The 70395-nt window shown below is 41.1% G+C and overlaps 4 protein-coding genes and 1 long non-coding RNA gene across 5 annotated transcripts; 2 read left to right on the forward strand and 3 right to left on the reverse strand.

The window, feature by feature from the left end:
* Positions 1–4264: 4264 nt before the first annotated feature.
* Positions 4265–5095, reverse strand: LOC147567760 (uncharacterized). The gene has a single exon (XM_086657979.1). It carries the CDS (start codon positions 5093–5095, stop codon positions 4265–4267), a length of 831 nt encoding a protein of 276 aa, XP_086514105.1.
* A 12092-nt stretch (positions 5096–17187) lies between these two features.
* On the reverse strand, positions 17188–18042 carry LOC147567761 (uncharacterized). Its single transcript, XM_086657984.1, has one exon. The coding sequence runs from the start codon at positions 18040–18042 to the stop codon at positions 17188–17190; it is 855 nt and encodes a 284-aa protein (XP_086514110.1).
* A 4780-nt stretch (positions 18043–22822) lies between these two features.
* LOC147567762 (uncharacterized) lies at positions 22823–23763 on the reverse strand. Its single transcript, XM_086657993.1, has 2 exons — positions 23559–23763; positions 22823–23442 (listed from the first exon to the last, which is right to left on the reverse strand). The coding sequence occupies exons 1-2, from the start codon at positions 23761–23763 to the stop codon at positions 22823–22825; spliced, it is 825 nt and encodes a 274-aa protein (XP_086514119.1).
* Positions 23764–23795: 32 nt separating this feature from the next.
* On the forward strand, positions 23796–26826 carry LOC147567763 (uncharacterized). The gene is made up of 7 exons (XM_086658006.1): positions 23796–24307; positions 24372–24591; positions 24705–24746; positions 24854–24931; positions 25361–25692; positions 25797–25986; positions 26329–26826. Exons 1-7 carry the CDS (start codon positions 23796–23798, stop codon positions 26824–26826), a joined length of 1872 nt encoding a protein of 623 aa, XP_086514132.1.
* Positions 26827–41615: 14789 nt separating this feature from the next.
* LOC147567764 (uncharacterized) lies at positions 41616–42865 on the forward strand. Its single transcript, XR_015237908.1, has 4 exons — positions 41616–41716; positions 41989–42116; positions 42272–42440; positions 42676–42865. It is a non-coding gene; the product is annotated as an uncharacterized LOC147567764 (long non-coding RNA).
* Positions 42866–70395: the final 27530 nt, after the last annotated feature.

A 70395-nucleotide genomic window follows, 5' to 3' on the forward strand; every position in this document is an offset into this window, starting at 1 on the left:
CACGTGCAAATGCCATCCTTTCTTTTGATTTCGTTCGGATATCTTGTCGAAGAGGAGTTCCCACCACACTAGCAATGTAAGAGATCCCTTTCGGATTCCAACAAAGGAGAGGTATGTTCCTCAAACAAATCCATATCGGGATGGTCTTCATCTCTTGAAGTTCTTGTTCGACATTGGCTTTCCACGGTCTGACCAAGAAGATACGCCCCGATATAAAAATAGGCTCGTGTTCCGAAGTCCGTTGTCTATCTTCCATTGACGAAAATTTAATTACGTATGCCGAGTTTCCATGCACCGTAAGTTTAAATTCTCCCTTCGGTTTCCACTGTTTTGATAAGACGTTATACACCAATCCATAACCCAATCTCTCTCCTATGAAACTACCAATAAGAACATCATCAAATGATTTAACTTCTTAAGCAAAATTAGAAACATCAACGGCAGCTACTAGTTTTCCATCCACTCTCCGGGGTGGAAAAAATTGCAATTTAGCTTGATTGTCTCCTGTTTGAGTTGTGAATAGAGTGGACCAGTTCGGAATATTATTGGCACCACCCTGACCCTCAGAAGAAATGCCCAGAACAGTTGGCCCGAAGCCAAGCAACCTATTCCCTGCCGGAACCCAAATTTCTGTCGTAACCCTAGTCTCCTCTGCCGGAATTTTTTGTGATTCCGGCTGCTGCTGCTGTGTTAATGGAAGTGATGTTTTCATCATACTACTCGGAGCTGGGTTACGAAGAGCACCCGAAAGCATGTTATTTCTAATCGAATCTGCTAAAAATTTGTGGCCTAGACCAGCAGTTTTCCCAAGTGTCGTCCTACCTTTTTTTTTATAATGATAAGCGGGAGAAGCCCGAACCGAATACAATGAAATAAAACTAAATAAAACAACAAAGAAATCAAATTACATCATTTCATTAGCCCCAGCCTTTCCTCATTCTCACTGTCCCTCTAGAGTCCGCATTAACAATATTGACTAATTCCGCCGGCAGTTGACTAGCATTCAACTGAGTTACTCCCGGTCCGAGCCTCATCTTAGACAAGTGATCAGCATCTTGGTTTGCTTCCCTATAGACATGAAACACCCGAAAACTCCGAAATTGGCTCTTAAGCCTCTGAACTCTCTTCCATAAACGCCTCGCCGCCATGGTAATTTCTGATTTGGTTTTGCAAGAAGTAACTTGATATTCATCGAATCAAGACCAAGTTCAACTTCCTGCAGGCCAGTACTAAGTGCTAGCTCCAATCCCAACTCAACACCCTGTAACTCATGTATAAAGATAGTTTGTCCATCAACCTGACCCGTGGCTGCTCTAACAACAATCCCCTCCGAATCTCGAATAATGGCTCCATACCCCGCATCCACCTCGTTCAGAGCACCATCGATATTAATCATATATCTCCCTGTCATCGGCCGAGCCCATTTACATGAAGTATAGACCGGCTTTTGAAGAGCGATAGTAAGATTCCATCGATCAATGGTCCTCCGATTCTCCCCAATATCTTCAAACCGTTTGGTAATAGTATTCAGCTTGATCCGCACTTCATCGGAAATAGTATGAATAATCAGCCCCGGTGACATAACATCGCTTCTAAATACCCTATTATTCCGCTACTTCCAAATATGATAGACATAGGCATGTAGAAGCAAACGCCCCACCCGGGCAGCAATGGAAAATCCATTAAAGTGATTAAGACACCACTGTAACTCCTCTTCCCAATCAATTGCACATACTCTCTGAAATCCCATCTTGCGTCATAGTGATTCCCATATAGTCTTTGTAACCGAGCAACCAAAGAGTAGATGGAAATCCGTTTCTTCATCTTTCCCACAGAAAACACATGAAGTGTCTATAACCATACCCTAACTAGCCAGAAGGGATCTAGTTTTGAGGCGTCTTCGAAAGGCAAGCCACGTGATGAAACAATGTTTGGGTATTCCACCCGGTGACCATACTAAGAAGTCCAGCTCCGTCGAGTTCCTCTGGGTCGAATTGCTTCATACGTCTCTTTGAGAGTAAACTCTCCATTCTGGCTGGGCATCCAGATCACCTCCTCTCTAAGAGTACTATCTACCACCACCTCTCTAGACTCGGCCGCGATAGCCCCTAACATAGCTGTGATATGAGTAGGAAAAACCCAGCCCGACTGCCCAATAAACTGAGATACCCGTGCATCTAAATATAGGTGAGAATCATATCTATACCCCTCCGCGAAAGCATCATAAAGAAGACCCCGAGGATGCCATAGATCAGTCCAAAATTTGGTATCATGACCGTCCCCCAGAGAAGTGGAAATGAGTCGTTGAGCCGTCGGCCTGCTGGCTAGAATCCGACGCCAACACCAAGAACTTCTATTCAAAGCCGATAAAGTCCAGAAGTGCTGATCTTTGATGAGATTATTACTCACCCACTCAGCCCACAAAGTCGTCTTACCACTAACCAGGTCCCATATATGACGAAGATTTGACGCCTCAAACAGCACCTCGATGTTACGAAAACCAAGTCCCCCTTCATCAGTGGGGTACACAAAGGCTTTCCCAACCAATGGGAGCTCTCTTACACCCCATATCCACGCCAGACCACAGGAACTTACTAAAGATGGAGTTGATGTCATTTATTACTTTCTTGGGAATAACGAACACTGCTGCCCAATATAGTAACATACTATTCAAAACCACCTTTACGAGGAGAACTCGCCCTGTGAACGATAAAAATCGACTCTTCCAAGATTGGATTCGTCCCTTGATTTTATCGATCAACGGAATACAATAGCTATAGGTGAGACGGGACGATATAAGAGGTAAACCCAAATAACGAATAGGCAGAGAACCAATACCGAATTCCAAAATACTACTAATATCACTCTGACCTTGGGCCGAAAGACCTGAAAAGAAAACCGTGCTCTTAGTCACATTGGCCTGCAACCCCGTCGCCCGATGAAAACCTGTTAACACCTTTTAGAGATTGAGCTGAACCAACGTCTCCTCGAAAGAAGACCATGAGATCGTCGGCGAAACAAAGGTGAGTAACTTTCGAAACTCGACACTTAGGGTGTAGCAGGAACCGACCTGCTCTTTCCTCTCGATCAATAAGAACCGCGAATACCTCCATCATTAGGACAAATAGATAAGGAGAAATCGGGCAGCCTTGCCGTAGACCTCGCTTCCCATCAAAATAACCATGGGCTTCACCATTAACCATAATCGAGAACTTAGACGTGGTGACACAGGCCCGTATCCATTCTATGAATATCCATGGAAAGTGAAACTTACCAAGGACTGAGAATAGTGAAGACCAACGAACTGTGTCATACGCCTTCTTAAGGTCAATCTTAACCGTACACCTTGCCGAGGTATCTGGTCGGTGGTAATTCCGAACAATCTCATGGGCTAGCATGATATTGTCCTGAATAGTATGACCAGAAATAAAGGCTGATTGGTTTGGACTGATCATCGAATAAATAACTCCCTTCAGCCGTATAGTAAGAATCTTGGTAATGCATTTATACAACACATTACAACAAGATATCGGTCTGAAATCTGACATTGAAGAAGCATTATCTATTTTAGGAATTAGAGTCACAAAAGTAGAGTTTACCTCTTTGAGAAGTTTTCCTGAGCTGAAGAACCTCTGGATAGCTTCCACAAAATCATCTCCCACGATGTCCCAACACGCCTTAAAAAAATGGGAAGAGAACCCATCCGGCCCCGGCGATTGATCAGAACCAATAGTCTGTAAAGCAGCAAAAATCTCATCTCTAGTCACCCTCGTGATAAGAAGAGCTCCTTCAGCTTCCGTAAGCGGGCGTGAGAACTCCACATTAGGTATGGGATCTAATGATCCATTATCCTCGTCCTCCCAACCAAATAAGTCTCGATAGAAGTCCACACACATATTAGCTATCTCCGCTGGATCCTCAGCCACCGAACCATCCTCCCTGGTGAGTCTAGTAATAGCATTCCTAGACTTCCGCTCTTTGATAGAGTTGTGAAAGTAAGCTGTATTGCTGTCATCAAGAGTAAGCCATTCAACTTTAGCACGTTGTCGGAGCATTGCCGTTTAAGCCCGAACAACGTTACTATATTTTCAGTAGCTTCTCTCTCTTGCCTCCGTAAAACCGGGTTTGCTGGATCACCCTGCAATTGGACCTGCACTGAATGTAAAAAATTACCGTTAATGGTTACCTGATTCGTCACCCCATTGAACCGATCTTTCTTCCATTCATTTAACCGAGCATTCAAAGCCTTGAGCTTTGTCACCATTCAAAATATCTGGTTACCCCGTACTGACTCCTTGTATACATCAGCAACAAGAGCTTTAAACGTGGGAACCTCCGTCCAGGCATTAAAGAACCGAAACGGAGTTCGCCGGTGTATGTTAGGTGCAACGAGCAGTATAATAATAGGTGAGTGTTCTGAGTCCCCTGCCGGTAGAAAGTCTGTTTTAGCTAGAGGAAAACAAGTCAGCCACCCACTATTAATAAGTGCCTGATCAATCTTGGAACTGATGTTCGCAACTCCCATCTGCCTGTTAGACCAAGTATAAAAACAACCTGTATACGAGCAGTCGAACAATCCCAAATCGGTTACACAGTCAAACATCTCATTAGAACCTTGAGATGGCGAGGTATTACCACCTCTTTTCTCAGTAGCCAAGATCGTGGTATTAAAGTCACCTAGCACCAACCAAGGAGCCTCGGAGCCCATCATAAGAAGCTCAAGGTCCCTCCATAGCTCCCGGTGATGAACAGTAGTACTATTACTTCCGTACACCACTGCCAAACGAAAACCCGAGCCATCTGTGAACCGAACACCACCTGCAATAACTTGCCCTCTAACACAGAACACAGTAAAATCGACCCTAAAAGGGTCCCAACCAATCCAAATCCGGCCTCCCGAAACAGCCGTATAGTTATCAATAAAAGTCCAGTTGGAATTAAGACTTCGCTGAATACGAGTCTTATTAACCTCCTGAACATGAGTTTCTAGCAATCCACACAAACCAATTTTATTCAATCTCATAAAATCACGCACACTCTTCGTACGGAGAGCGTCATTAAGACCTCTCACGTTCCAACATGCAAGATTAATCATTTAACTATTGGGAGGTATCCTCGACCTCCGTAGAAGTCTTGGTAGTGTTATCCAGTCGCATACTAGTCAAATCGGGATTGGTTGCCTCATGTGTGTCATGTAAAGTGGGACTAGTTCCCTCATGATGGGAACGGTCATTTGCAGGTAACCTCCCCTCCGGCTCACCCTCATGTGCATCAATGTCTAAATTTCCAAAAGTGGAAAGAGCCGAGAAAGAATTACCTTCCTTGGTTGTTGATCAAGCTTTTCTGGTTGATCTCCACCGAGATAGAGCTTGCTGCCCTTAGATTTAACCACCGACCATCCTTCATTGTTATTTCTGTTATCCTCACGCGTTTGCTGAATTTCTCGAGCTGGGACCATTGCCGGACGTTTCCTCCCACCATTTTGACCACCCGAACCAAACCCCTTACTAGATTTAAAGTTCGTTTGCTTCCCATTAAACTTTCTCATTTGATTTGTTGTTACCGTACCTTGCTGGTTCGCCCGAGCCTTAGGGTTACCATCCGGTGCTCTGTCTTCTCTAAGTTGCTAGTTTTTGACGACTTGGCCTGTAACATTTTCAGCAAGTTTTGGTCGCTTAGGACACGTCGAGTCATCATGCCCAAACACATGACACATCATACACTTGCTGGGTTTCCATGAATATTCTACTTGCACCTTTACTATATGATCTGAATTACCATCTTAACTCGAACTTCAATCTCGTCGGGTAAACCCCTATTCACTTGAACTTCAACACACACCCGTGCAAAGGCCATTCGCTCCTTGGATTCCGTACGACTATCTTGCATAAGAGGAATACCCAACACACTAGCAATGTGTGAAATTCCTTTGGAATTCCAGAATAGAAGAGGAATATTTCTCAAGCTTACCCATATGGGTATCGTCTTCATTTCTTGGAGTTCCTGTTCAATGTGAAGCTTCCATGGCCTTACTATAAAGACCCGACCCGCGATAAAGATAGTTTCGTGTTCCAATGCTCGTTTCCTGTCTTCTAAAGATGAGAACTTAATAACATAAACTGAACTCCCATCTACTGTGAGTGTCATCTCACCCTTCGGTTGCCATTGTTTCACTAAGACACTCTTGTACCAAACCAAATCCCATTCTCTCGCCGACGAAACTACCAATGAGTATGTTGTCGAAGGACTGAAATTCGTTTACAAAATCTGAGGTATTCAATTCTGCCATGAAACGACCTTCTAAGACAGTGGGAGGGACATAGTTCAAAGCAGCTCGAGTGGGTTCTATTTTGTTGCTGAATAGTTCTGTCCAATGAGAACGAATTGGGGTACCCTCTCCCAGATTTCTGGAGGCACCCAGATTCATATGATCAGTTTCACGTGAATCTGTTCTTGCCGGAACCCTAGCAGCAGCCGGAAACCTAAAATCTGGTGTTGCCGTCGCCGGTTGCTGCCTTCCTGGATCTGCTATGTTTGTGTTAACCAACTCCATTGGATTACGAAGAATACTTGAAAACATGTTGTTTCTAATAGATTCAGCGAAAGTGTTAGTACCCATCATCTTCTTCTTGTTCGTCCCTGAACTTGTTCCAAGAGCCGTGCCTCCTTCAATATGAACAACATTCTTTGGAGTTGATTTATGGGGCTTAGGAACTCCTTTTGATAGGCTAGAAACCTGGTTTGCTGTTGCCTTGAAAATAATGGGGACAGAGACATGATCAGTCCTACCTATGCTCGGTTGTGTCTGTTTAGCCGCCATGGAAGCATCATCCTCCATTTCATCTTCTTCACCTTCACTGATGACACGGTTTCCAGTCAACAAGAACCGCCCCTCTCCTATCTCTCCATCATCTCTTAAGCTAGTATCTTTGCCGTGAGAAAGCTCCTTCATGGCCGGAAAATCCAACCAGCAGCCTTTCCGATCAGCAAAACCTTAGAAAAACCCTAAAAAATCACTTTTCACGTCACTTTCTCTCTCCTCACGGGATTTTCTCAGAAACCAGCAATGTTTCCATAAGGAAGGAGAAAAACACAGACAACCACCTAGTGTCGTCCTACCTTCACCACCATGAACTGAACTCTTTTTGAAGGTTACCATTAACTCGTGGAACACACCCCTCCTTTATAACTTTCGGTTTTGCTGTAGCTTTGAAACACAAACTAACAGAACCGAGATCATCTTTTGGTGATTCATTGATTGTGATCGGCTTTTTGTGTTGCAACACTATAGAAGTTTCGTCCATGTTTGCTGCAACCGAGTTACCCTCTATCATCTCATCTACTTCATCTTCACTTGGTATTCGGTTAGCAGCCAGCAGGAAACGACCTTCTCCTATCTCTCCTTCATCCCTTAAACTAGTATCTTTGCCGTGAGAAAGCTCCTTCATGGCCGGAAAATCCAACCAGCAGCCTTTCCGATCAGCAAAACCTTAGAAAAACCCTAAAAAATTACTTTTCACGTCACTTTCTCTCTCCTCACGGGTATTTCTCTCTCCTCTCCACTTTTCGCTCTGTTTTAAAAAAAATATTAGGGTCTCCAGTTTGGTGCAGTTTCATATTGCTACAGTTTCGTTTACAATTTGACGGGTCGATACAGTTTTGTTTACAATTTGAGGGGTCGAAATTGAGGTAAAAGTCCAAAAACATCATTTGGACTGGATTTTTAGGACATATGAAACATTTCCGATGATAGAAAACTACAACTCATGCAAAAAAAAAATTTGTTCCACAGTTTGGTGCAGTTTCATATTGCTACAGTTCCTTTTACAACTTTAGGAGTCGATACTGTTTTGTTTACAATTTGAGGGGTCGTAAAACCCAAAAAACATAAGATGCAATGGAATTTTAGGACATATGAAACATATTGGATGAAAAAAATCACAACACGTGCGAAAACATTTATTACACAGTTTAGTGCAATTTTTTTTTTTTTGATAATGATAAGCGGGAGGTGCCCGAACCGAATACAAAGGAACAAAAATTCAAAAAAACAGCAAAGAAATCAAAATTACATCAAATCATTAGCCCCACCCTTTCCTCATCCGCACTGTTCCTCTCGAGTCCGCATTAACAATATTGACTAATTACGCCGGTAGTTGACTAATATTCAAGTGAGTTACACCCGGTCCAAGCTTCATCTTCGACAAGAAATCAGGAGCCTGATTGGCTTCTCTATAGACATGAAAAACCCGAAAACTCCGAAATTGGCTCCGAAGCCTCTGAACTCTCTTCCACAACCGCCTTGCCCTCCATGGTAATCTCTGATGTGGTTTTGCAAGAAGTAACTTGATATTCATCGAGTCAAGACCAAGTTCAACGTCCTGCAGTCCGGCACTAAGTGCTAACTCCAATCCCAACTCAACACCCTGCAGCTCGTGTATGAAGATAGTCTGTCCATCAACCTGACCTGTGGCTGCTCTGACAACAATCCCCTCCGAATCTCGAATAATGGCTCCATACCCCCGCTTCCACCTCGTTCAGTGCACCATCAGTATTAATCATATATCTCCCTACCGTCGGCCGAGTCCATTTACATGGAGTGTAGACTGGCTTTTGGAGAGAGATGATAAGATTCCAGCGATCAATGGTTCTCCGATTCTCCTCTGTATCTTCAAACCGTTTGGTAGCAGTGTTCAGCTTGATCCTCACTTCATCACAGATAGTGTGTATAATCAGCCCCGGTGACATGACATTACTTCTAAATACCCTGTTATTCCGCTCCTTCCAAATATGATAGACATAGGCATTTAGAAGCAAACGACCCACTCAGGCAGCGATAGAGAGCCCACCAAAGTGATTGATACACCACAGTAGCTCCCCTTCCCAATCAGCGGCACATCTCTCTGAAAACCCATCTTGAGTAATAGCGATTCCCATATAATCTTTGTGACCGAACAACCAAAGAATAAGTGGAAATCCGTTTCTTCATCTCCCCCACAGAAAACACACGTAGTGTCTATAACCATACCCTAACTAGCCAGAAGCGATCTAGTTTTGAGGCGTCTTCGAAAAGCAAGCCACGTGATGAAGCAATGTTTGGGTATACCACCCGGTGACCATACTAATGAGGTCCAGCTCAATCGAGTTCCTCTAGGTCGAATTGCTTCATACGTCTCTTTGAGAGTAAACTCTCCATTCTGGCTAGGCATCCAGATCACCTCATCTCTGAAAGTACTATCTACCACAACCTCTCTAGCCTCGACTGCGATAGTCCCTAGCATGGCTGCAACATGAGTAGGGAAGACCCAACCTGACTGCCCAATAAACTGAGAAACCCGGGCATCCAAATTAAGGTGAGAATCATATCTGTGCGTCTCCTCAAAAGCATCAAGTAGAAGACCGCGAGGATGCCATAAATCAGTCCAGAATTTGGTATTATGACCATCCCCCAAAGAGGTAAAAATGAGTCTCTGAGATGTCGGCCTGCTGGCTAGAATCCGACGCCAACACCACGAACTTCTACTCGAAGCCGATAAAGTCCAGAAGTGTTGATCTTTGATGAGATTATTTCTCACCCATTCAGCCCACAAGGTCGTCTTACCACTAACCAGATCCCATACATGACGAAGGTTTGATGCTTCGAAGAGCATCTCGATATTGCGAAATCCAAGCCCTCCTTCGTCAGTTGGGTAACATAAGTTTTCCCAACCAATGGGAGCCCTCTTACACCCCATATCAGCACCTGACCAAAGGAACTTACTGAAGATGGAGTTGATGTCGTTCATAACCCCTTTGGGAATAACAAACACCGCTGCCCAATATAGTAACATGCTGTTCAAAACCACCTTAATGAGAAGGACACGCCCCGCAAACGATAAAAAGCGACTCTTCCAAGATTGGATTCGTCCCTTGATTTTATCGATTAACGGGATGCAATGACTATAGGTAAGACGAGAAGATATGAGGGGCAATCCCAGGTATCGAATAGGCAGAGAACCAGTACCAAATTCCAGGATAGTGGTGATATCACTTTGACCTTGAGCCGAAAGACCAGCAAAGAAGATAGTGTCTTAAGCACGTTGGCCTGCAACCCCGTTGCCCGATGAAAACCAATTAGCACACCTTTTAAAGCTTGAGCCGAACCCGTGTCTCCTCGAAAGAAAACCATGAGGTCGTCTGCAAAACAAAGGTGAGTAACCTTCGGGACTAGACACTGAGGGTGTAACAGGAACCGACCTGCCCTTTCCTCTCGATCAATAAGAACCGCAAATACCTCCATCATTAAAACAAACAAATATGGAGATATCGGACAGCCTTGCCGTAAGCCCCGTTTCCCATCAAAATAACCATGGGCTTCACCATTGACCAGAATAGAGAACTTAGATGTAGTAACACAAGCCCGTATCCATTCTATAAATATCCTTGGAAAATGAAACTTACCGAGGACTGAGAATAGTGAAGACCAACGGACTGTGTCATATGCCTTCTTAAGGTCAATCTTAACCGTACACCGAGCTGGACCTGTGGGTCGATGGTAATTCCGGACAATCTCATGGGCTAACATGATATTGTCCTGAATGGTACGGCCAGAAATAAAGGCTGACTGGTTCGGACTAATCATCGAATAAATAACTCCTTTCAGTCGTATAGTGAGTATCTTGGTAATGCATTTATACAACACATTACAACAAGATATAGGTCTAAAGTCTGAAATTGAAGAAGCATTATCGATTTTAGGAATAAGAGTCACAAAAGTAGAGTTTACCTCTTTGAGAAGTTTCCCAGAGCTGAAGAAGTTCTGAATAGCCTCCACAAAGTCATCTCCCACGATCGACCAACACGCCTTAAAAAAGTGAGAAGAGAACCCATCCGGCCCCGGCGATCGATCAGAACCGATAGTTTACAAAGCAGCATATATTTCATCTCTGGTCACCCTCATAATAAGAAGAGCTCCTTCAGCTTCCGTCAGCGGGCGTAAGAACTCCACATTAGATATGTGATCTAATGCTTCATTATCCTCATCCTCTCGACCGAATAAGTCCCGATAGAAATCCACACACATATTAGCTATTTCCACTGGATCCTCAGCCACCGAACCATCCTCTCTGGTGAGTCGAGTGATAGTGTTCCGTGACTTCCGCTCCTTAATAGAGTTGTGGAAATAAGCTGTATTGCTGTCATCGAGAGTGAGCCATTCAACTTTAGCACGTTGTCGGAGCATTGCTGTTTCAGCCCGTACAACGTTACTATAGTTTTCAGTAGCTACTCTCTCTTGCCTCCGTAGAACCGGGTTTGCTGGATCTCCCTGCAATCTGACCTGCACTGAATGTAAAAAATTCTGGTTAATGGTTACTTGGTTCGTCACCCCATTGAACCGATCTTTCTTCCATTCATTCAAACGAGCCTTAAGTTTAGTCACCATTCGAAACATCGGATTACCCCGTACTGACACCTTCCATACATCAGCAACAAGAGCTCGGAACGTGGAATCCTCCGTCCAGGCATTGAAGAACCGAAACGGAGTACGCCGGTGTATGTTTGGTGCAGCAAGAGGAATAATGATAGGTGATCTGAATCCCCAGGCGGTGGGAAATCTGCCTTAGCTAGAGGAAAACAGGTCAACCAACCACTATTAATGAGAGCCCGATCAATCTTGGTACTCACATTAGCAGCTCCCATCTGCCTGTTAGACCATGTGTAGAAACAACCTATAAACGGGCAATCGAACAATCCCAGGTCGGTAACACAATCAAACATCTCATTGGAGCCTTGAGACGGTGAGCAATTACCGCCTCTCTTCTCGTTGGCCAGCATCGTGGTGTTAAAGTCACCTAGCACTATCCACGGAGCCTCAGAACCCATCATAAGAAACTCAAGGTCCCTCCAAAGTTCCCGACGACGAACGGTGCTATTGCTTCCATACACCACTGCCAAGAGAAAACCCGAACCATCTGGAAACCGAACACCACCTGCAATAACTTGTCCCCCAACATGGGACACAGTGAAATCAACCCTACTCGGGTCCCATCTAATCCAAATCCGACCTCCCGGGACAGCCACATAGTTATCAATAAAAGTCCAGCTAGAATTAAGGCTTCGCTGAATGCGAGTCTTATTAATTTCCTGGACATGAGTTTCTAGAAATCCACATAAACCAATTCTATTCAATCGCATAAACATACGGAGAGTCATTAAGACCTCTCACGTTCCAACATGCAAGATTAATCATTAAAACTATTGGGAGGGCTTTTCGACCTCCGTGGAGGTCTCTAGGTTGTTGTCTTCTCTCGTAATACTCATGTGAGGGTCTAGTTCAGATTGTGAGCTATGCATCAAGTGATCTTCTTCATCATGAAAATTGTGATCTCTTCCCGAGGCCTCCCCCTCTGGCTCTCGGAGACGAGTTTCCGAGTCGGTATCATCTGAATTTGACAAGGCTAAGAAAGAATTACCTGATAAGATACCAGCCGAACCATGTTGTGCAATTGGAATCAACGCCTTCTTTGCCATCTTTCTACGTGGTTGATCTGACTTTTCCATTTGACCCGCACCTATAGTGAACTGATTTGATTTCGATGGAACCACCAACCAATCACCATTTTGTCTCGTCCCTCCTCCACACTATGTTGGCCTGATTCTCGGTTTGTTAATGTTGCTGGGCGTTTACGACCACCACCAGCTCGGTTTGCTGCAGCCCCATGGACGTTTTGAGTACCTTGTTGCCTCTCAATTAAGTTATTGTTACTCTTCCCCGAGGATATCAAAACCCGTTGGTCAGATTGTTGCTTATGAGAACTTGTTGTTCGGTTATCACCCTTTGGTTGGTTTGTATCGCTAGTAGGGACAGTAGGGTGACCAAAAGATTTTGGTTGTTTAGGACAATCTTAATCAGCATGACCGAATACTTGACACCCTTCACACCTATCCGGCTTCCATGAATACTCCACTTGCACTTTTACCATGTAATCGGAAGACCCCTCTTTAACTCGAATGTTTACTTCATCCGGTAAACTCTTATCAACTTTCACCTCCAACACACACACGTGCGAGTGCCATCCTCTCTTTCGATTCCGTACGACTGTCTTGCATGAGAGGTACACCCACCACGCTAGCAATATAAGAGATTCCTTTCGTATTCCAAAGCAAAAGTGGAATGTTCCGAAAACAGACCCAAATAGGTATAGTTTTCAATTCTTGAAGCTCTTGTTCAACATTATGTTTCCATTGTCGAACTACAAAGAGTCTCCCCGCAATAAATATCGGCTCATGTTCCAATGCCCTTCGTCTATCATCCGACGAAGAAAACTTTATAACGTAAGCTGAATTACCATGCACAGTGAGCTTCATATCCCCTCTCGGTTTCCATTGTTTCAACAGCACACTATGCACCAATCCATACCCCAACCTTTCACCAACAAAGCTGCCAATAAGAATATCTTCGAAAGTTTTAATTTCATGTGTGAATTCAGTAGCATTCACTTCAGCAACTAGGTTTCCATCTCTCTCCTTAGGTGGGAAATAACTCAGTTCAGCACGTTTTAAGACTTGCTGTTTTGTAAATAGAGAACTCCAATTAACAGGTCCGTGTAAATCACCATGGATATTTTTAGAAGCACTCACCTGATCAGGCCCAACACCTTGTCGTCCCTCTCCATTGGAAAACCTAGTTTCTGCCAAAACCCTAATTCCCTCTGAGTTTTCAATCGGTGTTGCACATGGTGAGTATTCAGTCGAGTTTGTTATGATTCTGGTTGTTTCGCTTGTTGGATTCCGAAGAACTCCTGAGAACATGTTGTTACGTATAGCATTTGCTAGTGGACTATTACCCAAGACCATCTTCTTCCCCATTACTGTTCTTTTTTCTTTTGCACGAACAGGAGTTGTAGTTACTCCTTGCTGAACTTGTGATGTAGACCCATCATCATTCAGTTTTGATTTTGATGTTGCCTTAAAGAGAAGACCAACTGAATGAGTAGTATCCATGACTGTTTCTGGTTGTTCTTCACATGAAACCAGTGAGGTTTCCTCATTCATCTCTTCCTCTTCATCTTCACTTGGTAAACGGTTTGCAGCCAATAAAAACCTTCCTTCACCGATTTCTCCTTCATCCCTCATACTAGGATCAATTCCAATATGAGAATCAATCATTGCCGCAGAGAAACCAGACCAGAAATCAAGATTTCTGATCACAAAAACCTAGAAAACGTCCAAAAATCACCACTTTCTCTCTCCTCACGGGATTTTCTCTCTCCTCTCAGCTTGTTATTCAAAGAAGTATTATTGCTTTTTTAGGGAAGAATATCACAGCCATACTTAACAGCTAGAAGGAGCCCTCTTTCCACCCCCTGAAGCTCATGGTGCACTACAGACACAGGATCAGCAGCACCATGAGCAGCAGCAAGTACCTGACCTCTATGGTCCCTCATCACACAACCATAACCTGCTGAATCCCTGCAAAAGGAGCCATCAACATTGAGCATAACAAACCCAACAGCAGGCTTCTTCCATTCACACAATGTAACAGCAGCAACAGCAAACTCAAAAGTTAGATTAAAGTTGAGAGCAGTCCTCCTGCTCCTCTGATTATCTTTTGCCTTAACCTTCAACCCAGAACACTTCATCCTGATATCAGCTACAATTCTCCTCAAAACTTCCCTCTCTGATTCAGCTTTACCAGCAAAGACCCTTCTATTCCTCTCAAGCCAAATATGATAAACATAGGCATTAAAGGCCAATTTACCAACAAGAGCAACCATATCCTTTCCAGCAAATGGCTTGACTAACCAGGCCACTTCTTGAGTCCAATCAGACTTAGATATCTTAGAAACAGCAAGAAGTTCCAAAATAGATTTCCAAACAACACAAGAAAAGCTGCAAGAGAAAAGAAGATGAAAATCATCCTCCACATAACAAGCACATAATACACAAGTATTGTCAGGGATAACACCCCACTTATGAAGCTTATCCTTGGTCTTCAAGGCCCTTCTCATAGCTACCCAGGTGATAAAACTTTGCCTAGGTATGTTATGAGAAAACCACACAATAGCACTCCAAGGAACAACTTCTTCTTTTCTTCTAATGGCCTCATAAGTTTCTTTAAGAGTAAAGAAGCCAGATTGACCTGCTGTCCACACCCTCTCATCATCAAAACCAGCCTGAATACCCACCTCAGGTAATCTATCCAAAATCTCAACCAAAGCTCCTTGAAGCATATGAGGAACAATCCATTCACCATTAGAGATACAGACACTGACCTTAGCTGAAGCATTAAGCCTGCTATCAAGCCTAAAGAAAGAGTCCAAGAAAGGATAAAGAACACCCAAGGGGTGCCACACATCAAACCAAAAATCAGTGCTCTTACCATTGCCTATAAGAACCTTGGCAAGGTTAAGACCTTGTTCTCTGCAATTCAATACACATCTCCAACTCCATGAAGAGTCCCGAGGAACTTTCATGACCCAAAAATCATTCCCTGAAATCAAATTGGCCTTAACCCAGGAAACCCACAAAGTATCCTTACTAATGAACAACTCCCATATATGTCTCGGGGTAGTAGCAGTGTTAAGAGTCAATAAATCCCTAAGGTTCAAACCACCTTCTTTATAGGGCAGACACACCACACTCCTACTAATAGTAGCCCTCTTAGCTTTCAAATCAGTACCAACCCAAAGGAAGTTATGAATGATAGAGGAGAGCTCTTGAAAGACCCTCTTAGGCAGAACAAAAGAGCTAATCCAAAACATAACCATGCCATTGATAACAGAAGTAATAAGAGTAACTATACCAACATATGAAAGGAATTTAGACTTCCAAGATTGTACCTTCTTAAGCACCCTATCAAGCAAGGGCTGACAATCAGCATAGGTCAATCTAGAAGAGAGCAAGGGAACCCCAAGATATCTAACTGGCAAGGCAGCTACATCAAATCCCAACACAACCTTGATAACCTCAAGGGTGCCAGCATCCACACCACCAGCAAAGATAGAGCTCTTCATGTGATTAGCTTTCAATCCAGTGCATAAGGTGAAGCTCTCTAAAGCACCAGCCAAGGCATTAGCAGACTCCACATCCCCTTTAAGAAAGACCAAAAGATCATCTGCAAAACTAAGATGAGTAATAATAGGACTAGAACACTTAGGATGCAAATGAAAACTACCATCCCCAACCTTCTGCAGCAAGAAAACATTAAGGACCTCCATAACCATCACAAAAAGGTAAGGAGACATAGGACACCCCTGTCTCAAGCCCCTCTTCCCCCTGAAATAGACAAAAGAACTCCCATTCACCATAATAGAGAACCTGGAAGTAGAAACACAGATCCTAACCCAATGAACAAACTCCATAGGAAACCCAAAAAGCTGCATAATCTTGAATATAGCTTCCCATTCAACTGTGTCATAAGCTTTCTGAAGATCAATCTTCACAGCACACCTAGGAGGGCCTCTACCCCTGTGATGATTCCTGGTAAGCTCATGAGCTAAAAGGATGTTATCCTGTATAGCTCTTTCAGCAATAAAAGCAGACTGACAAGGACTTATCAACTCAAAAATCACCCTCTTCATCCTCAAAGTGAGAATCTTTGTAATACATTTATAAATAACATTACAACAAGATATAGGCCTAAAATCAGTTACCCTAGAAGCATTAGGAACCTTAGGAACCAAGGTAACTAAGGTAGAATTTACCTCACCAAGCAGCGTTCCAGAAGAGAAGACCCTAGCCACAGCCTCACAGAAGTCATCTCCCACAATATTCCAACAACACTTAAAGAAATAAGATGAAAATCCATCTGGCCCAGGGGCTTTATCTGACCCAATGGTGGAAAGAGCATAAACAATCTCTTCTCTAGTCACTTTATCAATCAAACCAGCAGCCTGGTCACTAGAAAGAACATGAGCAAACTTCACCCCCTCCAGCCTCTCAGGAAAATCAACATCAAGAGATACACCAAACATGTTCTGATAGAAATCCACACACTCAGTAGCCACCTCTTGACATAAAGATAATTTCTCACCAGCCCCATTAAAGAGAAAAGGAATATTATTCCTGGATCTTCTCTCTTTCATGGAACTATGAAAAAACTTGGTATTCCCATCCCCAAGCTGAATCTTCTAAACTCTAGACTTTTGCTTCATCATGGCTTCCTCAGTCCTTGCCAATCTAACATAAGTGCCAACAGCCTCCCTCTCAGCCTCCCTCACCTGGCTCAGAATGAAGGAGAGACTGCATCATATCCATAGACTCCCTAGCCTCCTGAACCTGCATAGAAAAGTTATGAAACCTAGCTCTCTTCCACTCATTCAAAACAGACTTAACCTTTTTCAGTTTGCACACCAGTCTATACATTGGGTTGCCCATCACTTCCATGCTCCAAGCATTCTTCACTAACTCCATAAACCCTTCCTCATCAACCCAACAGTTAAAGAATTTGAAGGGTCTAGGACCAGCACCACCCTTCTCAAGAAGAGACACAACACAAGGACAATGGTCTGAAACACCATGATTTAGAAACTCAGCCCTTGCATTAGGAAAGCCAGACACCCATTCAATATTAACCAATGCTCTATCTAGCTTTTCTCCTATATGCCCATCACCACTCTGTCCATTAGACCAAGTAAAAAAATTACCAGAATAAGGACAATCAAACAAATGAGCATCCCAAATACAGCCCCTGAAGTCAACAATATCACAAGGCCTAACAGCAGCCCCACCTATCTTATCTCCAGCCTCTAAAACTGAATTAAAATCACCCATGACTATCCAGGCCAGATCATAATTCCTAGCTACCATTCTTATCTCATTCCAAAGTCTTCTCCTGGAACTCCCATCATTATGGCCATACACAATACTCAGAAGAAAAGACCTACCATCCTTCATAGTTAACATAGCAGTAACCATCTGGTCAGATAAAGAAATAACATATAACCCTATCTGAGAACCATCCCATAAGAGCCAAATCCTGCCTGTCCTATCCCATTCATAATTAGCAACCCAATTCCAAGTAGGCAACAATCTTCTTCTAACAACATCCTTATTATCCATATCAACATGAGTTTCAATCACACCACAAACACACACATTATTAGTCCTAATAAGATGAATGATTTCTCTAGTCTTCAAGGCATCATTCAAACCTCTAATATTCCAGCAAGCTAAATTATCCATGAGAGTCACTAGGAAAGGAAGATTTACCTCTACCTCTATTAGCTCTCTTACCACCACCAGCTTTTCCTTCAAACACTCTAATACCACTGCCTACTGGACCAACCAAAAGAGGAGCAGCAACAGCCAAGGGTTCCTTGATTACATCAGACCCCTCAAAGTGAATACTTCTATCTTCTGCATCCCCATCTGCCTCATTGCTAGATAATGGTACCAATGCCAGAGAACCAGCAGCAAACATACCACCACCACTACTCAACTCATCATTAAACCCTCTCATAGGACAACCATCAAAAACAAATTTCTTAGAATCAGAAGGACTAGCACCCCTAGTCATGGCCTTTCTCTTGCCAGAATGTCTACCTTTTACCTCAGTCCACTCTTCTTCTACCATAGCAGTATCATTATTCTCTTTACTACCAGAAGGCTCACCAGGCTCCTCACCCATCTTCTCAACAGTATCATCTCTAACCTCCTTAGGTTTCCACACCTGTTGAACAGGACTGGATACTTTGATACACTTAGCTGTGGAGTGTCCTAACACAGCACACTTAGAGCAAAAGAGAGGTTTCCAGTTATACTCCACTACAACATCCACATCTCTCACACCATTTAGAAACACAGGAATGACTTTAGATAATTCCTTATCAAGACTAACTTCAACACATACCCTGGCATAGGCCATCCTAGCCTGGGTAGTAGTAGGACCATCAAGGAATAGAGGTTTCCCAATTCAACTAGCCAATGACTGCAGTCCCTCCTCATCCCATAACACAATAGGTACATTCCTCAAATTGACCCAAATAGGGATAGTCTTAAAGCTAGCCATCTCCCTTTCAATATTAAGACTCCAAGGCCTCACTATAAAAATCCTTTTAGCAATAGTAATAGGCTCATGCTCCAAGATACGAATTCTGTCTTCCTCAAGATCAGGTTTAATAATAAAGACACTATCCCCATGAATAGTAATAGACACAGTGCCCTTTGGCCTCCAAACATTCATCAAATTCCTCCTAACAACCTCAAAAGACAATCGACCACCAATAAAACTACCCACAACCCACCTCTCACACTCACTGATCCGAGTCTGTAGATTAGGAGTAACAAAACGTACACCTCTCACACCATTAATATCAGTAGGGGGAACATAAGATAAAGGTTTCCTACCTGGAACATTGTGTCGAGCAAACAAACTAGCCCAGTTAGTAGTAGAATGCTCATTGTCACCAACACCTCTCTGGTTTGAAGGGAGTTCTGTTTGAGGTCTTTCATCAAACACCTTGCGAGCACCAAACCTAAAAGAAGAACCCATACCAGAAGCACCAGAAGGAAGATTCGTAGGATTACCAAGAGCAGGATTAACCACCCTCATAGGTCCTCTCAACTTACTCAGGCCACCAACTCCATCAGACGAAGCAGCAGAAGAGCTCATCGATTCAAACATTACTGACTTCCCCTCACTCACCCCCTGTTTTGATCGATCCCCAGAACCAGGTTCAGGAGATCCATCACCAGAGGAAAGAAGGGGAACCTTCGTCTCCCTTTTCGCCAGATCCACTCAAGAGAGAAGATCCAGGAAGAAGGGAAGCAATCAGTAAGAAAAGAGAGAGAAGAACGATGAAAAAAAACAGAGAAAATGAACTTCAAACCAGTGGCCAATCAATAATGAACACTCGCCGGAAAATAGGACCGCCGCCACTCCAAGAAACTAGGGAAGTCGCTCAGCCCGAGAGATTCTCTCTCCTCGGCATCAATTTTGGGAGAATTGAAGTTGTGCCAGAGAACACTAGTCTTTTGCTTAGATTGAACATTACTAAGTTTATGATGTCTAAATGTGTGAAGGGGTTCAAATGGAAGGCTCCTACTGCAGGTTCAATATTGATAAATATTGATGGAGCCTATGATAAGGATTATGCAGGTTATGGAGCAATTCTCAGGGATGAATTTGGTAAAGTAATTGCAGCTGGGGCCGGGAGAGCTGATCCTAGTAGTGTGCTTGCTGGTCTGTGAGTTGCAAGGGGTCTTGTTGGGTCTGAAACTAGCTTGTGCTAGAGGTCTTAAAATGGCGACTCTTGCTACTGATTCAACAAATGCGGTTGTTGTGCTAAAATCTGATGGAGAGAAGCCCCCTTGGACTGCTTGGAGTTTGTGGCAGGAGATTAGAAGCTTGATGATGTAGTTTGAGCAATGTGTGGTGCACCATATTTTTCGTGAACTTAACCAGGCTGCAGACTTTCTGTCGCGTCTTAGTAGTAATGGAGTTATCCACTTGGATGTGGAGCATCTCCCAAGCAAGCTGACTTCTATAATGGATCAAGACAAGATAGGTGTGGTTCGCATTCGTAGATTTTGGCCAACTGAGAGTTGAGTGTTGTTCTGTTGTTTTCTTTGAGTTATTTTTTTTTTTGGAACATTGTGGCTTGCTATGATGTGGGACCTTTTGTATTAGCTTTTTTGTTTAATGGTTAGGGTCAGGGTCCCTATAATCCCTGTTGAATTGTTAAAAAAAAAACTGCACCAAACTGTGACACGAACTTTTTCGCACGAATTGTGAGTTTTGTCATCCAATATGTTTCATATGCCTTAAGACTCCATTACATAGCGTACGAATCTAAAAAACCCTAGAGAGGGGAGAGAAGGTCCCCCGGCTGGTGCGATTTTGGCGGCGGCGGTTTTCTTTTTTCCGACAGTGGTAGTTAGTGTTTCTTCTTGGCCGGCATCGATTTTTACTGGGTTTTTTCTCCTTCTTTCTCGGATTAAGGCTACTTTTGTTCGAATTCAAGTTTCTCCTCCTCACTATTAGCTCCTTGGAGCTACAGTTTGTGGTGGTGGAGACCAAGGGTTCCCTCCAAGCTCCTGGCAATGGTTCTCCTGGTCTTGAGGGATCAGATAAACTGTCAAAACAGGCTAGTGTTGTTGAGGGGATGGTGAATTCAGTGGCTTCTAGTGGTGGGGTTAGGGTTTTGCATGCTCCAATGAGATTTCCAGTTACTACTCATTTTGATGGTGGATTTGTTGATGGTGATAGGTCAGAGCTTCCTTCTACCTATTCCTCTGTGTCTCAGGAGAAAGGTATGCATACTTCTCTGGATTGGGCTAAGCTTTTTGCTAAAAATCGAAGCTCTGGTAGGAGATCTTTAGAATTTTGTGATCGTATTTTAGTTAATGGTCGGACTGTTATCTTTTCCTCGAATTATCAGGAGCAGATTGAGGACTGTAGAAAATTGATTATTGAAATGTTTTTGGTAGTAAGCTTCCATTTATGGTTGTTAAGAGATCTTTGTTAGATATTTGGAAATCTAATGGGGATGTTTCATGATTTTGTGTATGTCATAAGAGCTTCTTTGGAGGAGGATAGATTAATGATATTGGAGCATGAACCTATCTTTGTGGCTAACAGAATTTTTATTGCTCGACCATGAACTCCTTTTCTTGAAAAGGAAGTTATGAGACTCAAGTCTATTTCCATTCGGGTTAAACTTAAGGGTGTTCCTATCCATCCGTGGCATGAAGAAGGGTTAGCTGATATTGTTAGCTCTCTTGGTAAGCCTTTGTTTCTGGATGGTCCTACCTCTTCTGGGTTGAGAATGGCCTATGTCAGGGTTTGTGTGGAGATTCCTATGGACAGGGAATTACCTCATGTGTTGGAACTGTGTGTGGATGGTGAAGATTTGGATATTGAAATTGAGTATGCTTGGAGGTCAAGGTATTGTGTTTATTATTGTGAATTAGGTCACAATTCTGGTTCCTGTCTTAAGTCTGCCAAGTTCAAGAAGAATACTGATGCTCAGGAAATGCATGATCCCGTGGAAAGTGAAAAAGTTGGTGAGCCTGTTGCTAGGAATGTTCCCTTAGCTGATACAGTGGTGCCTATGGAGGGTATTAATGTTGCTGGTGAGGGTTGGACTGAGGTGAAGTATAAAGGGAGTATGAAGAGGAAAGAAAGGGAATTAGGTGGCTTTGACGGTGGTGATAGTGGAGCTGGTAAGAAAGTTGTGGCTGGTGCTCATGAGGGTAGGAGGGAGTTAGGTGGTGTTGCTGGTAAATTGTCTAGCCAGGAACCTGTTAATAACTCTAAGCAGATTAATCTTGGTGGGAAGGAGAGGTCTCTGCTTATGAGGCCCAGCATGGTGGTTGAGGAAGGTGTGTGTTTTCCTGGTGAGGGGACATCTCATCACACAGTTGTTGAAAGTGGTAAGTTGTCTTGTTCTTAATCTAATCTTGTTGGTGACAATGTTTTGGTCTTTGAGACCAAGATTTTGAATGAGGCTAAAGACCCTAAGCCTAGGAAGGGGTCTTCTCATGCTATTAAATGATTAATATTGGAGGTTGGAATGTGAGGGGAATGAATATTCCTTCTAGAGCTGTGGAGGTTACTAAATTTATTAGGAACAATAATTTGTGTTTGTGTAGTCTTTTTGAGACTCATATTGATGTTGGTAGGAGTGAAGTGGTTAGGAGTGAAGTGGTTAGGAGGAGGCTGCTTCCCACTTAGAATTGGGTGAATAATTATGATTTTGATAGTGCAGGCAGAATATGGGTCTTTTGGGACTCTTCTGTTGTGAGTATGCAAGTTATTTTTTTGCATTGATGAGCAGGGTTTAAGGGGCCCGAAACAAAGAAACAAGCAAAAAGCAAAAAAAAAAAAACTATACAATCATTACCAATGCTTCCTTAATCTAACTTTGCCTCGCAAGTCATCCTGCACAATCACACTCAAACCAGGAGGCAAGGCAATGGGATCAAGCTCAATCTCTGCAACAGGCTTCATCTTAGCTAAAAAATCAGCAGCCTGGTTTATCCCTCTAACAACATGCTTCACTTTACAAAATCTGAAATCAGCCCAGAGACTCTTTATACTCAACCAAACCTTCCAGGCAGTCCAGGGAGGCAATCCGTCAAAATTTGATAAGAGAAGACACACAGTCATGGAATCACTAGCAATAAGAACTTGGTCACAAAAGTGCTTCTTAGCTAACTTGAGACCAAGTTCAATGCCCTGCAGCTCATGAACCACAATGGACTGGCAAGGGGAAGAACCAGCACCCAGAGCAACCACTGTTCCTGTAGCATCCCTTATAATGGCACCATAGCCAGCATCATCATCATCAAGAGACCCATCAGTATTAAGAAGGAACCATCCTAAAGGAGGCCTCTCCCACTTATGACCTATGAGCTTAGGTTTAAAGAGACTCACATTTAAGTTCCAGCAGCTATCAAAAGTGGAATTTGGCTCATTATCCTCAATCCTACAGGTCCAAGGAGAAACCCTGATTCTGACTTCATTGACAATAAGGGAATACACATCAGTCACAAGGAGAGCTTTACCTCTGAACACTCTAGAATTCCTTTCAACCCAAACATGGTAGAGGAAAGCATTAAAAAAACCAGCTTACCCACTCTAGCCATTAGGGGCTCACCCTTGAAATGAGCAATGCACCAATCTATCTCAGCTTCCAAAGAGCCCAAGCATTGCCTATGAAAGCCAAGAGCATTTAACAGCCTCAGCCAGAGCTCTTGAGAAAAGGAACACTCAAAAAAGAGATGGAACTCAGCTTCAGTACTAGTGCCACACAGACCACAAGCAACCCCAATATCCATTCCCCATTGCTGGGAGTATGCAAGTTATTGACATGAATGCTCAACATATTTCTGTGATGGCTACCTTTGTTGATGGTAAGGCTTCTTTGTTTAGCTTTGTGTATGCTAGCAATGATGCTGTGACTAGAAGGGTTCTTTGGAGCTCTTTGAACAATCTAATAGAGTTATATCACTGTCTTTGGGTGGTGATGGGAGACTTTAATACTATTCTAGAGGTTAAAGATAAAGTAGGGGGTGCTGCTGTAAGGGAAGGGGGATTGGCTGCTTTCAGGAACTTTGTTCATGGAGCCAATCTCTTTGATTGTGCCTATTCTGGGTGTGAATTTACCTGGTCCAATAAACAAATTGGTGAGGGTGTTGTGGCTGAGAAACTGGATAGAGTCCTTCTTAACATTGAGTGGGTTAGTTTGTGCCCCAATGCTACGACAGAGTTTTTTAATCCTCTAGTCTCCGATCACTCTTCTTTTGTGCTTTCTTTATTTGAGGGGATGGGTACAGGTCCTAGACCTTTCAAATTCTTTAATGCTTGGACTCAAGGTGAAGAGTTTATAGAGATTGTTAAGAAGGCTTGCCAGTATGTGGGATCCTATGTTTCAAGTTGTGTGCAGGTTAAAGAATGTAAAGAAGGCTTTGGTGAAGTGGAAAAAGCCAAATTTTGCTGGGTTTGGCTCTCAGGTACATCAAGCTAAGCAGGTTGTCGAGCTTTTTCAGACCAGACTGCAATTGGATCCTCTTGATGCAGCTACTAGGAGTCAGGAGAGGGTAGATGTAGCTTCTTATACTAAGCTTGCTAATACGGAGGAGTCAATGATTAGACAGAAGTCCAGGGTGCAGAAGATTGACTTGGGGGATCAGAATACTAAATTATGAAAGAGAGGAGATTTAGGAATAACATTCCATTCCTTTATACTGAAGAGGGTGTCAAATTGGTGCTTAATCAGGATGTGGCTAATGAGTGTGTGGATTTCACACAAGACTATTTGGTACCTCTGATTTAAATAGAAATGGCCTAACTTTGCTTGATTCTGTTAATTTTGACAGGTTAATTTCTTCTGAGTAAGCTTATGCCTTTACTGCCCACTTCTTCAAGGATTGCTGGAAAATTGTGGGAGATGATGTGGTCAATGCTATATTTAGGTTCTTCAAAACTGGGAAGTTGCTTGGAGAGGTAAACTCTACTTTGGTCTCCTTGGTTCCTAAGACTGCTGGTGCCTCTAGAATGACTGATTTTAGACCTATCTCTTGCTGTAATGTCATTTACAAATGTATTACCAAGATTTTGACCCTGAGAATGAAGAATGTTATAAGCCATCTTGTTAGCCCTTTCCAATCTGCATTCATCTCTGGTAGAGCCATTCAAGATAACATCCTTTTGGCCCATTAACTCATTAGAAACTATCTTAGGACTAAGGGTCCTGCTAGGTGTGCAATCAAGATTGATTTGCAAAAAGCTTATGATACTATTAAGTGGCGTTCTCTTCTGAAAATTATGGCTAAGTTTGGATTTCCTAAGCAGTTTATTCAATGGGTTAAAGTTTGCATATCTTCTCCTAAATACTCTTTTATGATCAATGGGTGTTGTTATGGTTATATTAAGGGTCAGAGAGGTATTAGGCAAGGTTGTTGCCCTATGTCCCTTTACCTCTTTGTATTGGTTATGGAGGTCTTTAATGTGCTCTTGGTCACTGAGGCTGCTAAGGGTAGATTTTTGCTCCATCCTAAATGTAAGAACCCTATGATCACCCATTTGAGCTTCGCTGATGACCTTCTGGTGTTTATGAAGGGTGATTTAGGCTCAGCCAGAGCTCTCTCACACGTTTTGGACTTGTTTGCTGAGGGTACTGGGTTGAAAGTTAATAGGGCTAAAAGTTCTATGTTTTCTGCTGGTTTGACTGATGAGATGACTCATGAGTTAAGGGACTGCCTTGGGTTTGTTTGTGCCTCCCTCCCTGTTAGATACTTGGGGGTCCTCTCATTTCTTCTAGGCTTAGCTATTATGACTGTTAGCCTCTTATTGACAAAGTTTTGAGTAGAATTCAGTCGTGGAAGATGAGGTTCTTATCTTATGCAGGGAGAATGACTCTTATTAGAGCTGTGCTCAATGGTATGGTTTTGTTCTGGTTCAGTGTCTTTGTTCTGCCTAAGAGGGTGATTAATGAGCTAGATAGGATTTTTATGAGATTCCTTTGGGATGGGCCAGACATGTCTGCTCAGGGTGCTTCTGTTAGTTGGGTCACTATATGCCATCCATTTAGAGAAGGGGGTCTTAACCTGAGAGACTTAGCAACCTTGAATGTTGCCTGTACTTTGAGACATATCTGGGAGTTATTCATGAGCAAACCCACTCAGTGGGTCCAATGGGTTCAAATGTATCTGATTAAGGATAAATGCTTTTGGTTTTTGTCAGTGAAGTGTGATGCTTCCTGGTGCTGGCGCAGAATTTAGCAATATAGGCAACAGGGAGTGAGATTCTGCTCAGTTCTGATTGGGAATGGCAAGGACACTTGGTTTTGGAAGGATCCCTGGCACCCTATGAGAATTTTGCTTCCTTTCTTCTCTGAACAGCTTAGGCATGATAGTATTCTTCATCTTAATGCTAAGTTGAGTGACTGTATGGTTGATGGTAATTGGGCTTTATCTTACCTTCATTCTATCTACTTGGGTCCTGTTGCTAGCAATTTGCATAAGGTGGGTGTGGCTGAGGGCTATGAGGATTCTAGGAGCTGGATAGTTAATGATAAAGGTGATTTCACCTTGAAGAGTACATATGAGGCCTTGAGAGAGGTATCCCCTTCTGTTTCTTGGTCTTCTCTTGTTTGGTTTAGTCATAATATTCCAAGGCACAACTTTATTACTTGGGTTGTTTTGCATATAGCAGTGAAGACTAAATTGAAATTGTACAAATGGGGTCTCAATATTGATGTAACATGTAGCCTCTGCTCTAAAGAGGGGAGGGTGATACTCACTTATTCTTCAATTGTAGCTATTCTAGAGGCATTTGGAGGAAGTTACTCAAGATGTTGGTGCTTAGACATGTTCCTTGTACCTCCTGGGACTCTATGATAGATTGGTGTGTCAGGATGTTCAGTGGCAAAGACAAGATTGCTATTCTTGGCAAATTGACCTTTAATGCTTTCATTTATCACATTTGGTGTGAGAGGAACATAAGAGTTTTCTCTAGCACTGGTGATTCTCAGGAGGGTCTGCTGAGGAGAATAATGGAAGAAGTTAGAATGAAGATGACTTGTCTTAGTTGTAGCACTGTTAGCAGTCCTAGAATGGATGAAATTGCTGGGCTTTGGAACCTTCAGTTGATTGCCACTCCTCCTAAGCTCACTCCTTGTTCTTGGATTGTTCCTAAGCCTGGTTTTATCGTATTAACACTGATGGGTCTTATAGTGCAGACCAGGCTAGTTTTGGGTGTGTTTTGAGGGATTTTGCAGGTATATAGTATGTGATGATCAGGCAGGGGCTACTCCTGTTAGTGTTATTCACCATGAGCTGCAGCCTATTGTGGTGGGCCTGATTACTGCCTTGGCTTATGGGTTTGATAGAGTGCAAGTGGCTACTAACTCTAAGTGTGTTTGTGATTTGCTGAATAGACCTGATGCAGTCCCTCCTTGGAAGTCCTTGAAAGTGTGGAGACGTATCAAGTGCAACATGGCCAAATTCAGTGATTTCAGCCTTGAACATGCATTGGGTTGTTTTGCATAGAGCAGTGAAGACTAAATTGAAATTGTACAAATGGGGTCTCAATATTGATGTAACATGTAGCCTCTGCTCCAAAGAGGAGGAGGATGATACTCACTTATTCTTCAATTGCAGCTATTCTAGAGGCATTTGGAGGAAGTTACTCAAGATGTTGGTGCTTAGACAGGTCCTTGTACCTCCTGGGACTCTATGATAGATTGGTGTGTCAGGATGTTCAGTCCTAGAATGTTTGAGGCAGAAATGATTAGAGGTTTTTTTGTTGTGTTTTTTCCTCTCTTTTTTATAACTCAATGGTTGTAATTTTCTTATGGGATCATATGTTTCTTGTGGGCTGCTTGGGGCTTTGTTTGGGCCGGGTTTTAGGTTGATGGCTTGTCTGTTGTCGTCTCTTTCTTGTTTGGGTTCGGGTTTCCCTTAAAACTTGCTGATTAATGCAAAAAAAAAAAAAAACAATATTGACTAATTCCACCGGTAGTTGACCAATATTCAAGTGAGTTAACCCCTGGCCGAGCTTCATCTTCGACAGGAAATCAGCAGCCTGATTGGCTTCTCTATAGACATCAAAAACCCAAAAACTCCGAAATTGGCTCCGAAGCCTCTGAACTCTCTTCCACAAACGCCTCGCCCTCCATGGTAATTTCTGATGTGGTTTTGCAAGAAGTAACTTGATATTCATCGAGTCGAGACCAAGTTCAACTTCCTACAATCCGGCGCTAAGTGCTAACTCCAATCCCAACTCAACACCCTGAGCTCGTGTATGAAGATAGTATGTCCATCAACCTGACCTGTGGTTGCTCTCACAACAGTCCACTAAAATGGAAGGGTGAGTGAGCTTCCCCATTCCATTTTAGTGGTTATTTCCATTCTTTAGAGATTTTGTTATAAAACTTGTTATCCTCATTTGTTTTGTATGTGTTGAGTTTCACTTTATTCCATGCTCACACATTAGAGTGAACCATTATTATCTATTTTAGAGTGATTTCATGTTTCAGAGAGTGTGACCGTGAGGCTACAGTCGAGGCGAAATGTACTACGATAGGAATCGAGGTTTTGTAACTTTGGACTTAGATGATGCTCATTATGATTGGACACTTACATTTTAAGATGAGACTATTAGTGAGGAGACTTTTAGCATTTATATGTGTTTGTCGATTTTGATTCGCTTGTTTAGCATGCTTGAGTGTGTCATTTGTTGTCATTATCTTATTTACATCGATGTTGAACTCCTTTATGTCTTTGGAATCTTGACTTTTGTGGGTATATTCACTGGAAAACCTCACGAGATGCCACTCGTCCACTAGGGGTAACCTAGGGGTTTAACGGCTTGTTGCATAAGCTAAATGCAACCGGGATTCCTCCGATAGTGAGTTAGGTTTTACTTTATTGTTTTGTTTTGTTTGTTTGCTCGAGGACTAGCAAATTCTAAGTTTGGGGATGTTTGATGTGGCGTTAAAATGCCACATTTTGATCACTTAACTTCGATGAGTTAGTTCATTTCGGGTTTTATTTCTAATAATTTATGTATTTTTCTGGTTAGGGAGCTTATTTGGAGTTTGATGTTAGATTCGGAATAAAACGGAGCATTTATCACATTTTCATCTCATGTGAAAGAGATCCGAAGGAAAGAGCACCAGGGGTATTTTGGTCATTTTGGTTAAAATTAGAGGTTAAATGGAAAGTGGAGTCAATAGTGAGTCTGACGGCGAAAACGGAAGTTGAATCAGAGTTTAGACGGAAAAGCTATGGAACAAAGAAGTCGAATGACAGTTTTGTCTTTTCTGAAAATTAGATGAAGTAGAGACAATTATGAAGGCACCCCTTGATTTCTAAATAGAACTAAAAATCCAAAGCCCAAGGGTCCAAGGAAGAAGACCAAAGAGACATGTTATGAGCACCTCAAAAGTTCAAGTCAAAGTTAAATGAAGTAGCCCAAGTCAAGTCAAGTCAAGTCAAGGGTTTCCATTTAGTTGAGTAGACAAAAGAAAAAGAAAATCTGATTGGACTTCATCTTCTCTATTAGAGTTCTAGGTTTGCAAAAGAGTTAGAGGGAGAAAGGCATAGAGGTTGCCGGCCAAAGCTTGGCCGGCCAACACTCAAGGCCGCCGGCCAAGTCTAGGTCGGCAGGGGTTGTCTTCAACGAACAACAGCAGCTCTAAGGCAACAGCAACTCGAGTCTATGGTTTGGAAAACTCGGTTTCCCCAAACTAGAACTCGTTTTTTTCTAAAGGAACACAGCAACTTGGGACGAAGGAGGCAACAGCACGGGGATCAGCAAGGAACATCAACTCAGACATAGAAGCAGCAAGACACAAGCTTGGGTTTGAGGAGAACTTCCATTGGAGCAGCTCCGGTTGCTTGTCTACAGCTAAGAGAGGGCACGGGAAGGAACCGAGAACAGCACAGCAGTAGCACCAGCTCGGAACCGGGCTTTTCTTGGCCGGATTTCACTTGTCTTCGCCAGACTTGCTTGTGGTGATTCCGGCCATTATTTTGGCCAGAAAGTTTAGGGGTTTTGCTCCCTTGATCATTACCTTGATTCCCTTGTTATCCTGTTGTGTTTTTGGTTAATATTTCTAGAGAGAGAAAACTTAACTGAAGCTTTCATGGTGGTTTAGTTTGGAGGAAGAAGAAAGTACTGTTTGCTAAGGGGAACCCTGGTTTTCACTGAGGGGACACCTAATATGTACTGTAAGGGGAAATCAGAACACTGCTAAGGGGAGATCGGCAACATATACATATTCATATTTTCCGACGATTCTAGCCTTGCGCCATCATCTAAAAAAGGGGGATTTCAACCTTAACTTTGTCTTACTTTATCTTCTTCTCGTTTATTATGTGTTCCACCATGTCTAACTAACTTTTGTAATCCGATATTCTTATATCTTTCCTCTTTTCTCCCTTCAAACAATTAAATATAATCTCCGTTATTCTTTTTAATATATTTTTATTACTTCAATATGTGTATAAGACCAATATATTCGATAATTTTGTATAACATAATAAAGAAATTTTCGTGCCCTACGGTCACGGGCTATACCCTAGTACATATATAAAGAAGTAGTAATGCAAGTATGCAACAAGAGATCAAAATCCGTACACCACTTTCAATACAAAAGCCAGGTTGAGGAACGCTTCAAGATTCAAATCCCTTCGGGCTTAAAGGAAAAACGAACTGCAAAGTGTAAACCTCATAAGACTGTAACAGTTAATATGGGTTGAAAGGAAAAACTAGTTCGTAAGTTACCAGTTCAGCAGTGTGATTGCCGTCTTAGAGGGACCCAACGTTGAAGAATCAACGTATCCTCTTCACTTAGACAAACCTCACATTCTGGTTTACAACTCACTCTCTCCTTGAAGTTTTCCTATCACAGTTACAATATGTCTAGTTAATTTGCAGACAAAGCGATTTCCATGCGTGTTTCAAACGACTTTGTGAAATAAGTGATCCACTTACGATAGAAAAAGCCGTTTTGGTGGCAAAAAATAGCAGATACTTTTACAAAAAACAATTAGAATAGAGACGCTTTCTTTGACAGAAAGTTATCACAGTTGAGTAATTTGGTACTATAAACAGTACGATATAAAGAGAATCTAAGTGAAAAATTATTTACTTGTTCCTCCAGTTGAGCAGCAATTGCGGAGGAACAAAGGAAAATGATATACCAATTCTTAGTAACCTTTGTGCCACATGTTCTGAAGCAGCAATACCACAACATCTCTCTGTGAAACAAAGCAAAGAAAAATAACTAGCGCGCCTTTTCTACCCAAATGAGGTAAATATCCATATGTGAAAAATATATTAGGGAGTTATGTGGATGAATCGCAGAAATCACACAAGCTCCTTAAATTTCATGCAAGAGCAAGTAAACGATTCACAAAGAAACATGCAAGAGCAAGTAAACGATTCACAAAGAAGCATGCAAGAAACATTCTTCAAGAAAGCTCCATCAATTTCTTGCCTTAAGCTCCATAAGCATGCTAAGTAACAGATTCCTTGATAGAAAACTTCAACAAGAGATGGTCGATGATTTCTAGAACTGTATGTAAGTTGCAACAATTTGCATTCCTTGTATGGGAAACAAGAATGTAATACTTATCTAATGAATAAAATTCCAAGAAGACACTCAAAATAGGAATGATATTTCTAAGTGTATATTCGAAAGGCACGAAAAAAGTTTACACAACTCGTAGTATTCAAAAGCAGCACATATACACTTCAAATAATTAGACTTCCGGTGGTATTAAGTACTGAGAAACACATTAATTACCAATATTGTACTAGAATATTAGAAGAAACGAAATGAAACTTGGGGAATCAACTTATATTAGAAGAAACGAAATGAAACTTGGGGAATCAACTTACCACCGAGCAGGAAGGGTGACATCTGTATTAACTTCAGTATCCATCTCATTCAACCTATATAACAGGAAAAAAAAAGGCAATTTAATCCTAATTTCACAAGAAGACCCACATTATCCCGTCATTTACAGAAAAGTGGATGCGTCGTTGATCACGGATTTTTACTGCATGGTTACATTTACATTTCTAACAGAAAGTGGATGTGTCGTTGAACTATTTTTTAAATAACAGACCCATTCATCAGCAATAGTACAAACTAAAATCTGTACCGTCAAGAGCTTCATCGATGAAGGCGTAGAATAAGTCAAAGAATTTGCAGAAAAAGCGATCTTCCTACTTGCTTCTAAAGAATTTGTACAGAAATTGATCCTCTTACATGCTTCTAGAATTGGTGCCACAACAACTGCAGATACTTTAATAATTAAAAAAAGTAAAGAGACGGATTCTCTGACAGAAAGTTATTGCAGCTGAGTAATTTGTTACTATAAATTACACTATAATAAAAAAATAAACTATGTGGAAAATGATATACATGTTCGTTCAGTTACGCTACAATTGCAGAGGGGAGTACAATAGCAGATTTTAAGTGAGTACAAGCAAAAACTTGTCTTCTAGCTAATGAGAACTCATTAGCTAATCAGAACTCATTGGCTAGAAGACAAGTTATCAAAAGGAGGAATCACACATTAACTAATAAGAACTTGGGCCCACTATAACTTTGAGTGAAAAATCAATATTAATTATATAGGAACCATACATTTTCTCTACGTAAAGAAGATGTACCATCACCTTAGGTGCAAACAAAGGAGGAAAAAAGAAAAAGCATAGTCCACCTACCTATTCTCATAAATCACCGTGCCACGTGCGACCACTTCTAAGTTCTAACATGTTCTAAAGCAACAAGACCACAGTACCTCTCTCCTAAACAAAGAACAGAAAAATGAATAGCATGCCTTTTCTACCAAAATGAAGGTAAATATGCATATGTGAAAAAGATGTAAGGGAGTTGTGGACGACTCACCAAAACGCTTAGAAGTAAATTTCTTGCAAGAGCAAATAAAGGATCACACCTAAACATGCAATAAAGCATTCTTCAGAATGTGCCTTAAACTTCTTTGACGATAATAATAAAAGTTGTTGTTTATTAAAGCTAAGAACCGAAGTCAAATATTTGTGTAAGACTTAGCTTAATGTATCGCATATATAATACTCTAAATGATCGCATATATTTGTGTAAGACTCAGCTCAATTTGAAATATGATTGCATTGACAGTGTCTAAAATATGAAAGAACACCTTTGACTTTAAGGACATGTAAAAATTTGATGGTTACATGCAATTAAACATATTGAGATGTTAAGTTTAGTCTTATCTGTGAGGCAATAAAATAAAGCATCTAACATAATTATCCATCATTGATTATGTTTTCACGATCTACTAACATAATTTTGAAACAAGTAAATGCCTTTGTCTGCGAGGTAGCACATATAAATCATAAATAACCAGCAAAATAAACTACATAAACGACATACAATTTACATACCCCTTTTGCACTGGTAGGACTGGACACTAGTTCTTGCTAATCATATTTGAGCAAAAACCCTCAAACCACAACCAAGGTTTCCTTGTTTTTCACACTTTACCTTCTATAGTCTAAGCTTATATCAGCTCATGAGATGCAAAAGGTTGATAGAAAGAGATGCATAACATGAAAATGTACAAGCTTTGATTTTAAAGACTTCTCCAGGAGCTATGACGTCATTCTTGTGGCAACCACTGAAATATTTTTTTTTGATAATGATAAGCGGGAGAAGCCCGAACCGAATACAAAGAAATAAGAAGTCAAAAAAACAGCAAGAAATCAAAATTACATCATATCATTAGCCCCACCCTTTCCTCATTTTCACTGTCCCTCTTGAATCCGCATTAACAATATTGACTAACTCCGCCGGCAGTTGACTAATATTCACGTGAGTTACTCCCGGTCCTAGCTTCATCTTTGACAAGTAATCAGCAGCTTGGTTTGCTTCCCTATAGACATGAAATACCCGAAAACTCCGAAATTGGCTCCGTAGCCTCTGAACTCTCTTCCATAAACGCCTCGCCCTCCATGGTAATTTCTGATGTGGTTTTGCAAGAAGTAACTTGATATTCATCGAATCAAGACCAAGTTCAACTTCCTGCAGCCAAGCACTAAGTGCTAACTCCAACCCCAACTCAACACCCTGCAGCTCATGTATAAAGATAGTCTGCCCATCAACCTGTCCAGTGGCTGCTCTAACAACAATCCCCTCTGAATCTCGAATAATGGCTCCATACCCCGCATCCACCTCGTTTAAAGCACCATCGGTATTAATCATATATCTCCCTGCCATCGGCCGAGTCCAATTACATGAAGTATAGACCGGCTTTTGCAGAGAGATAGTAAGATTTCAGCGATCGATGGTCCTCCGATTCTCCTCGGTATCTTCAAACCGTTTGGTAACGGTATTCAGCTTGATCTGCACTTCATCACAAATAGTGTGGACAATCAGCCCCGGTGACATGACATTACTTCTAAATACCCTGTTATTCTGCTCCTTCCAAATATGATAGACATAGGCATTTAAAAGCAGACGACCTACCCGGGCAGCAATAAAACCCCCTCCAAAGTGATTCAGACACCACTGTAACTCCTCTTCCCAATCGACAGCACATAACCTCTGAAATCCCATCTTGAGTAATAGCGATTCCCATATATTCTTCGTAGCCGAACAACCAAAGAATAGGTGGAAATCCGTTTCTTCATCTATCCCACAGAAAACACATGTAGTGTCTATAACCATACCCCAACAAGCCAGAAGAGATCTGGTTTTGAGGCGTCTTCGAAAGGCAAGCCACGTGATGAAGCAATGTTTGGGTATACCACCCGGTGACCATACTGAGGAAGTCCAGCTCAACCGAGTTCCTCTTGGTCGAATTGCTTCGTACGTCTCTTTGAGAGTAAACTCTCCATTCTGGCTGGGCATCCAGATCACCTCATCTCTAAGAGTACTATCTACCACCACCTCTCTAGCCTCAACCTCGATAGTCCCCAACATAGCTGCTATATGAGTAGGAAAAACCCATGCTGACTGCCCAATAAACTGAGAAACCCGTGCATTTAAGTGAAGATGAGAATTGTATCTATGTGTCTCCTCAAATGCATCAAAAAGAAGACCACGAGGATGCCATAAATCAGTCCAGAAATTAGTATCATGACCATCCCCCAGAGAAGTGCAAATGAGTCGCTGAGCCGTCGGCCAGCTGGCTAGAATCCGGCGCCAACACCAAGAACTTCTACTCGAAGCTGATAAAGTCCAGAAGTGCTGAGCTTTGATGAGATTATTTCTCACCCACTCAGCCCACAAAGTCGTCTTACCACTAACCAGCTCCCATATATGACGAAGATTTGACGCCTCGAACAACATCTCGATATTACGAAAACCAAGTCCCCCTTCGTCAGTGGGGTAACAGAGACTTTCCCAGCCAATGGGGGCTCTCTTACACCCCATATCCACACCAGACCACAGAAACTTGCTAAAGATGGAGTTGATGTCATTTATTACTCTCTTGGGAATAACGAACACTGCTGCCCAATATAGTAACATACTATTCAAAACCACCTTTACGAGGAGAACCCGCCCCGCGAACGATAAAAAGCGACTCTTCCAAGATTGGATTCGTCCCTTGATTTTATCAATCAACGGAATACAGTGACTATAGGTGAGACGAGACGAAATGAGAGGCAAACCCAAGTATCGGATAGGAAGAGAACCAGTACCGAATTCCAGAATACTAGTGATATCTCTCTGACCTTGGACCGAAAGACCAGCAAAGAAAACTGTACTCTTAAGCACATTAGCTTGCAACCCCGTCGCCCGATTAAAACCAGTTAGCACACCTTTTAGAGATTGAGCCGAACCCGCGTCTCCTCGGAAGAAAACCATGAGATCGTCGACGAAATAAAGGTGGGTAACTTTCGAAACTCGACACTTAGGGTGTAGCAGAAACCGACCTGCTCTCTCCTCTCGATCAATAAGAACCGTGAATACCTCCATCATTAACACAAACAAATATGGAGAAATCGGGCAGCCTTGCCGTACACCTCGCTTCCCATCAAAATAACCATGGGCTTCACCATTAACCATAATCGAGAATTTAGACGTAGTCACACAGGCCCGTATCCATTCTATGAATATCCTTGGAAAATGAAACTTACCAAGGACTGAGAATAGAGAAGACCAACGAACTGTGTCATACGCCTTCTTAAGGTCAATCTTGACCGTACACCTAGCGGAGGTGTCTGGTCGGTGGTAATTCCGAACAATCTCATGGGCTAGCATGATATTGTCCTGAATAGTACGGCCAGAAATAAAGGCTAATTGGTTCGGACTAATCATCGAATAAATAACTTCCTTCAGCCGTATAGTAAGAATCTTGGCAATGCATTTATACAACACATTACAACAAGATATCGGTCTGAAATCTGACACTGAGGAAGCGTTATCTATTTTAGGAATAAGAGTAATGAAAGTAGAGTTTACCTCTTGGAGAAGCTTTCCTGAGCTGAAGAACCTCTGGATAGCTTCCACAAAATCATCTCTCACGATGTCCCAGCACGCCTTAAAAAAATGGGAAGAGAACCCATCCGGCCCCGGCGATCGATCAGAATCAATAGTCTGTAAAGCAGCAAAGATCTCATCTCTCGTCACCCTCGTAATGAGAAGGGCTCCTTCAGCTTCCGTCAGCGGGCATGAGAACTCCACATTAGATATGGGATCTAATGCTTCATTATCCTCATCATCTCGACCAAATAAATCCCGATAGAAGTCCACACACATATTAGCTATCTCCACTAGATCCTCGGCCACCGAACCATCCTCCCTGGTAAGTCGAGTAATAGCATTCCTTGACTTCCGCTCTTTAATAGAGTTGTGAAAATAAGCCGTATTGCTGTCATCAAGAGTAAGCCATTCAACTTTAGCACGTTGTCGGAGCATTGCCGTTTCAGCCCGAACAACGCTACTATAGTTTTCAGTAGCTACTCTCTCTTGCCTCCGTAAAGTCGGATTTTCTGGATCTCCCTACAATCGAACCTGCACTGAATGTAAGAAATTTCGATTAATGGTTACCTGATTCATCACCCCATTCAACCGAACTTTCTTCCAGTCATTCAACCGAACTTTCTTCCAGTCGTTCAACCGAAGCCTTGAGCTTTGTCACCATACGAAACATCGGGTTACCCCGTACTGACTCCTTCCATACATCAGCAACAAGAGCTCTAAACGTGGGAATCTCCGTCCAGGCATTAAAGAACCGAAACGGAGTTCTCCGGTGTATGTTAGGTGCAGCAAGCGGTATAATAATAGGAGAGCGATCTGAGTCCCAAGCCGGTAGAAAGTCTGCTTTAGCTAAAGGGAAACAGGTCAGCCACCCACTGTTAATAAGAGCCCGATCAATCTTAGAACTGATGTTCGCCACACCCATCTGCTTGTTAGACCAAGTATAGAAACAACTTGTATACGAACAGTCAAACATCTCATTCGAACCTTGAGATGGTGAGTTGTTACCCCCTCTCTTCTCATTAGCCAGCATCGTGGTGTTGAAGTCACCTAGCACCAGCCACGGAGCCTCAGAACCCGTCATGAGAAACTCAAGGTCCTTCCAAAGCTCCCGGCGATGAACAGTACTATTACTTCCGTACACCACTGCCAAATTAAAACCTGAACCATCGGTAAACTGAACACTACCTGCAATAACTTGCCCTCCAATATGGAACACAGTAAAGGCAACCCTACTCGGGTCCCATCCGATCCAAATCCGGCCTCCCGGAACAGCCACATAGTTATCAATAAAGGTCCAGTTAGAATTAAGACTTCGCTGAATACGAGTCATATTTACCTCCTGAACATGAGTTTCTAACAATCCACATAAGCCAATTCTATTCAATCTCATAAAATCACGTACAATCTTCATACGGAGAGCGTCATTAAGACCTCTCACATTCCAACAAGCAAGATTTATCATTAAACTAATGAGGGGTTGTTTGTAACTCCTTCCGAGCTATCGGAGTTACACAATAACGGTTGCTGATCTTCCATTGGTTGGGTTATGTCCTCTTGAGGTTCCGACTCGCAGGAAGTATCATGGGTTTCATGCACATCATTCTCAAAAGTATCAATAGATAACAAAGCAGAAAAAGAGTTACCTATTTGGCTTCGGGTGCTCCCACTCTTGCTGGTTTGGTGTTGTAATGGTAACCTCTTTAATATCTTCCTTCTTTGCTGATCCACTCTTTCATTATGTCCCGAACCTGGCTGAAATTGCTTTGTTTTGTTTGTGACAATCGTCCACTCAGCATCGCCTTTGTTCTTCCCATTACGAGCAATCTGTGAATCTAGTCCTTCTCCCGTTTCTGGTCTTTTCCGCCCCCCTCTTGTGTCATATTAGGACCTCTTCTTACATTAGGTTGCTGGAATTGTGTATGTCTCGGGTTCTGTTGTTGTTGAGCTGCGGTTACTCCTCGGTTAGCCTCTTTGGTAGTGCGAAACGAACTATTATGTGTGTCTAGTGTTACATGCTGTTTTGGTTTAGTGGGACACCCCGTATCATCATGTCCGAACACTTTACACGTGGCACAACGGGCAGGCATCCATGAATATTCAACTGCCACTTTAACCACCTCATCTTGTGATCCGTCTTTGACACGAATGCTGAGTTCTTTTGGTAACTCCCATTCCGCATTAGCTTCAACACATACCCGAGCATAAGCCATCCTCTCTTGCGATTCAGTGTGACTATCTAGCATGATCGGCTTTCCAAGAATACTTGCAATACGACTAATACCATTGGGAGTCCAGAAAATAAGTGGAATATTGCATAGATTAACCCACATTGGTAATGTTTTCATATCCTGTAATTCCTTTTCAATGTGAAGACGCCATGGTCGGACGATGAAAGGTCTTCCGACAATGAAAATGGGCTCATGTTCCATTGCTCGTTGTCTATCTTCCATTGATGCAAATTTAATCACAAACGCCGAGGTTCCATGGATGGTTAGTTTCAGCCCACCCTTAGGATTCCATTTCTAGACCAAAACATTATGTACCAGGCCGTAACTCAGTCGCTCTCCAACAAAATTTCCAATCAAAATGTCATCAAATGACTTAACTCGATCACCAAAATCAGCAATATCAAACTCAGCTACCCTTTCTCCATTTACTTCTACAGGAGGAGTGTAAGACAGTTGAGTTGTATGTGGGGAGGTTACCTTGTTGAATAGCCGAGCCCAGTTAGAGTTCTGATTCTCTACATGGGATGCAACACTCCTAGCTTCCTGGCCCAATGACGGTAACTCCCTTTGGCCCGGCTCAACAGAAACCCTAGCAACTGACGGAACCCTAGGGTATGCCGGAAAACTGCTGCTATGTTTGTGTGTTTCTGTTGCCGCCGGGAATTGTTGGTGTAGGTCTGACTGAACTGTGTTCTTGATTAAGTCTTCACTCGGACGTCGAAGAACTCCGACAAACAAGTTATCACGTATAGCATTAGCATAAGAGTTATTGCCCATGACCTTATTTTTTACAGCAGCCACTTTGCTTCCATTAGCACGGACAGAAACTTGTGTTTGATTAGACTTTATACGTGATGCAGACTCATTCCCCAGGTTTGTTGTTTTTTCTGTTGCTTGAAACCTCATACCAACTAAACCATTAGTTGTTTGAACAGTGCTCAATTGATCCCCATGACCAACCAAAGAGTTTGCTTCTGCCATCTCATCCTCTTCCTCTTCAGTATGCACACGGTTCCCAGCAAGCAAAAAACGGCCTTCACCAATCTCTCCCTCATCCTTTAGACTTGTTTCTTTTTAGTGAAGAGGCTCCTCCATGGCAGGAGAACAGACCAAAACAGCAACTTTGTCGATCAGAAAACCTAGAAGACAAGCAGCAAAAACCCTTTCTTCTTCTCTTCCCTTTTCTCTCTCCTTACGTCACTACCAACCACTGGAATATTGCAGAACAATTCAAAGACGGTTGTAGCTTATTCAACTTGCAGTCAATTAGGCTATATGATCTTTACTTGTGGCATCTCTACCTATTTGTTTAGCGTCTACCAATACCGTTAAAAGGGAAAAAATATTGTGGCTGAAGTATATTTTAATTCCTTAAAAATCTCTTCATTTAAGTGCCAAGTTTTAAAAAATTGTGCAAAAAAATATGTTAATGACTGTTTAGTAGTTCTAAGTCTTGAAAAGTATTTGTTTTTGGTAAATAAAAAGAGTTTTTGTAGGCCTGTATCGTCCTCCATTGTTGGTTAGCTTCGCTTTCAAAACTGGACTATGGTGGTTTATTGCACCATCTCCACCATGAGTTGCACGGACAGTATTGTGTTACCTAACATTTTTCTAGTAATAACTTTTTGAGTTTCAAAGTGAAAAAAATGCTTATTAAATGAGTTTTTACTAATCAAAAGTGTTGAAAGTATCTACCTGTAAACAAAAAGTTTTTTTTATAGACCTGTATTTTCCTCCATTTTTTGTATTGTTAGATACGCTTTTGACACTGAACCATGGTGGTTGACTAGTTTATTGTACCATCTCCACCATGAGTTGCGCGAGCAGTATCATTTGCTAAGCTATTAGTAAATGAACAACGAGGGATTTTGTGGTTCCTGTATTTAGTTGTTTAATAATATATTTTCTTCGAGTTTGAAAATGAAAAAGTTCCTTCGCAAATAAGTTTCTACTTGAAAAGTATTTAGTTTTGGTTAACAAAAAAAATTCTTGTTAGGCCCATGTCGTCCTTCATTGTTGGTATTTTAGTTATGCTACCGACACTGAACTATGGTGTTGACTGGTTTATTGTGCCATCTCCACCACGAGTTGCGTGAGCACTATTTTTAGCTAAGCTATTGATGCTTAACCATGGGGGTTTTGTGTTTCTTACCGTTGGTTTTCTATCAATATTTTTCAGAGTTCATAAATAAAAAGTTGTTTATTGTATTAGTTGGGATCTTGCAAGATGTCTTAGAACTTGCTCGTAGTGAAAACGCAATAATTTTCCGCTGAACTTTTTTCAGTTGATATAATTTTGGGATGTAGTTGAATGGTTTTCTGCATGAATATCTCTTGTAACCAATCCCACTCGAGATTAATGCTGGAAATTGGTTTCTTTTTATGGTTAGCTCGTGTTTCGAATTCGACAGGTAATGTGCACGTCACAGTAAACTAGCGAGTTATGTAGGTGGATATTGGATCAGTTGAAGTCAAACTATTAGCAGTTGTGAGTTTTACTGCTTGATATCTGTTGAAAAAGGGTATGACACTGTCATATTGAGTATGAATTCAATGTTTGTGTTCTTGATAATCAAATTGCCTACTCCATAAAACTGAAAATAGTTCAAATGGTAGTCTTATTGCATATTTGATTCCTCAAGAAGTGAATTTCTTTGAAGATATGAAGTCCTTTATGTGGTAGACACGATGAAAGCGATGTTTCCTACCAAATGATTGACAATGTAACACATAAAAACTTACTATTTGGATAGTCCTGCTATAGGTAGAATTATTCACTTACGGGTTACAACTTATCTGCGTTGTCTTGCAATCATTTTTTCGAAAGGTTTGTTGAGAGTCTCTCACTATCATTTTCTTACCGCAAATGTGCATTCATTCACTCATGCAGACAAACATGTTAGTTGCACTGCATAGATTCGAAGTTCACTTTTATTGATCGACTAAATAGCAAAATCTATTTTTATTGATCGTCTCTGTAGCTTTGACAACCACTTGATTGCTATTGGTTTTGTTGATTCTATCGAAGCATGTTAACAGATCTGACTCCTTGCAGCTCTGGTTGAGAAGGTATGTTTTCACTTCGTGGAACTTTTATGGTGTGTAAAGTCTACAGTGCTTACATTATTAGATGTACTTTACTCAAAAAATACATTTCTTTGTACTTTTGTTCTGAAAGGTTTTTCATTACAAGGAAATAGGGTTTGAAAGTGCAAGCTCATCAAAGACGATTTTAGACCATGTTCTTGTGGTTTATTCTCTAATATGCTTAAACAGTCATTTTGAGCATGTTGAGTTGTATATCATATAGCTGTTGAATTCTGCTATTGTGTTATGTCTAGGAGATCCCTAGGACATTGTGAAGTGGTATGTTGATAATTCAAGAGACAAAAATCCATGAAAAGCCTGAAGCAACCATGTCTATCTAAAAAAACATTTCCTGCTCAATGAAGATGACGGATTGTGATGGGTAACTTAATATCTTTTGTTATTTAACAATCAGATGTTCACACATCCTTTAGGACAGTGGAATTCTTTCGTCATCTCTTTAGACACTGTCAATATGATCGTATTCTCGCATTACTGATAAAATATTATAATAACATTAATGCACCCTCTCTATAGGGAACTGATATGTCGATGATTCATGAATCCATGAAAAGTAAAAAAGTGAGCAAGTTTAACTTGTCTCATTCTACATAAATTGCTTGTAGAAGCTGGATAAGACTAAAGACACCAACAAACAATGTAAGCAGTTGGAGGAATTTACAGAGATAATGATAGTGTCGACAGGGTATGTTTAATCTACTTCAGTAGTGTGTGTTTTATTCCCTCCAATTACATTGGTGTTTATACATTTGGCATGCCTTGCGGGCTAGTTTCAACTTTCATTTAGTCCAGAAATCATGTTGTTGTATAGGAATTGTATAAACTTGTTATCTATCAAATAGTCCAAGCTTGTTGACAAATATATTTTTCTAGTGGCAACTGAATAAGTTAATAAAATTTTCAATCTTTCTCCTTTTTAGTTTGGTTGATCAAAGATTTTTATCCCCAAAGTGAAGATGAGGAAACTGGGAACTAGCCTGAGCTCTGGAAGAAAAAGCAGTCGTTGGTTAGTTGTTTAACTTGTTTAAATGAATGTTATCATTTCTTTTGGTTACCAGTACTTGTGTGACTAACCGAAAGTGCTAAATTCATATATTACCATAAGAAAAATGTAAGTTAAGTTCCACTCTTCTTGTTATCTTGGCCATGAAAGGAAAGTCGTGTGGCAACTAGAAGTAATTTGCCAGCAATGTTGTATCTTGTATGCCCTGGGATACCTCTTCATTTTATATCTACATGATGCTATTTTGGTATTGACTAGTTGTATATACGACATTATAAGATTTCCAATACGAGACATGTGAACTTGAACAAAAGCGGCTGCACTGATAGGAACATGTACAAGTTGGGATCCTTAATAAGGCCAGAGGAATTTTAGTTTCTTAGATTCATATATAAGGACTTACTTGGTTTGATGTTTTAAGCTTGTTAACCACGTGGGCTTCAATCATTCCATAAACCTCGCTCCAGCATAAGTACGTTTTATTGTTGCTATCTGTCATGACTTTGTGTACTTATTGTCCAACTTGCAGACTTTGCTTCTATTTAAATTTGGTCTACAGGTTCTGATCAATTTGGTGTTACTGCACATATACGGCTAACATTGACCTTAAGATAGTTAGCTCTTTGATATGGAGCGGAAGAAGTAGTGAACTTAGGGCCCAGGAAAATATTCAAATCGTATTAGATGAGACTTGATTTGTTACTTTCATGCCTATACATACCGAATAACAACCTCAAACATTTAGTGCCTGTTTTTTCATTCAATATTATTAGAAAGTTGGGATCTTTTAAGTATATTTATTTATTCTTTTTGCCATGTATAAATCATATAAAATAACAAAAGCAAAAAAGGACAGATTTTGACATTTTTAACATTTTTAACATTTTCATAAGAAGCCCATTGTTTGTTATATTCTATAGGAATGCTTACTACAACTTGGTTTATCCTCTTCAGGAGCAAAAAGGATTTGGGTAAGATAGATAACACTTGGATGCATTTGCTTTTAGGCAACACAAGCAACCCTTGAGCACAGATTTTGGCAACGAAGTTTAAGTCTTTCAACTCTAGTTAACTGAGTCAGACTTGATGCACTTTCTAGGATTCGGTTTAATTTGATGAAGTTGACTGCAAATAACAAAAGCAAAAAAGGACAGATTTTGACATTTTTAACATTTTAACATTTTCATAAGAAATCCATTGTGTTGGTTATATTCTAGAGGAATGCTTACTACAACTTGGTTTATCCTCTTCGAGAGCAAAAAGGATTTGGGTAAATATAACACTTGATGCATTTGCTTTTAAGCAACACAAGCAACCATTGAGCACAGATTTTGGCCACGAAGTTTAAGTCTTTCAACTTTAGTTTACTGAGTCAGACTTGATGCACTTTCTAGGATTCGGTTTAATTTGATGAAGTTGACTGCTGACTGGTTACTGTTTAGAGGACAATTTCAATTTCTTTCCTTTTTCCAGTTAAGTTGCCTTGCAATAAATAAGAGAGAGAACCCTAGACTGGCTCCTAGAGACTCTTTGTGCTTCACGAATGCATCATATTTTTGTCTTAATTATTTTTCAAGCAATGTCTAATAAAGAGCTTATCATTTGTGGGGAAAAGAAAATGGATGAGATGGATCAGGCTATTGGACGGCCAAAAAGTGGTATGAGTTAACTCAAAACTTTTCTTTCCTTAAAAATTGTCTGTTGTTATAACTAATGGGGCCTCACCTTGCAGGTTGTGGAACAAACATTTTTTTTAAAAAAATTTGAATTAATATATTAAGAAAGATAGCAAGAGCTGAAGTTAATACAATTCATAGAGGGCCAAATGAGTAGGTTAAAAGTATTGCCCATACCTTTCATTACAGCCACCACCTCGCTGGGTTCAACATTGAGGTTATACTCTAGAAGTCTTGCCCTGAGATGAGCATGGACCTTCTCGCCAGATCATCTGGATGTAGGATCTAAAGGTCTCCTGTTCTCCCTTGGATTCAGATGTCTTGGTGGGTACGGGTCTCTGTTGCTTCTGAGTTCTGGCCTACGATCAGGTCTCCTGGAGTGTCGATCACTAGATTGGTTGTCGTACGAATATCTCTTTTTTCGGTGGGTCTTGTCTTCTTCCCACCTTATGTCCAACCAGGCTTTGGACAGTAAATCATCGAGGGTCGTACAATTGAACTTGGTAAGCTCTTTGTACACCTCTCCATCATAAAGGAGCCCCTTCCTGAAGGCATCCACAACTGCTCAACAAAGGTATCAGTCAGTTGTGCGAAAGATGAAATGCAGTTGTTAGGAAGATTAGTATACCACTGCAAGGTTGGGCCAACGAGGCTAGAGTCGAAGCTCTTGCACGTGCAGGCTTCTCTTAGGTCTCTCCGTATAGCAACAGTAAACATACGTTGTTTGTAAGAAGCAATATGGTCAGCTAGGTCAGACGTACCATCGTACATCTTCATATTTGGGAAGGTAAACTTCCTTGGCATCTCAAATAAAGCGATGGCATCTACAAAAGGTGAGTCAGCATAACTTTGGGGCATACTCTTTTTAATAGAATCGGAACCCCAGGTATGCGTGTAAGCAAGGCTTCTAGGTCTGCTAGCCTTTTTGCCAAGCCCTGCTCAAGAGAATTATCTCTAGGAGAGTGCGGGTGTGTAGGGATGTAGGTCCCATTAGTCTATAATATAGGTACAGTAAATATAGAAGGAAGAGCAGAGGAGATAGGAGTAGCTGTGGTCTGTGTCATTGGGCGTTGGTTGTCATCCAGGTCTGGTCGAGTGACTGGTCGACTTGAGAGGCCGCCTGCTTCTGTCCTGGTTGACTATTCCGGGACTGTCGAACGAAGGATTGGCTGGTTAGGCATGTCTCTTGCTTCGGTTGTCCTTTCAACCCGCTCTTCAGGATTTGGCTCTGTCTGCCTAGGAGCAGCTGGTCTTCGAGATGATACGGCTACGGATAACTTCGTGATTTTTTTCCTTTAATAATTGATTCTCGGCTCTGACTAGGATGTTCTCCTCTTCCGAGGCTTTGAATCGTTGCGTGTTCTCTTGCATCTGAGTTGTTAACATTGCAGGCTGGGATGCTACGTCGAGTGAAGCGTTAGTCATCTCTTGTGCCATCGGGATAACTCAGTAATTAGTTGTCGAGGCGCTCCTTCTAGCGCCAAACAATGAGGGTACAAAATCGTGGGTCAAGAAGTCAATAGGACTGGGCCGTTGACCGGAAGTCAGACCTTCACCTATTAATATTTTTGCGGGCACCAACAACGTCTTTGGGCTTAACCTGTGACAAGAGACAAAAACACACGTGACCGTAAGATCCTAAGGGACACCGGGATGGTGCCGGCCTAAGGGGGCTCCGACGGTCAAGTTAGTGAACTTGGCAAATATTGAATACGAATTGTAAACCAGAGTTTGAGGTATTGAGTTAAATATGTTGTCTGAGCAAGTCACTTTTGGGACAAAAGGTGATACAACTGGGTGTATGCTTGCCTAATTTTCTACTCGTCGAGTAAAATAAAGTGCTTGCACCCCTTGGTTGTGTGGAGAGAGAAATATCAGTCGCCTTCCCTGATCAGGTGGTCGCCTTCCTTGATCAGGTGTTCGTCAGGAGAGAGAAATATCACTCATCAACTGTTTGATCAAGTGGTCGTCAGGAGAGAGAAATATTACTTGTCTTCCTTAATCAGGTGGTCGTCATGAGAGAGAAAGATCACTCGTCTTCCTTAATCAAGAGAGAGAAAGATAGGTGGTTAGTTGATTGTGGGTGGATTGGATGTCGGGTGTTGTTATCCGTGATTGGATGCCTTAGTCGATGACCAGATGATCCTTATATAATGTTTCGTGGTCAACTGTCTTTCTTGGTCAATTATCACCTGGTGGTGGGTTGTCGTCTTCAATGTGGTAACGCATGGAGCTGTCACCATTAATATGGATATCGTAACCCCTTAACGGGTATATTCAGGATATTGTCATCTTGAATGACTGTAACGCCTCCCCAGCGGATGTACGAAGGGAGGTCTGCTGAGGAGGTGACGACGAACCTCTTTATCCGGGGCTCGATGTACTTCCGTATTTAACGTTGTTTCGGGGTGCCCGAAGATAGGTCGGACCCATTAGCCATCAATGCATGGGCTTGGTCACTGTGTGAGCCCATTAATCGTGGATTGCTAGGGGCGCTCCTGGTTACGTATTTTGGCCCATACAAAGGGTTCTTGATATGAAAACCCGAGATGGAGAGTAAAGATTACATTCTAAAGAAGGCTATTATTTGAGGGTTTTTTCCCGCATAAATAACCAAAATAAGTAATATAGATGATAATATTGCGTAAGAAACAATAAAATTATTCTTTTCAAGATTTGAAACTTATCCCCTCCCCATTCTCTTTTGACTACCGTTCCGTGCCGTTCCGTGTCCTCAAATAAACGGGCCGTGCCGGTCCGTTTTCGTGTCGGCACGGCCCGTTGGCCACCACTATTCTGGGTGTGAATTTACATGGTCTAATAAGCAGGTCTTGGTGACTTTAGAGATTTTGTTCATGAGACTAATTTGTTTGATTGTGCCTATTCTGGGTGTGAATTTACATGGTCTAATAAGCAGGTCTTGGTGACTTTAGAGATTTTGTTCATGAGACTAATGCTACTCTTTTATCTCTGGTTCCAAAAGTGCCTATTCTTGGTGACTTTAAAGATAGTGTAAGCATAAATTGATTTCATTTACCTTTCTAATCAAGTTGTCATGATCAAATTCAATCAACTGTAGTTTTCACGACTTTCCAATAAGCGCCAGTACCTGGGACTACCATCTTACATCGGTATAGAAGAAACGATCTGGTTACACTTACATAATTAACTCACTTTAGAAAAGGGATGGCAACAAAACACGAAATAGACGAAAAAAAAATCTGTTACAACCAGAATTTGCCTTTCCTTAAACAAACTTGTAGGTTTCAAATCAATCTTCTTAGCTCGTACTAGAAGTACTCACTAGCTCTTCTCAACTTGAATAAACAGATCTCTAATAAATCATCCCAGCTCGCACCTCAATAACTTGCAATAAACCGTTTTTTCTTCAGATGTTTTTGTGTTCAAGTATGTGGGAATATTACAGCGAGCTATACTTACAATAAATCGTTTTCCCTTTTCGATCACATAAATAAATAATAGTGTCCATAAAGAACCCAGCGTGGAATTTCTTTCGACACTAAACAAAAATAAGAGTAACATTGTAATACTAACAAGAAGCCATGAACACATAATGTAGTAATCTAGAAGGATACATGGTCAGAGAGCATAACATATATCAAAGTTTGATGCATTGAAGGCATGGGTCCTATGAGAAAATTACAAAAAAAAAATAAACAGACTCTAGCCTATGTTCCTGCCAGTGCTTAGTGATACTTAATTGATTGACTACATGGCTATTAAAAAATTCAAACTAAATTGAAGACGAGAAGAGACTCCATACAAGATACCACTTAGTTACCAAGATTATTAACACAAAACTGATTTTATAATGTGTGTGAAATAAACATAAAAAGAAGAGAAGAAGTAACACTATTTAAATTTATTAGAGTTTCCGATGAAGGACAACATGACAATTAGGACCACAGTGCCCTTAATAGCATGACTGCAATCGTGAAGTAGTTGCATTGAGGTCTGTGTTGATAGTGGAGGTGTCGCTGGAGTTGATGGTGGAGGTGTCGCCGGAGTTGATGGTGGTGGTGGGAAGGGAAGATGGATAAAGAAGAAACTGAAAAAAACATTAAAGGTGGGTGTATGTTTGGAAGAAACAAAAGAGTACCAATTCCTTTTTCTACTCAAAAGTACGTAACTAGAAACTTTTCTTGTTTCTTGGGAACATTTACCAAATATAACCAACATTATAAGTGAAACATAACAAGAGAAAATGAGAAAAAATTTCAAACAACTAAGCAACCAGGCTCCTTCGGGAATAAAATTTTACGATCCATTAAAATACAGTTCAGAAGTCCAAAAATTACAGACTAACTATTGAACTTGATAACCCCCCACTCGGTCACCACTCTTGCCAAATTTGAATAAAATCTCTCAACACCGAAGCAGCGGAAGGTGTAGAAGATTTCAATGCCACTTCAAACGATGAAGTGACAGAAGTAGAATGCCCATTCAACAAGAAAATAATAGTGAGATTCCCAAGAAGAACCAAAAAACCAAAAGCAGGAGACACCCAAACACTTGTAATGGTCGTTTCCGCGGGAAAATCAATTTCTAGCTGTTTGCAAATGATCAAATAGAAGAAAATACAAAATGCGCAGTACAACAACACACACACACACACACCTACATGCAGCTCATTTAGGATCAAATACAAGAAAATATACTAAGGAGTCTTACCGATGACTTACCAAAATCCCCCCAAGCTCCACAACTTTCTTGCAACGGAAGTAGAGGATTCATAATGAAATTTGCAATGAAGTCTTACTCAATATGTGCATTCCAACTTATTTGACGATAATACCTAAAAAAAAACAGGTTAGTATTTAAAATTTAATATTCTTTGAGTAATTAGACTACTAACTAGACTGTTCCATACACTAGAGAATCTCCACCATATCCTAGAATCATTTGCATCAGTACCTCAAAATCAAATATTGGTATCAGACTCAGCACAATGTATCCCATGCAGATCTATAGTACTCTAGATGATCTCATGTAAATGGTTTATGTGGTTACTTATTTGTAGCGTGCAATTTTCTACACTTGTTTCATTTTGGAGCCAAGCGATAAATTCCTTCATTAAAAGCTTTAACCAGAGAAGACTGATCATTTTCAAAAGTGAACGTTAGTGGCAACAATTTGCATTCCTTGTAGGCTGGTACAGGAAACCAGAATATATTACTTATCTTAAAAGCAAGGAATGAAATTTCGGTTTCGATGGAAATTTCGGTCGGTCCAAAATGGAAACATTTCGTTGAAACATTTCGGTCTGTGTGGAAATCTTGCAAATTTACCGAAATTTATTATCTTTATTAACGTTTGTTAATATGAAAGGTTAGTATCTTAGAGGCCTAATATGCAATAAAATAGAAGTTAGAGGGCTAATATGACTCATTACCCAAAGCACTTAGTGTTGGGCTGTAGGAAGTTGAACTTGGTCTTGATTCGATCAATATCAAGTTACTTCTTGCAAAACCGAATCAGAAATTACCATGGCGGGCGAGGCATTTATGGAAGAGAGTTCAGAGGCTTGAGAGCCAATTTCGGAGTTTTCGGGTGTTTCATGTCTATAGGGAAGCCAACCAAGCTGCTGATCACTTGTTAAAGATGAGGCTGGGACCGAAGTAACTCACTTGAATGTCAGTCAACTGCCGGTGGAATTATTCATCATTGTTAATGCGGACTCTAGAGGGACAGTGAGAATGAGGAAAGGGTGGGGCTAATGAAATGATGTTAATTTGATTTCTTTGCCGTTTTATTTAGTTTTATTTAATTGTACGTATTCGGTTCGGGCTTCTCCCACTTATCATTATCAAAAAAACTCTTCAAGAGTAGTTCATCGACATGGATGCTTACTTCATGATTCGACAACTTCGGGAAATGTTCTAGAAACAGTCGAGATTGGAGAGGTTTGAAACCTCTAAAGCAATTATGGACATGCACCTCGAGAAAGGAAAACCAGTTGAGCCTCATGTTTGTCAGATGATCAGGCTCATTGGCAAACTAGCTAAACTGGGTTTTCCTTATAGCCAACAGACGGCTGCCGACACTATCCTTCACTCCCTCCATAGTGGTTTCAATCAGTTTAAGATGAACTACAACATGAATGGATGGAATAAGACATTGGAGGAACTTGATGCCATGCTTCTAACAGCCGAAAATGACGTAGCAATTGTGGAGCATAAGGGATGTTCTTATGGTGCAAAAGGACAAAAGGTTCAAGAAAGGTGGGAAACAGAAGAAGAAAACTGCGTCAAAAGGAAAAGGCAAACGGATTGCCAAACCTAAAGACAAAAGTCCTCCTTCTGACACCAAATGTTTCTACTGTGATGGCAAAGGCCACGGGAAAAGAAACTGCCCTAAGTTCTTGGAGGACAAGAAGAATGGAATAGTGGTTTCCACTTCAGGTATAAACAGTTAATTTATCAAATACCGTAAAATTCCCAATCTTTGGTATGTGATACCTAAATTGCCTTATCATTGTGAATGTACCGGAGCAACTGGGAACTGAGTATTTGGCTAAAGAAGACAAGATCCAAGAGGGAGCAGAAGCCTAGACTGCTAAGGATGCTGAAAGGGATCGGAGTCTACTTTAGGCACTAATCTAGATTAAGTGTTTTTCTAGTTTTAACATCAACTCTGTACTAAGCAAGGAATGAAACTTCGGTTTCGGTGGAAATTTCGGTCGGTCCAAAAGTGGAAACGTTTCGTGGAAACGTTTCGGTCAGTGTGGAAATTTTACAAAATCCATGGAGAAAGTATTAGGACAAATTTGTAACAATAGGGGTAAATACTAGGAATGATTACGTATTGTTCCCAACACATACCATTTTCGGACCAATTCCGATAGTTTTGAATGTCTTGCAAAAGAATATGTTAGTTTATGGGGGTGTTAGCAATTCACACAGTCAGATTGGGGGTGTAAATTGAAACTTTCGAGGAATGGTAGGGTGTAAATTACTAAACTAAAAGTATTATATATACTTGAAATATGAAATGGTTATTTTAAGGCTCCCCTTTTACATCTCCAGATTTTGCCTTAACAGGGGCGCCAATATTTTTGGGGGGCGCCTTTAAAGTTACCCAACATAAAAACTCACTAGAAACCCTAAATAGATTAGGATTTCTACAGCCGTCACCTTCTTCCTCTCTTCTCTGTATATTCTCTCTAGGGTTTTTCAAGAGGTTAAATCTCTTCAAATATGATAAAAATTTGTGGGGTTTTCTTAGTGAATAAGATGAATAATGAAATAGGACATAAATCTAGAAGAAAAATCGACGAAATCTACTGGAAAATGAAGAAATGATGAAGGTAATTTAATTTTTTTTCAATAAGATCTAATCTAGTGAGTAGTTTTCGAATATTTCGGAACTGAAAACGAAATTTCGTGAGATTTCGGTCGAAATCTTGCACGAAAATCTTGTAAGTGTGTTTTTGTTTCCCTCTTCTCAAAAACCGAAAAATTTCGGTCATTTCGACCGAAATTTTTCGACATCTGATTCCTTGGTACTAAGTATTATGGAGAATCAATAAAGAAGTTTATTTCTACATTGAGATGTTATTAAGTGCTAAATTAAACATACCATACCGAAAGATTCTAAACTTGGTTAAAAACCTACGAGACATTTTTATCCAAATCGAAAAGGGATGAGGACAATAAAGTCCAATATAACCAAAACATGAATCAACTGACAAGAAAGAAAGTCTTGAGTCAGAAACAGAGATTGGTCGTCGACGTTCTTCTAACCTATCCATATTTGGAGCGTCCAAAAGGATAAAGATGAAGAACACGAATCAAACTCTATCCTCCAAATTCCACTAAGTCTGGACACAGCTTCCCACACATTTACAAAAAAAAAACCGTCTAAAAGGCTAAATCTTGTGTAAAAGCATTTTACGAGGATACAAAAATTAGCTGAAGTCTGACGTAATTTTTTTAGAAGAAATTTGGGCTTTTTGCACAACTGATCAAGAGAACAAAGTGTTTGTTGCTCATTATAGTATTCTTATAATAATTAGCATACCTAGTATTCTGGGAGAAAAGTACTAATTATTACAAGAATAAGTGAGAGAAAAGTACAAGTCGAATTAATTCGACCATGAGAAAAATCATGAAGAACAATCATGGAAATTGTACAGGCTGATTAAATTCGACCAAGAGCAACAAAACTGTTGAAAGACAGTAAATCACGGTTCCTCAGAAAAGGAAAAGGAAAAGGAAAAAGGTAAAGATGTGATCTTAAAAACCTACCACACAATAGCGAATGTTAATTCGCAGGAGAACTCTCAAGCGATTGAGAGTATTCCAAATTGTTGTTCAAAGTGATGCGTTTCGCCGGAAGCGTGAGTAACGGAGTAAAAGGGGAGTATCGTAACAGAGTAACTAGGAAGATCCGAATCACCACACTTTGATAAAGTTGCCACCAAAAAGTGATAAAGAAACCGGTTGAGCTAACACCACACCTGGATTAAGTTTCCACCACCAATGGCTCTTCCAAAACCAGAGGATAAAGGAAATGATCTAAGCAGATCCAAAGTCAACAAAAGACTCAACAATTTCTTAATTCAATATTCTCTGATTTTTCCATAATAAGCCTCATTATATAGAGGAGAATACATTAAATGAGGAAATAAAAGCTAGTCTAAATGCATAGAAACTAGATACATTGGAAACAACTTAGTTTAAATGCATGAATATAGAAGGACTAGACTAAACTTCATGTTGATTAATAAAACGAAAAATGACTATTCAAGTCTTCGAGAATCTTCTTTAAAGACCATAATTAGCCATTTGATTGGTCCAACTTCAGTAAAGTAACGCTCGGACCCCGGGTAGGAATATCGTCGTATCCCAGCGCTGCTTGTTCCAGACCTGTTTCATGATCCAGAGGTATTTGGGTCAGCTCGGGTTGATCTAGCTCGATACTCTCGCATCAAAAGGCCCTTAAAGTCAAAAGTAATCTCAAAGATTTAGAAGATAAAGGTTATTTCTGAAGGGATAAAAGACCTGCGCAGAGACGGAAACTGACTCTAGATTTTGGCTTCTAGCCAAAATCATCATGAAATTCATATCTCGTCAAGATATGTAGCTTGATAATTTAAGTCAACGGAAGTGAAGGAGTTGAAGGAGATGTCCTTCGACCAAGGTGACAATGCGAACAATTTGTCGGATAGGACAATTGATATGGAAGATCATCAAGTCCAATTGATTTAGGGATCGTAGAGTTGTAGCTAGAGACCAAATTCGTAATTCGCAGCTAATTTCGATCGGATCCTACAACGGGTTACACATAAGAGTCTCAAATTGATCTAGGATATGACTAGTGGGAGTGAGATATAACAATGGGAATGCCCCATAAACATATCTCATAGGCCTAAAAAGGAATTAGGCAAAGATAGTACAAAAAGGCCAAAACACAGGGTTTTTGGGCCTTAGCCGATTCGGGCACTTCTAGGGCTCGGATTGGGCTGAAATTTTGAGGGAAGATTTCTGACATATCCAGTAGTATGTATGCAAAATTTCGTGGTGTTTGGACACATACTCATTAGGGAATTGAGAAAATATCATTAAATGCTATTTTCGACTATTTCCTTGAATCTTATTTCTAAAGGGTGTTTTAGGAAACCTTTGAGGAGGTGTATTCTCATTAGGGTTCTATATAAACACCTTTGGGGCAGAGAATAAGGTGTGGAATTTCTCTCTAAGCTTTCTTACTCTACCACATCAAGTAGAGAGGAGAAAGTGAGCTAATTCCCATTAACTATCTATCTAGTCAAGAAGAAAGGAGTTCTTCTTCCAACCACCATTGGTGTGCTAGCTAAAAAACAAGGTGGGAGATCAAGTTGATTTCTTGTGTCCCAATTAGAGGAGCTACGCTTGAAGCTCTTGGTCTTCTCATAAGCAATTGGAAAGGTTCGAGGGAAAATAGCGAATAAGGTATTTATCTTTCTAGTTTTACTTAGTATTATTATGGGCTTATGCATGTGATCCTGGGAATACTAGTGTAGACATTAGATGTCTTATTTCCGCTATAAACACTAGTAGAAGGGTGTAAAACCCAACAGTGGCGTCAGAGCCTCTTGCAATTAGCCTATCTTATCTAAGTTTTGGACCAATTCCATGCTTTTCTAGATAGATTATTGTGTTTAAAAGTGTTTTGAGGATTCAAGTATTTGTCAAAAGATTTCAAAACCTAAAATTTTGATCGAAATTGGTTTGATTAAAAGAGTTGTTTTAAGTTCTTGGAAATTTAGAAGTATTCTAAAAGGAGTTGTTTTGAGTTTAAGAAACTCCCAAAAACAAAAATTTGGAATTTTAGAAGTGTTCTAAAAGGAGTTGTTTTGAGTTTAGGAAACTCCCAAAAACAAAATTTGGAAAATTTTAGGGTTTTTTGAGCTTACCCCCTTCAGTAATTGGTAATTGAGCTTACCCCCCTTGAATTTAGACTTTTTGTCAAAACTACTAAGGATATGTTTGGTATGTGATAATAAAATCAGAAAGTAAATAATATAAAAACAAAATCAATCTTTACTAATCATATTCCTGACCAAATCAAACAATAAAACGAAGTAGAATCCCTAATATGAATCATATTGAAGAATGGTTGTTCTTGGTAGTGGCAATTATTTCACGTACGTCAAACATAGCCTTTGTGTTTTTGTCACTAATATTGAGTAAAGGGGGTAAACTCAATTACCCATTATTGAGGGGGGTAAACTCAATTACCAATTAGTGGCGAGGGGGTAAGCACAAAAAACCCGAAATTTTAAAAGTTTTGAAAAATTTTAGAAGTGTTCTAAAAAGGTTTTAAAAAATTTAGAAAGAGTTTTAAAATTGGAAATTTAGCAACTTAGAGTTGCAAAAGAAAAATAAATTTTTTTTTGGAAACTAGGGTTTTTGGAAAACCCGTCCAAAGCAGATGCTGGACGGGACCAGCAGCTGCAACAGAAGCTTTTGGACGCGTCTTGGAGACGCGACCAGCAGCTGCAACAGAAGCTTTTGGACGCGTCTTGGAGACGCGACCAGCAGCTGCAAGGGAGCTTCCTGGACGCGTCTGGGAGGTTCTGGGTGTCTCGGACTAGGTCCGAGACACCTAATGCTGGTCCGGTCCAGCACCAGACGCGTCTAGGACGCGTCCAGTGCATGGACTAGCGTCCTGACTCCAGCCAGGACGAGACCATGCCTTGGTAGGCCTCGGCCAGGACATGCCGGCCCTATGGGTCGTGCCATGTCCGGACCTTGTCCGAGCCCTTTTGTGGGCTTGGGCCGGGACTTGTCTAGGACTTGTCCCGGGCTTTTTCGAGGCTTTTCGGACCACGAAAAGGGACCATCATTCGAGTGGGAGTTTTTGCCAAATTTTCTTCCGATTCAAACCAAATAATTCCAAAGTTAATCTGGGTCATCTGGAAGGCCAAAACGGATTTCTCTTTAAATTGATTTATGAAATCATTAAGAATCGAACCAAGTTTTTTTTTTCGAAATTGACCCGGGCTTTCTCGAGCCCAAAACGGAGTTTTTCTTAAAGTTGATTTTAGAAATCATAAGAGATAAAACGAGAACGCACCATTAGTCGAATTCTTCAAATTTAGACTTAAGGTCCGTAATGTGACATGGGATGTCGACAAAAGTATCTCCCGGATTAACATGCATATATAATTCTTAGCCTTGATATATTATATGATTGCATGTAATGTGAATGCGGGAAACTAGTATGGCTATAAATTTATTTCTTTATTCTTGTTTTTAGCACGGATGGGTGCATGCTTTGTAATTAATTTTAATTTCAAGTTTATACTATCTGCGAATCGTTAGAGTCTTGTAATTAGAGTTTAGGGTCTATGAGTCCATTGAAAAGCTCAAGGATGAAATCCAAAGGCGAGTGGGAGAATTCAATGGAGGTTCAAAGATGACGATCTAAGATGAACCAAAAGGCGAAACAAGAAGAAAACCAAAGGAGATTAGATCTTCTAGGTTAGGGGACATACTAGGATCCATGTCTGTTTGATTTACTTTATCGCGCGCATTTACTTACTTATTTACGCTTTATGTCGTGGATGTTAGTTAGGCTAAATAGTCTACTATAACAAACGCCAGACTAGCGTAGAAACCCTCAAAAATAATCCTGTGTAATTCAATGCAAAAAAAATAATCTTGAGTAATCGCCTATCCAGATTTAGACACTCGTTGCGCCCTTGTTCGAGGAAGGTGGGTCGGCCTTCGCAGAGTACCTCCTCTACCTTGGGACAATGCGGGTAGGTCTATAGAAGAGGCCTACATGTCTAAATGGTTCTACTCAACGAGATCTCCAAGAGAGTCTTGGATACTCGAGGCAAAAGGATAGATTAGTCATTCATCAATGAAATCTATCAACCAAGAGTCATAAGGTATGATCAGTGAAGTAGTTCGCTTACCCGGAACAACGGAGTCAAAGGGTAGGGCCTTCGTCACCTTTAATCCGAAGAACTGGGATCTTGGAATCACTTATTCAATCGGGAACGATTTTATATTGAATAATGTGGGAAAACTAATGTTTTAAAAAACGATAACGAGTTTTAAAACTTCGCCATTTCTTTATGTAGAGTTAAGATGACACAAGGAAACAGGTCCAGCCTTGAATCACGCCTAAGGGAGGTGTTGATCAACTTCCTAGAATGGAAGAATGAATCCGAGAATAGTTCTCAGATTCAAAAGGAAAGCTTACTAGAATACCCAATCCCAGTGTTGACTCGTACCAGAGAAGGTCAAAAGCCTTTTTGCAAGCAATCGTATAACATTCTCTTTGAAAGAGTAATAGATGCTAGCGTAACCATTAAGACAAACCGAAGAAGAGGTTCCTACAGACGTCATAAATGGAGAGGTACGAAACGTCCAAGGCAATCTGAAAGTCATCCTAAAGGAAGGCAACAGAATTAATCTATCACCCAATTCAATATCGATTGAACAAAGATAGATAAGACCTTAGATGAGTCACTCAGTTTGTTACGAACAATTGAGCATAACGCACGGGAATATCAAATCTAAGAAAGGTTCTTGAGATTTGATAAAAGGAATCTAAGAAAGTGTTTCTTGAGATTCAAAAAGGCAAAAGGTCAGTCAAGTGAGACAAACATTTGATCAAAGAAAAGCAGTTGCCGAGTACATGATCAAGAGTATTCCTCATTATTGTAAATGCTTCCAAAAAATGGTTAGGCCATTCAAAAGGGAAACTACCTTTAGCACCTGGAGGACAAAAGGAATGGATCATGAAATTTCGATTCCGTATCCTTGTTAACAAAGTTTAACAAGTATCACAGAATTCCTTCATCTGGTTTTTAAGACCAGATGAGCGGCTCAGTGGGAGCTTAAGGGAATTACATACTTGACTAAAAGAAGTAAAGATCCAAGAGGGAGCAGAAGCAGTAATGCTAGGGATGCTGAAAGGGATCAAAGTCTTCCTTTAAACACTAATCTAGCTTAGAACTTAATAGCGATTATTTTGTTCTTCTAGAAACATCTGATGTTTTAAACCAGTGGTTAATTAACTAAAGGTTAACATTGATAATGACGAATATCAAGAGATTCAAACTCATTAACTTCAGTCGATTAAGTCTTAAGGACTAATTGACAAAGTCACCCCTTTTAAAAGGGCATAGAGACTAGTAATCTATTAGGACTCATACGGTGTTATGCAGACCTATAAGTTTACTTGCAGAAGCTAAGGAGAGATACTTCAATATGTGCTCCGACAAACTTCATGAAGTATGGGAACGTACAAATCATAAAGTTTGAGTTGGAAGGTTTGAAGATTCAAACAAAGTACAAACCAAAGTAAAGAATCACTTTGACAAGAGAGTTTAAGCCATCCGATTGGAGTGGTGAAAACTTGAGTCAAACACTTGATAACCAACAAAGGAGTTGAGAAACAATTTTCCAACTCTGCTCCATGGAACACATCCGACGGATGGTGGATTCAGTGGGAGTAACCGAACACTGCTATGCATGATTCGATCAATGACGGGTTTAAGCCAAGTCTTCTGAATACGTTGAGATATATTCTAGAAACGATTACTTTCACACTTACCATAATCCGTCTAAAAGCTAAATCTTGTGTAAAAGTGTTTTACGAGGATACAAAAACTAGCTAAAGTCTGACGCAATTTCTTTGGAAGAAATTTGGACTTCCTATACAAACAATCAAGAGAACAAAGTGTTTGTTGCTCATGATAGTATTCTTATAGTAATTAGCATACCTAGTAATCTGGGAGAAAAGTACTAATTATTACAAGAATAAGTGGGAGAAAAGTACAAGTCGAATTAATTCGATCATGAGTAAAATCATAAAGAGTCATGAAGAACAATCATGAAAAATGTACTGGCCGATTAAGTTCGACCAAGAGCAACAAAACTGTTGAAAGACAGTAAAACCGCGGTTCCTCGGGAAAAAGAAAAGGTAGGGATTGGATCTTAAAACCTATCGCACAAAAGCGAATGTAATTCGCAGGAAAACGCTCAAAGTAGTTGAAAGTGTCTCTAAAGGAAAAATCTCAAAATAGTTGAGAATATTCCAAATTGTTGTTCAAAAGCCCTAAAAGGTCAAAAGTAAAATCTCAAAGATTCAGAAGATAAAGGTTATTTCTGAAGAGATAAAAGACCTGCACAGAGACGGAAACTGACTCTAGATTTTGGCTAGAAGCCAAATATCAACATGTAGCCTGATAATTTAAGTCAACGGAAGACCTAAATTAGTTTTCTAGAATAGAAAACTGAGAAGGATGGAAACATTCGAGTTTCCCTCCCCAGTCCTGTTATGTCCATACGCATGCTTAAAGAATCCATCGACAGATTAAAGCACGCAAGAGTCAAAATCGTCGATTCATAAAGGCAATGAAAATGGTTTTGATTCCTGAGGAATGAATAAATTCTTGAATCACGAATTTCAAGAAGGTAAGTGGGAGCGACAAACCTTCCAGGTCCGTATGCAGAGTACATACAAAAGATTGAGTACGACAAAAGATGTTGTATAACAATAACAAACTGACTCAATAAAAGGACCACACACAAGGATAAAAATGCCATTTTGGGCACCTAAAGATCTATAAGCATAGATCAAAAGGATGATAGGATTAGAGAGACTCAGTACGCTGAGACGCTTGAGATCTGAAACCAAAAATCTAAGACTCGGAAAAATCTAATAGAATTTCGACCCAAAAACTCATCACAAAGAGCGTTGCAAAATTCGGAATCTAAGGGAAACCGATTAGCAAGCACGCAGAGAGAGACATTTATGTTCGAAAACATAACGACAAGTCATGTTGAACATGATTAGCATTTAGACATCCAAATTCGGATTAGAAACCCGAAACACTACTTTATACATCCTAGAAGGCTAGAGGATAAAGTAGTACAAGAGCTGAAACAAGTCATCATAGCGAACTTCCAGACATGGAAGGAAAGTAGGCTAAAAGTGTTTAAGCCGTAGCTGTTGCAAATTCTACATAAGAAATTAAAAGCCTTAAATCTTGTAAAGATTACTAGAAATTATCAAGGTTGAAGATAGCAATCTTCATATTAATTGATAATTAGCAAAGTTTAAAACCGACTACCACGGTAGTCAAACTAAACTGTCACCTAAGACATAGTATGAGAATCATACACAGTCTAAGGCATGAGGTAAATTTGGAATAAACCTCGACAAGTAAAACTGAGTGGGTAAAAGAGTTTTACGGAAGAGGCTCAGATTTACAACTCTCATTATCGGAAATAATAGAGTTATCTCCCTCAGTCTTTATCTTTCTTTCTCGCAGTCCCCCCCCCCCTCTCTCTCGGTTTGTACAGATCTCTCTGTGGAAACCATAGAGTAGGTGGCCACGAAATGGTAATGTCCACGAAATCCTCGATGAGGGTTTCACTAGAACACTTCCCTTTGATAAACAATGAGGAATCGAGAGAGAGACTAAGAGAAGAAAAGGTAAAGAATAAGAGAACAAGAGAGAGATGATGCAAGACACAGGGAGAGAGAGAGAGAGAGAGAGCAATAGGAGAGATAGAGAAATATAAAGAGGGAGAAAAGATGAAGATTATGAGGCAATGTTTGATCAAATCAGTTTTTTTACTAAAAAAATATATGCCCTAAAGTCAATATTTATTGATTAAAATCTTTATTCTCCGGAGAATTTTTTTTACAGTAGTGATATGGGGACCGCCGCTTTTGGCGTGAATCGCCATCCAACGGGTTGGATTCACGTTGATTTCATCAAGAGAGAGAAAGTAGTGTGAATCCAAGGGTTGGTTGCAATTTACGCCAAGAATTTAAGCCCTCTTGCCTTTTTTCTAAAACATATATAAGAAGACTTGAGAAACTGGGCTTCCTTCATGCATTGTAGTGTTATTCGTGTGGGTAGAGAGATTAATCAAGCTGTTGATTTTCTTGCTAAGTTGAGACCTTCTACTGAGATGGAGCTGGATATTTGCTGCTTCCCTCCTGGGATGAGCTGCATCATCAGAGATGATAGTAGGGGCAGAGTTAGACTGAGGAGATATTGGACTTGACTATTTTTTGCTTTCCTTTAGTTTTTTTTGTAGTCTTTGTTCTTTCTTTGTGGCTTCTTAGCCTTTGATTGCTTGTAGTTCTTGGGTCGGGTCCCTTTCCCTGCTTATCAATGCAAAAAAAAAAATCACAACTGGTGCGAAAATTTTTTTTACACAGTTTGGTGCAGTTTCATATTGCTACAGTTTCGTTTACAATTTGAGGGGTCGAAATTAAGGTAAAACCCCAAAAACATCATATGGAATGGATTTTTACGACATATGAAACATACTGGATGGAAAAAATCACAACTCGTGAGAAAAAAATTGTCACACAGTTTGGTGCATTTTCATATTGTTACAGTTTCTTTTACAATTTCAAGAGTCGATACAGTTTTGTTTATAATATGAGGGGTCGCAATTGAGGTAAAACCATAAAAACATCATATGTAATGGAGTTTTAGGACATATGAAACATATTGGATGACAAAAAGTCACAACTCGTGCGAAAAAATTTGTTACACAGTTTGGTGCAATTTTCTTTATTTTTGAATTGTTCAGCGTGTGCCTCGAACCCTTGAACTCTTGGTGGAAGATTATACCTCTTACCACTCCAACCAAGGGTTGTTGGCAGTTTGGTGCAGTTTCATTCTGTTACAGTTTCTTTTACAATTTGAGGGGTCGAAATTGAGGTGAAACCTCAAAAACGTCAAATGGAATGGATATTTAGGACTTCTTAAACAAAATGGATCAAAAAAAATCCCAACTCGTGCGAAAAAATTTGTTACACAGTTTGGCGCAGTTTTTTTTTATTATGATAAGCGGGAGGAGCCCGAAACGAATACAATGAAATAAGAAATCAAAAAAACAGCAAAGAAGTCAAATTACATCATCTCATTAGCCCCACCCTTTCCTCATTCTCACCGTTCCTCTAGAGTCCGCATTAACAATATTGACTAATTCCACCGGAAGTTGACTAATATTCAAGTGAGTTACACCCGGTCCAAGCTTCATCTTCGACAAGAAATCAGGAGCCTGATTGGCTTCTCTATAGACATGAAAAACCCGAAAACTCCGAAATTGGCTCCGAAGCCTCTGAACTCTCTTCCACAACCGCCTTGCCCTCCATGGTAATCTCTGATGTGGTTTTGCAAGAAGTAACTTGATATTCATCGAGTCAAGACCAAGTTCAACGTCCTGCAGTCCGGCACTAAGTGCTAACTCCAATCCCAACTCAACACCCTGCAGCTCGTGTATGAAGATAGTCTGTCCATCAACCTGACCTGTGGCTGCTCTGACAACAATCCCCTCCGAATCTCGAATAATGGCTCCATACCCCCGCTTCCACCTCGTTCAGTGCACCATCAGTATTAATCATATATCTCCCTGCTGTCGGCCGAGTCCATATGCATGAAGTGTACACCGGCTTTTGGAGAGAGATAGTAAGATTCCAGCGATCGATGGTTCTCCGATTCTCCTCCGTATCTTCAAACCGTTTGGTAACGGTATTCAGCTTGATCCTCACTTTCATCACAAATAGTGTGTATAATCAACCCCGGTGACATGACATTACTTCTAAATACCCTATTATTCTGCTCCTTCCAAATATGATAAACATAGGCATTTAGAAGCAAACGGCCCACTCGGGCAGTGATACTAAACCCACCAAAGTGATTGATACACCATGTAGCTCCCCTTCCCAATCTGCAGCACTTACTCTCTGAAATCCCATCTTGAGTAATAACGATTCCCATATAATCTTTGTAACTGAACACCCAAAGAATAGGTAGAAAACGTTTCTTCATCTCCCCCACAGTATACACAAGTAGTGTCTATAGCCATACCCCAACTAGCCAGAAGCGATCTGGTTTTGAGGCGTTGTCGGAAGGCAAGCCACGTGATGAAGCAATGTTTGGGTATACCACCCAGTGACCATACTAATGAAGTCCAGCTCAATCGAGTTCCTCTAGGTCGAATAGCTTCATACGTCTCTTTGAGAGTAAACTCTCCATTCTGGCTAGGCGTCCAGATCACCTCATCTCTAAGAGTACTATCTACCACCACCTCTCTAGCCTCGACCTCAATAGTACATAGCTGCCACATGCGTAGGGAAAGCCCAGCTTGACTGTCCGATAAACTGAGAAACCTGGGCATCTAAATGAAGGTGAGAATCATATCTATGTGTCTCCTCAAAAGCATCAAATAGAAGACCACGAGGATGCCATAAATCAGTCCAGAATTTGGTATCATGACCTTCCCCCAAAGAAGTGCAAATGAGTCGATGAGCTGTCGGTCTGCTGGCTTGAATCCGATGCCAACACCAAGAACTTCTACTCGAAGCCGATAAAGTCCAGAAGTGTTGATCTTTGATGAAATTATGTCTCACCCAATCAGCCCACTAAGTCGTCTTACCACTAACCAGATCCCATATATGGCGAAGGTTAGACGCCTCAAACAACACCTCGATATTGCGAATTCCGAGGCCCCCTTCACCAGTTGGGTAACAAAGGCTTTCCCAACCAATAGGAGATCTCTTGCACCCCATATCAGCACCTGACCAGAGGCACATGGAGTTGATGTCGTTCATAACCCTTTTGGGAATAACAAACACCGCTACCCAATATAGTAACATGCTGTTCAAAACCACCTTAATGAGAAGAACACACCCCGGAAACGATAAAAATCGTCTCTTCCAAGATTGGATTCGTCCCTTGATTTTATCGATTAGCGGGATGCAATGACTATAGGTAAGACGAGACGATATAAGAGGTAATCCCAGGTATCGAATAGGCAGAGAACGAGTACCGAATTCAAGGATGGTGGTGATATCACTCTGACCTTGAGCCGAAAGACCAGCAAAGAAGATGGTACTCTTGAGCACGTTGGCCTGCAACCCCGTCGCCCGATGAAAACCAGTTAGCACACCTTTTAGAGATTGAGCCGAACCCGTGTCTCCTCGAAAGAAGACCATGAGGTCGTCTGCAAAACAAAGATGAGTAACCTTCGGGACTAGACACTGGGGGTGTAGCAGAAACCGACCTGCTATTTCCTCTCGATTAATAAGGACCGCGAAAACCTCAATCATTAAAACAAACAAATATGGAGATATCAGACAGCCTTGCCGTAAACCCCGTTTCCCATCAAAGTAACCATGGGCTTCACCGTTGACCAGAATAGAGAACTTAGACGTAGTAACACAAGCCCGTATCCATTCTATAAATATGCTTGGAAAATGGAACTTACCAAGGACCGAGAATAGTGAAGACCAACGGACTGTGTCATACACCTTCTTAAGTAGCTGGACCAGTAGGTCGATGGTAATTCCGGACAATCTTATGGGCCAGCATGATATTGTCTTGGATAGTACGTCCAGAGATAAAAACTGACTGGTTTGGACTAATCATCGAATAAATGACTCCTTTCAGTCGAATAGTGAGTATCTTGGTAATGCATTTATACAGCACATTACAACAAAATATAGGTCTGAAGTCTGAAACTGAAGAAGCATTATCGATTTTAGGAATAAGAGTCACAAATGTAAAGTTTACCTCTTTGAGAAGTTTTCCAGAGCTGAAGAAGTTCTGAATAGCCTCCACAAAGTCATCTCCCACAATCGACCAACACGCCTTGAAAAAGTGGGAAGAGAACCCATCCGGCCCCGGCGATCGATCAGAACCAATAGTTTGCAAAGCAGCATATATTTCATCTCTGGGCACCCTCATAATAAGAAGAGCTCCTTCAGCTTCCGTCAGCGGGCGTGAGAACTCCACATTAGATATGTGATCTAATGCTTCATTATCCTTATCCTCTCGACCGAATAAGTCCCGATAGAAATCCACACACATATTAGCTATTTCCACTGGATCCTCAGCCACCGAACCATCCTCTCTAGTGAGTCGAGTGATAGCGTTCTGAGATTTCCGCTCTTTAATAGAGTTGTGGAAATAAACTGTATTGATGTCATCGAGAGTGAGCCAGTCAACTTTAGCATGTTGTCGGAGCATTGCTGTTTCAGCCCGTACAACGTTACTAAGGTTTTCATTAGCTACTCTCTCTTGCCATCGTAAAACTTGATTTGCTGGATCTCCCTGCAATCGAACCTGCACTGAATGTAAAAAATTCCGGTTAATGGTTACTTGGTTCGTCACCCCATTGAATCGATCTTTCTTCCATTCATTTAACCGAGCCTTCAAAGCTTTGAGTTTTGTCACCATACGAAACATCGGATTACCCCGTACTGACACCTTCCATACATCAGCAACAAGAGCTCGAAACGTGGGATCCTCCGTCCAAGCGTTGAAGAACTGAAACGGAGTACGCCGGTGTGTGTTGGGTGCAACAAGCGGAATAATAATAGGAGAGTGATCTGAATCCCCAGGCGGTGGAAAATCTGCTTTAGCTAGAGGAAAGCAGGTCAACCAACCACTATTAATAAGAGCCCGATCAATCTTGGAACTGACATTAGCAACTCCCATCTGCCTGTTAGACCATGTATAGAAACAACCTGTAAACGGGCAATCAAATAGTCCCAAATCGATAACACAGTGAAACATCTCATTGGAGCCTTGAGATGGTGAGCTATTACCGCCTCTCTTCTCATTGGCTAGCATAGTGGTGTTAAAGTCACCTAGCACTAGCCACGGAGCCTCAGAACCCATCATAAGAAACTCAAGGTCCATCCAAAGCTCCCGGCGACGGAAAGTACTATTACTTCCGTACACCACTGCCATAAGAAAACCCGAACCATTTGGAAACCGAACACCACATGCAATAACTTGCCCTCCAACATTGGACACGGTGAAATCAACCCTACTCGGATCCCATCCAATCCAAATCCTTCCACCCGGAACAGCCACGTAATTATCAATAAAAGTCCAGCTAGAGTTAAGACTTCGCTGAATGCGAATCTTATTACGCTCCTGGACATGAGTTTCTAGAAGTCCACACAAACCAATTCTATTCAATCTCACCAAATCTCTCACATTTTTCGTACGGAGAGTATCATTAAGACCTCTCACGTTCCAACATGCTATATTAATCATTTAACTATTGGGGTAATGTTTCAACCCCCTCATTGGTCTCCAGATTACTCTCCATTCTCAAAGTACTCGAAATAGGGACAGAATAATTTCGTGAGTTGTTGACCGAGGGGTCATCTTCCTCATGGAGATGTTCATCACCTTTGTCTATATGGTCCCTATCCATGTCCTCCCTTTCCTGTTCACGGTTATGATTTCCTGATTCTAAATCATCATGAGTATTTAAAACCGAGAAAGTATTACCTGTGTGCGAACCATTCGTACCTGATTTGTTACAGAGATTTGTCGCGTTCCTCGCTATTTTCCGACGTGGTTGATCCATTTTTTCTAAGTTTCCAGGACCGATGGTGAATCTATTATTCCGTGGGACTACCATTGACCACTCACCATTTGTATCACAACTCTCTTTTGAGGTTTGATGGACTGAATCGTTAGTCGCTGCCGTTGCCGAGCGTTTCCTACCACCTTCCTGTCGGTTGGGACCAGAGCCCCCAACATCAGAAACATTAATTTGACGATTGTCTTGATAGTTTCTTGATTTCATCAAGTTCGAACCATTCTGTCTAGATTTTGTGTTGTTCAAACTCTCTCCTCGAACTCCTTCTCTAACTTGCGAATTACCTTCATTTAGGTCAGCACCCTTACCGTTCGAATTCAACCTCAATTTGGGACACTTAGATTCATCATGTCCAAAAATTTTGCATTCTCCACATCTGTCCGGTTTCCACGAATACTCCACTGGCACCTTCACTTCATGCTCCAACAGTCCATCCTTTACTCGCAGCTCAACTACATCGGGTAAACATTGATCAGCACTCACTTCCACACAAACACGTGCAAATGCCATCCTTTCTTTTGATTTCGTTCGGATATCTTGTCGAAGAGGAGTTCCCACCACACTAGCAATGTAAGAGATCCCTTTCGGATTCCAACAAAGGAGAGGTATGTTCCTCAAACAAATCCATATCGGGATGGTCTTCATCTCTTGAAGTTCTTGTTCGACATTGGCTTTCCACGGTCTGACCAAGAAGATACGCCCCGATATAAAAATAGGCTCGTGTTCCGAAGTCCGTTGTCTATCTTCCATTGACGAAAATTTAATTACGTATGCCGAGTTTCCATGCACCGTAAGTTTAAATTCTCCCTTCGGTTTCCACTGTTTTGATAAGACGTTATACACCAATCCATAACCCAATCTCTCTCCTATGAAACTACCAATAAGAACATCATCAAATGATTTAACTTCTTAAGCAAAATTAGAAACATCAACGGCAGCTACTAGTTTTCCATCCACTCTCCGGGGTGGAAAAAATTGCAATTTAGCTTGATTGTCTCCTGTTTGAGTTGTGAATAGAGTGGACCAGTTCGGAATATTATTGGCACCACCCTGACCCTCAGAAGAAATGCCCAGAACAGTTGGCCCGAAGCCAAGCAACCTATTCCCTGCCGGAACCCAAATTTCTGTCGTAACCCTAGTCTCCTCTGCCGGAATTTTTTGTGATTCCGGCTGCTGCTGCTGTGTTAATGGAAGTGATGTTTTCATCATACTACTCGGAGCTGGGTTACGAAGAGCACCCGAAAGCATGTTATTTCTAATCGAATCTGCTAAAAATTTGTGGCCTAGACCAGCAGTTTTCCCAAGTGTCGTCCTACCTTTTTTTTTATAATGATAAGCGGGAGAAGCCCGAACCGAATACAATGAAATAAAACTAAATAAAACAACAAAGAAATCAAATTACATCATTTCATTAGCCCCAGCCTTTCCTCATTCTCACTGTCCCTCTAGAGTCCGCATTAACAATATTGACTAATTCCGCCGGCAGTTGACTAGCATTCAACTGAGTTACTCCCGGTCCGAGCCTCATCTTAGACAAGTGATCAGCATCTTGGTTTGCTTCCCTATAGACATGAAACACCCGAAAACTCCGAAATTGGCTCTTAAGCCTCTGAACTCTCTTCCATAAACGCCTCGCCGCCATGGTAATTTCTGATTTGGTTTTGCAAGAAGTAACTTGATATTCATCGAATCAAGACCAAGTTCAACTTCCTGCAGGCCAGTACTAAGTGCTAGCTCCAATCCCAACTCAACACCCTGTAACTCATGTATAAAGATAGTTTGTCCATCAACCTGACCCGTGGCTGCTCTAACAACAATCCCCTCCGAATCTCGAATAATGGCTCCATACCCCGCATCCACCTCGTTCAGAGCACCATCGATATTAATCATATATCTCCCTGTCATCGGCCGAGCCCATTTACATGAAGTATAGACCGGCTTTTGAAGAGCGATAGTAAGATTCCATCGATCAATGGTCCTCCGATTCTCCCCAATATCTTCAAACCGTTTGGTAATAGTATTCAGCTTGATCCGCACTTCATCGGAAATAGTATGAATAATCAGCCCCGGTGACATAACATCGCTTCTAAATACCCTATTATTCCGCTACTTCCAAATATGATAGACATAGGCATGTAGAAGCAAACGCCCCACCCGGGCAGCAATGGAAAATCCATTAAAGTGATTAAGACACCACTGTACTCCTCTTCCCAATCAATTGCACATACTCTCTGAAATCCCATCTTGCGTAATAGTGATTCCCATATAGTCTTTGTAACCGAGCAACCAAAGAGTAGATGGAAATCCGTTTCTTCATCTTTCCCACAGAAAACACATGAAGTGTCTATAACCATACCCTAACTAGCCAGAAGGGATCTAGTTTTGAGGCGTCTTCGAAAGGCAAGCCACGTGATGAAACAATGTTTGGGTATTCCACCCGGTGACCATACTAAGAAGTCCAGCTCCGTCGAGTTCCTCTGGGTCGAATTGCTTCATACGTCTCTTTGAGAGTAAACTCTCCATTCTGGCTGGGCATCCAGATCACCTCCTCTCTAAGAGTACTATCTACCACCACCTCTCTAGACTCGGCCGCGATAGCCCCTAACATAGCTGTGATATGAGTAGGAAAAACCCAGCCCGACTGCCCAATAAACTGAGATACCCGTGCATCTAAATATAGGTGAGAATCATATCTATACCCCTCCGCGAAAGCATCATAAAGAAGACCCCGAGGATGCCATAGATCAGTCCAAAATTTGGTATCATGACCGTCCCCCAGAGAAGTGGAAATGAGTCGTTGAGCCGTCGGCCTGCTGGCTAGAATCCGACGCCAACACCAAGAACTTCTATTCAAAGCCGATAAAGTCCAGAAGTGCTGATCTTTGATGAGATTATTACTCACCCACTCAGCCCACAAAGTCGTCTTACCACTAACCAGGTCCCATATATGACGAAGATTTGACGCCTCAAACAGCACCTCGATGTTACGAAAACCAAGTCCCCCTTCATCAGTGGGGTACACAAAGGCTTTCCCAACCAATGGGAGCTCTCTTACACCCCATATCCACGCCAGACCACAGGAACTTACTAAAGATGGAGTTGATGTCATTTATTACTTTCTTGGGAATAACGAACACTGCTGCCCAATATAGTAACATACTATTCAAAACCACCTTTACGAGGAGAACTCGCCCTGTGAACGATAAAAATCGACTCTTCCAAGATTGGATTCGTCCCTTGATTTTATCGATCAACGGAATACAATAGCTATAGGTGAGACGGGACGATATAAGAGGTAAACCCAAATAACGAATAGGCAGAGAACCAATACCGAATTCCAAAATACTACTAATATCACTCTGACCTTGGGCCGAAAGACCTGAAAAGAAAACCGTGCTCTTAGTCACATTGGCCTGCAACCCCGTCGCCCGATGAAAACCTGTTAACACCTTTTAGAGATTGAGCTGAACCAACGTCTCCTCGAAAGAAGACCATGAGATCGTCGGCGAAACAAAGGTGAGTAACTTTCGAAACTCGACACTTAGGGTGTAGCAGGAACCGACCTGCTCTTTCCTCTCGATCAATAAGAACCGCGAATACCTCCATCATTAGGACAAATAGATAAGGAGAAATCGGGCAGCCTTGCCGTAGACCTCGCTTCCCATCAAAATAACCATGGGCTTCACCATTAACCATAATCGAGAACTTAGACGTGGTGACACAGGCCCGTATCCATTCTATGAATATCCATGGAAAGTGAAACTTACCAAGGACTGAGAATAGTGAAGACCAACGAACTGTGTCATACGCCTTCTTAAGGTCAATCTTAACCGTACACCTTGCCGAGGTATCTGGTCGGTGGTAATTCCGAACAATCTCATGGGCTAGCATGATATTGTCCTGAATAGTATGACCAGAAATAAAGGCTGATTGGTTTGGACTGATCATCGAATAAATAACTCCCTTCAGCCGTATAGTAAGAATCTTGGTAATGCATTTATACAACACATTACAACAAGATATCGGTCTGAAATCTGACATTGAAGAAGCATTATCTATTTTAGG

The sequence above is a fragment of the Eschscholzia californica genome, unplaced genomic scaffold (genome assembly GCF_041429995.1).
Source record: "Eschscholzia californica isolate CP2 unplaced genomic scaffold, dmEscCali1.0.p SCAF_1, whole genome shotgun sequence".
Classification (NCBI taxonomy): Eukaryota; Viridiplantae; Streptophyta; class Magnoliopsida; order Ranunculales; family Papaveraceae; genus Eschscholzia; species Eschscholzia californica.

Coding starts and splice junctions, on each gene's coding strand:
- LOC147567760 (XM_086657979.1), bottom strand. CDS start 5,095: ATGATTAATCTTGCATGTTGGAACGTGAGAGGTCTTAATGACGCTCTC.
- LOC147567761 (XM_086657984.1), bottom strand. CDS start 18,042: ATGGATAATAAGGATGTTGTTAGAAGAAGATTGTTGCCTACTTGGAAT.
- LOC147567762 (XM_086657993.1), bottom strand. CDS start 23,763: ATGGATATTGGGGTTGCTTGTGGTCTGTGTGGCACTAGTACTGAAGCT. Junction 23,443..23,558: donor GCCCCTAATGGCTAGAGTGG/GTAAGCTGGTTT, acceptor TTGTCAATGAAG/TCAGAATCAGGGTTTCTCCT.
- LOC147567763 (XM_086658006.1), top strand. CDS start 23,796: ATGAATGCTCAACATATTTCTGTGATGGCTACCTTTGTTGATGGTAAG. Junction 24,308..24,371: donor GCTTGGACTCAAGGTGAAGA/GTTTATAGAGAT, acceptor AGTTGTGTGCAG/GTTAAAGAATGTAAAGAAGG. Junction 25,693..25,796: donor GAGTTAAGGGACTGCCTTGG/GTTTGTTTGTGC, acceptor AGTTTTGAGTAG/AATTCAGTCGTGGAAGATGA.